The 72,089-nt window shown below is 40.5% G+C and overlaps 1 protein-coding gene and 1 non-coding gene across 2 annotated transcripts; one reads left to right on the top strand and one right to left on the bottom strand.

The window, feature by feature from the left end:
- The first annotated feature begins 13,654 nt into the window (after positions 1-13,654).
- On the top strand, positions 13,655-57,972 carry POLD3 (DNA polymerase delta 3, accessory subunit). The gene is made up of 12 exons (XM_065945193.1): positions 13,655-13,804; positions 15,307-15,362; positions 24,759-24,861; positions 29,764-29,803; positions 30,984-31,116; positions 36,008-36,272; positions 36,906-36,978; positions 39,044-39,209; positions 42,675-42,781; positions 50,246-50,355; positions 51,476-51,554; positions 55,765-57,972. Exons 1-12 carry the CDS (start codon positions 13,745-13,747, stop codon positions 55,965-55,967), a joined length of 1,395 nt encoding a protein of 464 aa, XP_065801265.1. The 5' UTR covers positions 13,655-13,744; the 3' UTR covers positions 55,968-57,972.
- LOC136176189 (U6 spliceosomal RNA) lies at positions 40,841-40,947 on the bottom strand. Its single transcript, XR_010664556.1, has one exon. It is a non-coding gene; the product is annotated as a U6 spliceosomal RNA (small nuclear RNA).
- Positions 57,973-72,089: the final 14,117 nt, after the last annotated feature.

Here is a 72,089-nt window from a genome sequence, read left to right as displayed (position 1 = left end):
GGAGAAAACTCTTGAGAGTCCCTCAAGGAGATCAAACCAGTCAATCCTAAAGGAAATCAATCCTGAATATTCATTGGAAGGATGGATGCTGAAACTGAAGCTCCAATACTTTGGCCACCTGATGCAAAGAGCTGACTCATTGGAAAAGACCCTGATGATGGGAAAGATTGAGGGCAGTAAGCAAAGGAGGCGACAGAGGATGAAATGGTTAGATGGCATTACCAACTCAATGGACATGAGTTTGAGCAGACTCCAGCAGATAGTGAAGGACAGGGAAGCCTGGTGTGCTGCAGTCCGTGGGGTTGCAAAGAGTCAGACATGCCTGAGCGGCTGAACAACACAATTTTGTTATGAAAGGTGAAGAACCAGGCTTGGAACTTTTTCCTAGGATCAACTCCCAAATTTACCATATAGAACTGGTTCAATGAACACATTGACAGTCCCTGCCCTGGGGACTGGGACCACTCAAGTACCATCAAGATGACCAATCCAAGATCCTGGACTCTGCCACTACAGCTGCTATCTCTGTTGCCAGCCATGGCTAACAATGATTCTGCACACTCCTGCTTCTTTACCTCACTAGCTTCCAATTCAAAGCCTAAGGCAGATATATCTAATTGGCAGGGCATTCGTCTCATCCTGTGTCTTAGTTGTGGGGAATGCTGGGAAAACGAGTTAAGAAGCCAGTTCTTTCTGGCTTCTTAAGATGAGAAACTCTCCAAACATGAAAAGGTCCTCATAGTTGACATAGGTTTGAACTTCGTGTGCCCAATTATACACTGATGTTTTTCAATAGTAAATACTACAGGTACAGCACCATCTGTGTTTGGTTGAATCTGTGGATGTGAAACTGGACGGGAAGAAACCGTGGATAAGAAGGAATCATGAATATGGAGGGCCAACCATAAAGTTATACTTGGATTTCTGACTGTGCAGGGTTGGCACCCCTAACTCTTGCATTGTTCAAAGGTCAACTGTACAACTGTTTGCTCTCTCATACCTTCTCCATTCTCTCTGCAACCCTAGGCCATACACCTCCAAGCTTCAAATTTTATTTTGTCTCATTATACTTTACTAAAAGTGTCCAAAGTCTTGTGAATTAGTCCAGAGTGAAGTCCAAAGTCCTTCAAGAATGTATACTTTTACACAAATGTATCAATCTGGGCTCTCCAAGAAGAAAAGCCAAGCAAGCACTAAGCCTGCAAGATTTTACAAAAATGGGGAGGGAGAGTATGGCTGAATCATGAATCCTCCATTCAAGTCTGACCCTGAGTGAGCAGAAGGGAGATGAGGGTTGGGTGAACCCTCAAGTGTCCTAGACAGCCATTTGGTCTAAGAAAGCTTATGTTATCCTGAAGCCAAAGATGGCTGTCAGAAGTCAGAGGAATCTCTTGCTTCTTAAGAATACACCTGTCTTAGTCTCCCTGCTGTGCCCTGTCCTCCATTGAGAACAGCTCATGGGAGGTGATGTTTCAGCGCAAACCTTGATGCTGGACTCTAAAGAGAATCATCTGGGTACCATCTGCCTTTGGTCCATTACACTCCTCTAGTTGGACGACTGCAAGGCACCTTTTCATGGCTGCAAGACAAGCTCTTCTCTCTGCCTCCATTGCTTTCTTCCCAGCATTTTCTTTTTGGCCAACTCCTCTTGATCTTTTAAAAGAGGTCTCAACTCTTCTCTATGAAGTCCTCCTTGAAATCCCCAGTCACAATGCTCCCATAGTGTCTTCCATTCAGCAGTTTCCTAGCAACAAACCTAGCAACAGACAGAAACAACTGTCTGTTTTGATTCCTGTCTCCTCTCCAGATAGGGCTCCTGTAAATTGCAAATCATTTCTGTATCACCAGCACTGATTCAATAAATGTTGGGGCAGGAGGGTGTGAGTGTGTAGATGGGGCAGATGGGTGCATGGGTTTATCCTGAAGGTCATCAGGGTCCTTCTCTCTATTAAACAGTTCACTTTTCTTTTGAGACTGAGACTCAGCGCAGCACTCAGGATCTTTTAGTTTTGGCATGTGGGATCTAGCTCTCTGACCATTCAGGCCCCCTGCATTGGGAGCACAGAATCTTAGCTTCTGGACCACTGGGGAAGTCCCCCTTAGGCAGTTCTGCAAAGATAAAGTAAACTAAGTTTTTCCTTACCCATTATCTCATATCTAGGGCTTCTCTGGTGGCTCAGATGATCTCCCTGCAATGTAGGAGACCTGAGTTCAATCCCTGGGTTGGAAAGATCCCCTGGAGAAGGGAATGGCTACCTGCTCCTGTATTCTTGCCTGGAGAATCCCATGGACAGAGTGGAACCTCGAAGGCTACAGTCCATGGGGTCACAAAGAGTTGGACACAACTGAGTGACTAACACATATCTCACATCCATTTCTGTCCCTCTTGTGGCCCCTGCTACCACCCTGGGCTAGATGATCTTCTGCCATCTAACGTTGAGATCATGGCAGTGGCATCTGACCTCTTTGCCCATTCTTTCCTCCAGTTCACCTTCTATGCAGCATCAAAACAAAGTTTTGAAAATAAAATATCCTTCAGCAGCTCTCTGTTGAAAAGAGGGAATACCAAACTTGTCTGATCTGGTCCCAGTGACTTCTCCACTTGCCCTTGCTGTGCCCTGAGTCACCCCACACTTCCAGCCCAGCATTGTTCCTGGTTCCCTCCTGTGCTTAGGTGCACATGGCCCCTATATCCGCCCTTCCACCTAGCAAGGCATCAACCCACCTCTATAGATTTTCCTCGAGGTCATCTCTGTGAAGGCTCTCTAGCCTTCTCCCCAAGGAGAGCTGACCAGTCTCTCCTGTGTGTCCCTGTTTCACTTCTTGTACTTTTAGCCTGTGACCCATAACACTCCATCTTTTTCTCCTCCTCACAATGATCACCTTGAGGTCCAGGTCAGTGTTTTATTTGTTTCTGATTCCGTGAGGCTTAGCATGGAGCTAACAAAGAGTTTTTAGGTTCTTAATAAATTCTCACAGTGATTGCAGGCATACACGACTGAATGAGCATTCTGGAATTTTAGTTATTCTGGAATATTAGAATTGTTTATTTGGCTACGCACTGCAGCATGCAGAATCTTAGTTCTCCTGCCAAAGATCAAACCCAAGTGCCCTGCAGTGGAAGCAAGGGCTCTCAGCTGCTGAACTGCCAGGGAAGTCTCTTGGAATATTTGCATTTTAACTGGGGCAGCTTCAAGGGAACAGTTACCCACTCTGGTATTCTGGCCTGGAGAATTCCATGGTCTGCATCGTCCATGGGGTCACAAAGAGTTGGACATGACTGAATGACTTTCACTTTCACATCTATCTCCCAGGTGGCACTAGTAGCAAAGAACCTTCTTGTCGATGCAGGAGATGTAAGAGACATAGGTTCGATCCCTGGGTTGGGAAGATCCCCTGGAGAAGGGCGTGGCAATCCACTCTGCTATTCTTGCCTGGAGAATCCCATGGACAGAGGTATCTGGAGGACTACAGTCCATAGGGTCACAAAGAGTCTGACACAACTTAAGTGACTTAGCAAGCCTACATATGTACAGAGGCCAGGATGTTTCTTTTTTGTTTGTTGTTTGGTTGGTTTGCTCATTTGCCCAACATTGAAACCCTTTTCTTGTATTTGGAGAATTGTCTACCATAGGAATCTTGGATGGGGCAGACCTTATTTCCTATTATAGAAGTGATGAGGGGAAAAAAAAAGAAGTGATGAGGCCAGATATTTGCTTTCCCAGTCCCTTCTCACAGCTAGGGTATGCACATATGATCCAGACTCAAACAATCAGGTACATTCTCCCAGAACTTAGAATAAGACATTTTTATTCCAAGTAAGCAGGGACAATGGAGAATTCATTTCGGTAGTGGTGGGGGCAGTAGTTGTAACATCTAGGTTTGGGGGCAGCAAGATCAACAGTCAATAGTGGCCTCTGGGTCCAATATTCAGAGCAAGGGTATGGGTGGCAGAGGTGTTATTATTGAACTGCATCTGTAGCATGATCTGGGCTGAGGCTGTACCTGCCTTGGCTCCCTTTGTTTCTGCCAGTGTTTGAACAGCTTTGTTGTTGTTGTTCAATTGCCCAGTTGTGTCTGACTCTTCACCACCCCATGGACTACAGCATGCCAGACCTCCCTGTCCCTCATCATCTCCCAGAGTTTGCCCACGTTCATGTCCACTGCATCGGTGATGCCACCCAGCAATTTCATCCTCTGTTGCCCTCCCCTCCTTCTGCCTTCAATCTTTGCCAGCATCAGACTCTTTTCCAATTTAACTGCTTTATTGAAATACAATTCACTCATTTACATGATACAGTTCACATCTTAGTATATGCATGTGTGCGTGCGTGGTCACTTTGGTTGTTTCAGACTCTTTGTGACCACAGGGACTGTAGCCACTAGGCTCCTCTGTCCATGGAATTTTCCAGGCAAGAATACTGGGGTGGACTGCCATTCCCTTCTCCAGGAGATCTTCCTGACCCAGGGATCCAACCATTGTCTCCTGCAAGTCCTGCACTGCAGGTAGATTCTCTACCACTGAGCCAAGTGGGAAGCCCTAGTATATGCATAGGTATGTGCAACCATTGTCACAGTCAACTTTAGAATATCTCTATCTTCTCAAAAAGAAAAACCCTATACCATTTAACTATCATTCCCCTGCCCCTTGTCCCTTCCCAGAGCAGAGCAAAACCTAATCAACTTTCTGTCTCCAGATTTCCCTGCTCTGGAATTTCATACAAATCATATGGTATGTGGCATTTGTAACTGGCTTACTTCATTTAGCATAATGTTTTCAAGGTTCATCTGTGCTGTCGCATGTGTCAGTACTTCATTCCATTTTACAGCTGAATATTATTCCATTGCATACCAGCTTTTGTTATCCGTTTATTTGTTAATGGACAATTGGGTCTGTTAAAAATAAATAAGCCCAAAATGGAGTCACTTCTGCTAAACTTCACCAAGCATTAATACCTAACCTGAAAGCAGTTTCAGCCACTCCCAGGAGTGGAACTGTAAACCCGTTGGTCTGGAATTTCCCATCAACGCTAGTGACGTAATAAGTGTGATAAGACTCCCCCTGTGCTGCTCACCTAGGGAAGGTGACCTAGCCTGAAACAATTCTTTCTTTACTTTTGCAAATAACTTCCTTGTCCTGTCTCTCTCTCTCTTTTTTTTTTTTAACCTGAAAAGACCTTTCATTTTGTACAACTCCTTGGAGTGCATCCTTTCTAGTAAATACGCTATTTGCTGCTGGATTCATGAATCATTGCATGCATGTTCAGTCTCTCAGTTGTGTCTGACTCTGATCCCATGAATTGTGGCTCACCAGGCTTTTCTGTCCATGGGATTCTCCAGGCAAGAACATTGAAGTGGGTTGTCATGCCCTCCTCCAGGGAATCTTCCCAATCAAGGTATTAAACCCCTCTCTCTTATGTCTCCTGCATTGGCAGGAGAACAATTGAATAAAGCCAATTAGATCTTCAAGTATACTCTGTTGATTTTTGTTTTTTTAAAGGTCTTTTCCATATTTTTGCCATTATGAATAATGCTGCTACAGACATTTGCTTTTTCTACAACCCAACAGATGTTGGCATTTGATCTCTGTTTCCTCTGCCTTTTCTAAATCCAGCTTGAACATCCAGAAGTTTTCAGTTCACATACTGTTGAAGCCTCGCTTGGAGAACTTTGAGCATTGCTTTGCTAGCATATGAAATGAGTGCAATTGTGCAGTAGTTTGAGCATTATTTGGCATTGCCTTTCTTTGGGATTGGAATGAAAACTGACCTTTTCCAGTCCTGTGGCCACTGCTGAGTTTTCCAAATTTGCTGGCATATTGAGTGCAGCACTTTCACGACGTCATCTTTTAGGATTTAAAATAGCTCAACTGGAATTCCATCGCCTCCACTAGCTTTGTTCATAGTGATGCTTCCTAAGGCTCACTTGACTTTGCATTCCAAGATGTCTGGCTCTAGGTGAGTGATCACACCATCGTGGTTATCTGGGTCATGAAGATCTTTTTTGTACAGTTCTGTGTATTCTTACCACCTCTTCTTAATACCTTCTGCTTCTGTTAGATCCATACCATTTCTGTCCTTTATTGTGCCCATCTTTGCTATGGTTTTTCCAGTAGTCATGTATGGATGTGAGAGTTGTACTAGAAAGAAAGCCAAGTGCTGAAGAATTGATGCTTTTGAAGTGTGGTGTTGGAGAAGACTTGAGAGTCCCTTGGGCTGCAAGGAGATCCAACCAGTTCATCCTAAAGGAAATCAGTCTTGAATATTCATTGGAAGGACTGATGTTGAAGCTGAAACTCCAATACTTTGGCCAACAGATGCAAAGAGCTGACTCATTTGAAAAGACCCTGATGCTGGGAAAGATTGAGGGCAGGAGGAGAAGGGGACAACAGAGGATGAAATGGTTGGATGGCATCACCGACTCAATGGACATGGGTTTGGGTGGTCTCCGGGAGTTGGTGATGGACAGGGAGGCCTGGCGTGCTGCAGTTCATGGAGTCGCAAAGAGTCGGACAGGACTGAGCAACTGAACTGAACTTGCATGAAATATTCCCTTGCTATCTCTCATTTTCTTGAAGAAAACTTTAGTCTTTCCCATTCTATTGTTTTCCTCTATTTCTTTGCACTCATCACTGAGGAAGTCTTTTGTATCTCTCCTTGCTTTTCTTTGGAACTCTGCATTCAGATGGGTATATCTTTCCTTTTCTCCTTTGTCTTTCACTTCTCTTCTTTTCTCAGCTGTTTGTAAGGCCTCCTCAGACAACCATTTTGCCTTTTTGTGTTTCTTTTTCTTAGGGATGGTCTTGATCACTGCCTCCCGTACAATGTCATGAGAAATATCAATAACCTCAGATATGCAGATGACACCACCCTTATGGCAGAAAACAAAGAAGAACTAAAGGACCTCTTGATGAAAGTGAAAGAGGAGAGTGAAAAAGCTGGCTTAAAACTCAACATTCAAAAAACGAAGATCATGGCATCCAGTCCCATCACTTCATGGCAAATAGATGGTGAAACAATGGAAACAGTGACAGACTTTATTTTCTTGGGCTCCAAAATCACTGCAGATGGTGACTGCAGCCATGAAATTAAAAGCCACTTGCTCCTTGGAAGAAAAGCTATGACCAACCTAGACAGCATATTAAAAAGCAGAGACATTACTTTGCCAACAAAGGCCCATCTAGTCAAAGATATGGTTTTTCCAGTAGTCATGTATGGATGTGAGATTTGGACCATAAAGAAGGCCGAGTACCAAAGAATTGATGCTGTGAACTGTGGTGTTGGAGAAGACTTGAGAGTCCCTTGGACTGCAAGGAGATCAAACCAGTCACTCTTAAAGGAAATGAGTCCTGAATATTGATTGGAAGGACTGAAGCTCCAATACTTTGACCACCTGATATCAAAAACTGACTCACTGGAAAAGACCCTGATGTTGGAAAAGATCAAGGGGAGGAGGGAAGGGGACGACAGAGGATAAGATGGTTGGATGGCATCACCGACTCGATGCACATGAGTTTGAGCAGGCTCCGGGAGTTGGTGATGAACAAGGAAGCCTGATGTGCTGCAGTCCATGGAGTCAGAAAGAGTCAGACAAGACTGAGCAACTAAGCTGAACTAAACAGGAGAGCACAGGCTGGACAAAAGATTGCAGCTGGATGTTTGAGTTAATAAATAAAGCCTGAAACCCTATTTTTATATGAAATCCCCTTTTCTTTCAATTCAGGCAATTAAATCATTTAAAGTTTGACCACAGTGTTTTTGAATTGATTGTTAAGGTCCTAATCTTCCTTGTTATTCCTGTGAAAAAGGAGCACCAGCGGCTCCTGATGGGAGATGACAAAGGAAGAGCTGACACTGCCATCTGCTGCTCAGGGATGGTACCTACCTGCCAGTCTTTATTAGGCTTTATTAGGCCTTTATTAGTCTTTATTTGGCCTGCAGAACTGGTCAGATCCTTGTAGGCCTTTTGTTTTCTGAATGAGATGTCTTGAGGCCTTTCACGTCATATCTGGAAGCCATCTAGCCAGCTGCTGGGTAAAACCCACATTCAGAATCTATCCTATGGTGAGCATCAGTGACGGACTAGCACAGAGCCCAAAGTGTAGAAGTTTCAGGCAGAAGAGAAAGGATTGGAACAGGACACACCATAGGAAGTTAAGCTTCAGAAAGGGGCACAGGTTAAGGTAAGAAAATGGAAAGAAAAGAGTGGATTTGAGAAACAGTGCAAACAAAAAACAGACCTGAATAGACATGGAATTCAGAGAATGAAGATATAGGACCGTCAATGCCCGCCAGTGACTTGTACTTTGTGTTACCGAACTAATCTTCATCAAACTTCAGTGTGATCATTCGTTAACTTCGGCCTCTTTTCACTTTCATACTGAGACCAGTATGAAATCTGTCATCAGGTGGACAATGAATGATCCTCCCAACCAGCAGTCAATCTCCTCCACTGTCTATCATGAATCCTAGACTTGGTGGAGGTCACGAAGTCCTAGTGTGAGCACCAGGTTCAGTCATTTTCTGGCCGTGTGATCTTGGACAAAGTCACTAAACATCTGGGAGTTTAGTTTTCTAATCTTTAGTTACTCATCTAAACAATAACTCCCTCTCAGGGAGTTATGCTGAGCCCAGTAGCACATGAGGGAATGCTTGACATCTATCATCTTATTGAATCTTTGCAACCCCAGGGGATGGGCCCTATCATTACCCTCTTTATTCAGATGAAGACACTGAAGCTTGGAAAGATGGAGTAGCTTGCCCATGGCCATGCTGCTGGTAGATGGCAGAGCTAGAATTCAAACCCAGACTGCTTAGCTTCAAAGCTTTATTGTACTGAATATCTATATCAATTAGCATTGAAATAAAATGACTCAACCTGAAACATCGTGTCTTAAATCTATGATCACTTTATTTAGCTCAGATGCTATAGGTCACCTGGTGTTGGTTAGTTCAATGGATCTATGCTAGGCTCCTCATTGGATCTATAGTCCCCTGGTGAATTGGGTAGTCGCCTCACTCACATATTTGGGGTACCTTCATTCTCCGCCAGCGTGGCCCCTTGTCCTCTAGCAGCCTAACCTAGACTCATCCACATGGTGGTCTCTGGACTCCTCGTGCAGTAAGAGAAGGGAAGCCCTGTGCTCAAGAATGTTTCCAGTCAAAGCGAATCACAAAACCAAACCAGAGTCAGGATGGGAGGATGCTTTCAAAACGTATAGATAGATGAAAGGGAGTAATTTCTGGCTCTTTTTACAGTCTGCCATGGCTTCCCTGATAGCTCAATTGGTAAAGAATTCGCCTGCAATACAGGAGACCCCAATTTGATTCCTGGGTCAGGAAGATCTGCTGGAGAAGGGATAGGCTACCTATTCCAGTATTCTTGGGCTTCTCTTGTGGCTCAGCTGGTAAAGAATCCCCCTGCAATGAGGGAGACCTGGGTTCAATCCCTGGGTTGGGAAGATCTCCTGGAGAAGGGAAAGGCTACCCACTCCAGTATTCTGGCCTGGAGAATTCCATAGACTGTATAGTCCATGAGCTTGCAGAGTTGGACAAGACTGAGTGACTTTCACTATCTTTGACAGTCATAGCTACTAACCTATAATCCCTGACTATTGGACAGAGTTTATCAAAGGAGATAAAGGATGTAAATAAGCTTTGAAAACTTGTGTAAAGACCTGTCTAGATGAGAGGTACTGGTAATTAGATTTTATTCCACTCAATATGTCTGATTATTATCTCCATTTTACCATGAGGAAACAAAAGTCCAGAGAGGGTATCATGGATGTAAAGACTTATAAGTGAGAAATAGAATAGTACATGCAAGGACTTATGAGCAGTCTTTGGTGCTGAAGTAAAGGTAAGAAGCAATGAAGGACGAGAGGTGAGGTTGAAGAAGTAATAAACTTAAACTTGGTCTTGAAAGTCTTGGATCTACCCAAGAGAAATGAAAACATATGTTCACGTGAAGACCTGTATGCAAATTTTCTAGCAGGAGTTTTAGCACCACAACTGGAAGTAATTCATATGTCCATCAACTGGAAAATACATAAACAAAATATGGTACATCCATTGGGTACTACCGGGCACAAAAAGTAAAGAACTACTAATATTTACACTATTTTAAAAGAAGCTCAAACACATTGTGCTACATGAAAGAAGCTATATTAGTTTGGTAGGGCTGCCATAAAAAAGTACCAGACTGGGAGGCTTACACAATAGAAATTTATTTGTTCACAATTCTGGAAGCTAGAAGTCTGAGATCAGGGTGTTATCAGGGTTGACTTCTGAGGGCTCTCTTCTTGGCTTATAGATGGTCATCTTCTTGTGTCTTCACGTGGTCTTCTATCTGCAATGGGTTGCCTGTCTTAGTTTCCTCTTCTTATATGGACACCAGGGATTAGGACCCACCCTAATGACCTCATTTGAACTTAATTATCTCTTTAAAGACCCTGTTGCCAGTTATAATGTGAGCTACTGAGGGCTAGGACTTTAACATATGAATTTATGGTCGGAGGATGGGGGGGGGGGGACACACCTCAGTCCATAATAGAAACCCTACCCAGAAAACTACATATTTATGGTTCCATTTATATGAAATTTCTAGAAGAGGCAAAATAATAGAGATAGAAAGCAGACACTTGGTTGCCTGGTATTGGGGGTGAGAATAAGGACTGTTTGGGTAAGCAGGGAATGACGGCACAAGAGCACTTCTGGGGGGCAATGAAAGTGTTCTAAAATCGGATTGTGGTTTTTTAAGCCGGGAACAACATCATCAGTTCTGTGTTTTAGAAATGTCATTCTGGAACTGGTGTTAAAGAGGGACCCGGATGGGGGTTGGGGGAAGACTGGAACAGAGATCAGGCTAGAGAAGATGTGGATGAGCATGCATTTCCTCTATACCATGAAAAGAAACTTAAAAACAGAAGACTGATGATAAGGAAGGTCTGAAATAGAGCAGGTCCCGGGAGATCAGAAGGATGATGGAGACATTTCCTCATGGGATAGGGAACAGGGAGACGAGGAGAATCAGTTTGGGGAGAGTCTTCCATCTGATTTTGTCTCTTATTCTATGGAGTTTTGGAAGAAATACTGAAAGGTAAGATGCTTCAAATTAGTCAACCCAAAGTATATGGAGTGTTTACTAGATAAAATCCTGTCTCTAAAGACTGTACACATAGGAATGCATGGCGCCTCCCTTTGGGGTCTCCAGCAGCAGTGTTCTTTGCAAGTCTCAAGCCTGTTTAGGATCTGGGCTTGGTCCTAACTTTTGTCCACAAAAGGTCACCCCTTGTCCCCTATTTCTGATCACTGGGACTTTGAAGGCAGCTGCATCTCCCCAGTTAACTTACCAATAATGCTCCCCCTGCTAACAGACTATGTAACCGTTTCAGAGGGGGCTGGAGAGGAAAGACAATACCTTCCACAAACAATGTTCTGAAAACCAACAAAAGGGATTATAGAGCAGAACAACGTTTAATTCAATTCCATTCATCCATCCATCTTCTGCCATTTAGTTATCAGTCAACAAATATTTGTTAAGGGCCTACGCTCTGCCAGCAATGGCCACGCTGGGTGCTGGGAATTCAGGGGGAAAAAGGCCTTTGGAAAAATTTCCATTCAATGGGAATTGAGGATGTGTCACATGCTCTCCTCCTGCAGATTCAGGCTTGCAGTTTCAGAGGGAATCCTGACTGAGGATCTTCTACATAGAAAAAACTCCAGAAGGCCTATCATCCTTCCTTCCCAGACAAACACCCACCACCATCTCCCACCCCTGTTGCTTAGGCAGACTTGTTGTGAAAGTCATGATTCTCACCCCACTCTCCTATTTCACAGAGTTAATTAGCCAGAGTTGTCTCTATGCTCTATCTTCAGCTCCTTTTCTCATTCTTCCTCACTTCTTGAATCACTGAAATCTGGCTTTGGTGCCTCTTTCACTCCACTGCCCAATGTCACCAGAGAGTGTGTTAGTCACTCAGTTCCAGGATTCTCTGTCCATGGGATTTCCCAGATAAGAATATTGGAGTGGGTTGCCATTTCCTTCTCCAGGGGATCTTCCCAACGCAGGGATTGAACCTGGGTCTCTGTCACTGCAGACAGATTCTGTACCATCTGAGCTACCAGCAAAAGCAATGTCACCAGTGTAAGTGTGTGTGTTAGTTGCTCAGTTGTGTCTGGCTCTTTGTGACCCCATGGACTGCCCAGCAGGCTCCTCTGTCCATGGAATTCTCCAGACAAGGGTACTAGAGTGGGTAGACATTCCATTCTCCAGGGGATCTTCCTACCCAGGGATCTAACCCAGGTTTCCCACATTGAAGGTGGATTCTTTACCATCTGAGCCACCAGGGAAGCCTGCCAATCCCAAGTACAGATACTAACTGTTGATTTCATTGTATGCAGGTATGGTACAAGGGTTATGTATATATTATCTGGTTTATAACTCTGGCCAAATAAAATTCTTTAATTTTCTCATCTGCACTTTCTCTATCTTCATATCTCACAGTCAAAGACATCACTATTCACATTGATTTAGGTTCCAAGTCTAGGCAATTTTTATTACTGTCTTTCTCATTCTCCACTCATCTAACTCATTAGCGGGTTTTCCTGACTCACAAACAAAAGGGAACCAAGTTACTGGGTTCTCAACTTCTAGTACAAATGATACTATTTGTAAGCTACATTTGGGCAGGCTCCCTGTGTTATTGATCACAGCTGTTATGTGTAGAGCAATGCTTGGCCCCTACTAGGCTTTTGCTAACCATATCCTGAATGAATGCATGTTGCAACAAACATTTGAAGTGATGCTATTACTATATCCATCTTATAGATGGGGAAACAGGCTTGCAGTGATTAAGCAATTTGCCTAAGTTCACACACCAAATATCAAAACCAGGATTCAAATCCAGGGTCTGACTCTAGTGCCAGCTCCATTATTCACGGTGCTGCCCTACTGAAATACACAGTTTAAAGGAAGGATTTTTTTTTTTAGCTGATATTAGGAGAAATTTTATTTGAAATTCCCCAATTCTTGAGAATAAAGTTCACGTGCCCCTTCACGCAATCTTGTAGGCACCGCATAGTTTGACTTCTTCGTTCGTCTCATCTCTCTTCGTGTCCTTTTCTCCCATTTCAACTATAATGAAAACTTCTCTTCCCAGCAACAAACACTCCCTCTCTCATCCATTCTGGAAAAACTTCCCCTAATTTCTCAATTCTGAGAGATTATAACAGGCAGTACTTATCCCAGCTGGCAGGACTTTACTAAAATAGTTACTTCTGTCTTTATTGTTCACTGCTGTGTCCCAGTGCCTAGGAAGTGGCTGGAAACAGACGAGGTACCTAGTTAATATTCATTGACTAAATGTGTGACAGGGCAAGGATTATTTTATCAGTTTACGGGTGGAAAGACCACGGTCCCTAGAGAGGTGAGGTATTTTGCGGTGCGTCAGCCACGAACTGGCAGAGCCTGGATTCGACACTAGGGTTCTACAGGCAGCCGTTCCAGACCACGCCTGCGCTCCTCGTTCCTCACTTCCGTCAGTTCCTATTAGCTCCACCTACTTCAGCCTGCGCCGTCTCCGAGACTAGTTTGACCCTCTAGCGGCCGCCGTAGCGCGTCGCCTTCGTTGCCGTGGGAAACGACCCGGGACCTGGGAGGGAGAAAAGACGTTTCCCGCCGGCGGGAGCTGCGGTTGTGGCGGCTAGGGGAGCTCAGCTGCGGCGGGGCACAGCGCCGCGGCACCATGGCGGACCAGTTTTATCTGGAAAATATAGACGAGTTCGTCACGGACCAGAACAAGATCGTGAGGAGCTAGGACTGGGGAATGCGGGCGTGCGACTGGGGTTTTGGGCCCAGTGAGGGCGGCAGGGGCCTTGATCCCTCTGCGTGTGGTTGCATGGGGCTGGTCCAGTGGAGACGGTCCCCATTCCTGGTGCCCCAGGCAGAGCGAGGACTCGCCGGGGAGGACTTCTGCCCCGCCGGCAGATCCAGGTTCCTCGGGTGGGCGTCCTGGGCTCTGCGCAGACCAAGGGCCACGGAGGTCGGGCGGGGAGGGAGGAGCCTTGATTGATGTTTCTAAGGCGTCTTCTTCACACGTTTCCTGCAAGGTGGTTGGCGTTTGAAGTCTCAAGTTTACAGTTGAGGAAATTGTGTTTTGACCGAGTTAAGTAACAAGTTGTTTAATCTGACCGTCAGTTGGTTTCGTTTTCCTGGAAGTTTGTTATTGATTCAGGCTTGACCTCCCTCACAGGGTTGAAGTAAAGATCAAGTGAGACGATGGATGTGAGAGCGTTTCTCAAATCGTGATGATTGAGAGCCCACTGTGAACTTTGGGTACACGTTATTGCGTGTACTTTTTACAGTGAAGCATAGAGGTCGGTGGAAGTAGCCTTAGAAAAGGTAGTTGGAGCAGAGAGGCCAAATAACTTGTGGTTAGTAAGGGATAATCCGTCTGCAGGAGACCTAGGTTTGATGCTTGGGTTGGGAAGATCTCCTGGGAGAAGGGAACGGCAACCCACTCCAGTATTTTTGCCTGGAGAATTCCATGGACAGAGGAGCCTGCTGGGCTATAGTCCATAGGGTCACAGAGGGTAGGACACGACTGAGAGCCTAACACACACAAGGGATAATCAGTTTTCCAGACTGTGTTCTGCTAGTGCTTTCCTCTACATCACACTGCCTTTGCCCAGCCTATGCTCAGTCTTCTAGTTACTGGAAACTCAGCGTTTAGAATTGAAAGACTTTGAGGGGAGGGTGACAGGTTACAAGGAAGTGGCAAATGACAGTTGAAGGAAGGATGGGAGGAAGAGCAAAGCTTGATGCCAGTAATTCCCAATCTAACCTCTGATAGAGTATTTATCCACTTCACTCATTCCCTGACCCCTGCACCATCTGTGCCTTTTAATATTTATGTGGCTGCAACTTTCTTCAGAAGTTTCTGAGTTGTACACTCCAAAGTAACTTAAGTTTCTGAGTGAGTTTGAGGATGATTTTTGGTGATGGCCCCATAAAAGGAGAGAAATGTGGAAAGAAGGACCAGGGTGAAACAGGGAGTGTAAGGAAATTGAGAGCTTTTCCTGTGTATATTCAACCTTTTTAGATTCTTGCATTAATCTATGATGCAGACTTCTTTGTAAAATAAATGTCTGAGTCCTACCTGCCCAGATGGATGTTTCTTGGCAAAACTGGGGTGGCATTTAATGTAATTTATAAGGCATAATTGCCTCAGAATCTTTAGGAGTCCTTTGGGCTGACCTGCGCTCTGCAGTCATCTAATAAACCTTTTTAAAAAACTCCTTCTTGTAGGTGACATACAAATGGCTGAGCTATACACTAGGAGTTCATGTTAATCAGGCCAAACAGTAAGTACAATTTATTACTAACTTTAATCAGATTGGAACTTTTTGTTTTGCTTGTTTGTTTTCTTTTACTTTGTTGTTAGCTTTACAGAGAGTCTCTTGATTAGAACGCCGCTCCCCCCCCACCCCCCACCCAGGGAAATGGGAAAGCGTAGTGTTTCTATTGCCTTTTACTGCTTTTGTCTATTAGTTAAGAGATGGGTGGATTTGTATACAAGTGTGTGGTGATATGTTTATTGGATTTATTTGTAGCCTTGCCTTCTGGTTAATCACTGTTATTTCAAAAATTTTATTAAATGGGCTAGCCAGTTCTGTTTACATCTCAGATTTCTATGTCTGTTATCTCAAACGTCTTCTTTGCGTTTTCACATGTGCTTCTTAGGTCTCTGGGTGTTATTGAAGTACTTCCATAATGAGGTCAACAGGTGTTTGACGCAGGCTGTATAACAGTATAAGACAGGGGAGAACACTTAAGAGAAACTAAAAAGGGAGGGTTTAGGATGACACCGAGTATTACCCTTCTTGAATTTTGCCCTATTACCTTCCTTGCTGAAAGTTGTAGTCCAACTTGGAATCAAAATGGAAAAGGCAGGATTTCTTCACCTGCAAATGTCCAGTGAGTAAGAATTGGTGAATAGACTGAGAGCACATATATTGAGTTAAATACTCATTTCATTTGCTTTATTCCTGATGGTGGTCTGATTTTTCCCTATTCTTTGAATCATAGAAACATTCTGTGAGTCTTAGAAAAATCCTTGATCTCTAGAATGGGTTGATTTGGCTTGCTGTTTGAGAGATACAGAAGTTTATTTTATGGTAAATCACAGTTTTTTTATTCTTAATGCCAGAAGCAGGGAGAAAAATCTTACATTCATGATAAACATTGCAACGAGGAATTCAGTCTTTATTTGTAATGGAAAGCCCCAGCTTCGTGTTCCTGTCTCGTGTACGTACATGTGTCCACCTGCTCTCAGGTGCTTGCACTCAGGCCACACGAGAACACGCGCTTCAGGGGGCTCCTGGGCCAGCTCTCCTGCCTGGGGAACTGAGGCAAACTAGCTGAGAGGAGGGTCTAGCTTACATAACGTATAGGTAGAAACTTGATTTCTAGACTCGTGCCCCACTCCCCCACTCCAGTCCCAGCAGGTATTTGAGGTTCACGTCCCTCCTCAGCTCCTCATCACAACAGTTAAGTGTTTACAGAGCTTCTAGGAGTTTTATTTATTTATTTTTGGCTGCGTTGGGTCCTCGTTGCTGGCGCGGGGGCTTTCTCTAGTTGCTGCAGGTGGGAGCTACTCGCTGGTTGCCGTGCACAGGCTTCTCACTGCTGTGGCTTCTCCTGTTGTGGAGCCAGGGCTCTAGAGCATGAGGGCTTCAGTAGCTGTGACATACAGGCTAAATTGCTCCATAGCTTGTGGGATCTTCCCAAACCAGAGATCAAACCTGCATCCCCTGCATTGGCAGATGGATTCTTAATCGCTAGACCACCAAGGAAGTCCCCTAGTTTTGACTGAGATGTTTACACCTTCAAGACTTAAAACTCTTGGCTCAGGGCTAGGTTTATACTGATTTTGACTGATTTTATAACCTATATCAGTATAGGTTTATACTGATTTTAACCATTACTACTAATATATAAGCCTATTGAGATTAAAGGTGCATATTAAGGACTGGAGATGAAATAAAGTTGCCTGGAATTTTACTGTAGCTACCCTTATTTCCTATAATTTTTATGGAATTAATACACACATTCTAGCCCTTGCCTGTCTACCAGCTTTATCCCGTAGCACTTTCTACATCATTTATACTCTAGCCATATTTACCTTTCTGTTCCTTAGATATGCCAAGCCCATTCTCACCCAAGGAAATTTGTACCATTCTCTCTGCCTGGAATGCTCTTCTCACAGCTTTCCTCACTGTACACGGTTCAGCTCAAATTTCACACATTACTTCATGTAACAGCTCTTTCCTAATGCTCTACTCCTCTCTCTCTGTGTCTGTTAATTTTTTTTATAATTATTTTTTAAAAGCCTTCTTTAGATATATTTCATATATCGTACAGTTCACCTATTTAGATTATACAACTCAGTGATTTTTAATATATTTACAGAGTTGTGCAGTCAGCACTATAGTTAATCTGAGAAGATATTCATCACCCCAGAAAAGAAACCCTGTATCCATTAGCAGTCCTTCATCATTCCTGCCCCCCAGCCCCCCAGCATCAGGCAACCACTAGTACACCTTCTGTCTATAGATTTGCCTATGCCGGACATTTCATATAAATGGGATCATATAATAAGCAATCTTGTGTGTCTGATTCCCTCCACTTAGCATATCTCCACAGTTTGTCTATGTTAAAGCATGTGTCAGTACTTCATTCCTTTCTGTGGTTGAATAATGTTCCATTATATAGTGTAAGTTCTCTAGGGCTGCCATAACAGAATACTACAAATGGGTGGCTTGAAACAACAGAAGTTTATTGTCTCAGTTTTGGAGGCTTAAAGTCCAAAATTAAGATGTTGGCCAGGCCATGTTCCTTCTGAAACTTGTACAGAAAAATCCTTCCTTGCTTCTTCCTAGCTTCTGGTGGTTTACTAGCAGTCTTTGGCATTCCTTGGTTTGTAGCTGTGTAACCCCACTGTCTGCCTTCCTAGTCACTTGGCATGCTTCCTGTGTGTTTGTCTCCACATAGCCATCTTATAAGGATACAGTCGTAGATTAGGAGCCCACCCTACTCCAGTATGACCTGTCTTAACTAATTACATCTGCAAAGGCCCTGTTTCCAAATCGTGTCATACTTTGAGGTAGTACTGGTGGTTAGTTTTTCAACATGTCTTTTTGGGGGGACACAAATCAACCCATAACATATGGATATACAACATTTTATTTGTCCATTCACCAACTGATGGACATTTGGGTAGTTTCCACATTTGGGGCTTTAATGAATAATGCTACCGTGAACATTTGTGTACAAGTTTTTGTGTAGACATATGTTTTCAGTTCTTTTAGTATACACCTAAGATTGGAATTTCTGGGTCATATGTAACATTTTGAGGAGCTGAGGTGATTAACTGTTTTTCAGAATGACTATACTGTTTTACAATCCCACCAACAAGGTATGAGGTTCTACTTCTTCAACATTCTTGTCAACTCTTTCTACCATCTGTCTTTTAATTTTAGCCATCCTAGTGAGTATGAAGTTTTATCATTACGTTTTTGATTTGCATTTCTGTAATGGCTAATGATATTGATCATGTTTTTCTGTGCTCATTAACCATATGTGTATCTTCTTTGGAGAAATACATGTCCAGATCCTTTGCCCATTTTTTTCCATGGGTTTTTTTTTTTTTTTTTTTCTTTACTATTATTGAATTGTAAGAGTGAGTTCTTTATGTATTCAAGTCTGGACTTGTTTATTTGACTGTGCTGGGTCTTAGTTGTAGTGTGAGGGATCCTTTTTGGTTGTGTCATGTGGCAAATTTTTAGTTGCAGCATGCGATCTCCTAGTTGCGGTATGCAAGCTCTTAGTTGCTGCATATGAGATTGAACCCTGGCCTCCTGCACTGGGAGTGCTGAGTGTTGGACACAGGACCACCAGGGAAGCCCCTCTACATATTCTAGATGCACTGTCCTGATCAGATAATGATTTCACCCATTCTGTGGGTTGTCTTTGCACTTTCTTCATGGTGTCCTGTGAAGCACAGCAGTTCTTATTATTGGGAGTGTCTAATTTTTTTTTCTTCTGTTGCTTGTGCTTTTCATATTGTATCTAAGGAGGCTTAGTCTAATCCAAGTAAATCTTGAAGATTTAATTCTGTGTTTTCTTCTGAGAGTTCTATAGTCTTAGCTCTTAAATCAGTAATTATCACTTTAACATTTCTACATACTTTGTTCTTATTATACTTCCTCACAGTAAGAGTACACTATAGTTTTCATATTAGATGTGGTTCAAGATAACTTATAAATGAAGCCCTAAAATGTGTATAGGCATACCTTATATTATTGTACTCCTCTTTATTGCATTTTGCAGATACTACATTTTTTCCTTTCTTTTTTTTTTTTTTTTTTTTTTACAAATTGGAGGTTTGCAGTAACCCTGCATTGAGCAAGTTGGTGAGTGCCATTTTTGCAGTAGCGTTTGCCTATTTCTTGTCTCTGGGTCACATTTTGGTAATTCTCATTATGTTTCAAACCCTCCATCAGTAAGCAGATTATGACTTGCTATAGGCTCAGATGATGGCTAGCATTTTTAACAATAAATTAAAAAAAAAAAAAATTTGTTACTTGGCCTCATCGGGTCTTAACTTGTGGCATACGGGCTTTTTTGTTGTGCTGCTCGGACTCTCCAGTCGTGATGCGCAGGCTTAGTTGCCCTGCAGCATGTGGAATCTTACTTACCTTACCAGGGGTCGAACATGTGTCTCCTGCATTGCAAGACAGATTCTTAACCACTGTACCACCAGGGAAGTCCACAATAAATTATTTTTTAATTAAGGTGTATACATTGTTTTGTAAACATAATGGTGTTACATCCTTAATAGACTACAGTATAGTGTAAACATAGCTGTTACATTCACTGGGAAACCAAAAATTTATTTGCTTTATTTTGATACTTTATTGCAGTGGTCTGGAAGTGAACCTACAATATCTGTGGAGTATACCTATAAATAATAACTATTTTTTCAGGCATCATTTTGCATATGGTGTAAGGAAAGGGCCCAACTTCATTCTTTTGATGTGGAAATCCAGTGTTCCGGCATTTCATAATTCTTACTTCCAGCTGACATTTTCTCACTTATTGTATGCCCTCCCACTAGAATATAAGCTCCGTGAAGGCAGGGAGCATGTTTATCAGATTCATCACTGTTCCAGTTACTGTTGCTTTGTAACAAATTGCCCCAGGTTTAGCAACTTGAAACAACCATTTTATTATGTTCATAGATTCTTCTCATTTAGAACTTGGGCATGGTGCAATGAGAATGGTTGTCTCTGTTCCATGATGTCTGGTGCCTCAGCTGAGAGGCGTCAGTGACTGAAGCCTGATCATGTGTAGGCATCTTTATTTTCATGTCTGGCAGTTGTTGCTGGCTGTCAGCTGGGACTTCAGCAGGGGCTGTTGACCAGTCGTGTGTGTGACCTGTTTATATGGCCTGGGCTTCTTAAGAGCATGTTCTCAGGTAGTGAGGCTTCTTACCCAGCAATTCACAGCTCTAAAAACTCACGCTCCAGTGGAAGGCAGCAGTTGATTGCCTTTTCTTACTGGCCTCAGAAGTCAAGCAGTGTCCCCTCTGCTTCATTATTTTGGTTACAATGAATCTCTAGGCTTCCCAGATTCAAGGGGCGAGGATGACTCCACCTGTCTATGGGACTATGAAGAAGAGCATGCAGAATGGGAGATGTTGTGGCAGCCATCTTTGGAAAATACAGTCTGCCACAATCATTGTATCTTCACACCTGACTCATAATATTGTTGTTCAGTCACTAAGTCATATCCAACTCTTTGCATCCCCATGGATAGCAGCACACCAGGCTCCTCTGTTCTCCATCTCCCAGAATTTGCTCAGATCGTGTCTGTTGGGTCAGTGATGCTATCTAACCATCTCATCATCTGCCACACCCTTCTCCTTTTGCCTTCCATCTTTCCCAGATCATAATAGGTGCCAGTGAATATGAGTTGAGTGAGTTCTGGGCACTGTGGTAGATATTTTCACATATGTTTATCTCATGTAATATTTATAACAATCCAGTATAATGGGTGTTATCAATCTCTTTTAACACATGAGAAAACAGAGACTTCGAGTGTCCTGTCATCCTTTTTCTCTTATCTGTAGTGAAAGCATTTAAATTATTGTTGGCACAGAGGGCAGTGACTGGGCATGGTTGTTACTGTTTGCCTGGAGTCAATAAAGAAATATTTTTTCAGGTTTTACTACATTTTTAGCGTTATTCTAGGCTCTGTTATAAAACAGCAAACTTGACAGACAAGGTCTTTCTCATCATTGACTTAAGATAGTTTCAGGCTATAAAACTGCTGTGAAGGAATTAGATTAGGGAAGATAATAGAGACTATACACCTTATATATCTTAGGGAAAATTTTGGGTAGAATTGATCAGGAGGGATGAGGAGGTGTATAGTTAATCATGTGGGTAGGAAGTGCATCTTGTAGGAAGTCATATTTATTGTCATTCATGTTTAAGAATATTTCGCATGTTTTGTTGCTGAGATGTTTGACATAATCAAATTAGATGAACATGTTTTAGAGATTCAGAAGACATTTAGAAAATTTTAAAGAGTTTGTGCACTGTTGACCATCTTGTTAATATAAAACAGAACTGGTTGATCTGGTGAGACGGGTGCACAGAGGACAATGACTGTAATAATGCAAGCAAGACTATGAGTTGTTGATAAAAGACAATGCATTTCACCAGCAAGCTGAGAGTATCTTGGTATAGTCCCTGCCTACCATTTCTTCTGCTAGTATGGTCCTAACTAGCATAATTAAACCAAAATGTTCATGACTCTGTGTCCCTCATCTTTTCTAACATAACTGCTGCCTGGAAGGAAATACTACAGAGAACAGGAGAGAGGAATCAGCAAAAATGCTGATTTTTTTCCTCCTCAGGGTGTTTATAGTCTAGTGGGGATGGCAGATACATAAACAATTACAATACAGTGTGGTAAGTGCTATAATAACAGATGTGGGATAGTTCCTGTTAGAACTTAGAAGGCAAGGCTGCCCTGCTCGCTTAGTGGTGTTAGGGAAGACTTCACATAGGAGATAATAACTGAGCTGTTGTCTTGATGAGGAATTAGGTAGATGAGGTCTGAGAAGAACATTCTAGGCAGAAGGAAGGGCATACAAAAGAGCTAGGAGAACTGCAGAATGTTTCATAAGGCTGAAAATAGTGTGAGTATGGGAGAATGGTGAGACATACAGGGGCCAGAAGAAGAAAAGTCTTACATGTCACTGATGGAACTGTGGCTCCTTAGGGGATAGGGCGCTACTGAAAACTTTTGAACAAAGAGTAATACTTCAGATAAGAATAACCAGCTACCTTTTCAACAGTAGTTAATGGCTAATGGGTATCTCAGATTTAACATGCCCCAAAACTTAATTCCTAATTCTTCTCCACCCACCTCCCACCATCACCTCCTTCTGCTTTTCTCCATCTCAGTGAATGACAACTTCATTCTTTGAGTTGCTTAGTCCAGTCATCCTTGATTTCTCTTTCTCTCATACCTCACAATCAGTCCATCAGCAAATCCTGTTGTTTCTTCCTTTAAGATGTACCCAGAATTCATCCACTAATTAGTACCACCCTAGTGGTACTAGGTGAGTGGCCTAGTCTGAGCCACCATCATCTCTAGCCTGAATTATTGCAGTAGCCTTGTAACTGGTCTTCTGCTTCCTTCCTTGCTCCTTAATAGTATATTCTCCACACAGCAGTCAGAAATCCTCCTAAAAAGTGAGATCATGTTATTTGTGCTCTAATCCTTCTAATGACTTCCTTCCTAATGGGCCACAAAGCCCTACATGTCTCGCACTTGGCTCTTCTTTCCTTCTTCCTTATTCAGCACACTCACCTTTTCTGTTCCTTGCCTCAGAACCTTCAGATTTATTGTTTTTTCTGCCTAGAACATTCTTTGCTGAGATACCCACATTGGTGGCTCTGTAACTTCCTGCAGGGCTCTGTTCATGAGGCTTTCCCTAATCTTACATAAATAGCAAAACTTCTTATACACTCTATTCTTGTCTTTTTTCCTCTCTATAGATTTACTACCACCTGACTTCTTATTTGTTTATTATTTGTCTCTCTTTTCTGCAGTACAGATTCTAAATGGTTAAGAACTTTGACTGCTTTGTTCACTATTCTATCCCCAAGGCATAGAGCATGAGGTGGCCACCCAGTTAAGTTTTGTTGACAGATGACTTGATTTGCATTTCTAAAACTTCACCTTGGCAGCCTTGTGAATAGTGAGTGGGAAGGGGGTGGGAGGAAGACATTGACCCTTGGAATTGAAATAGTCCAGTCAAGAGATTTAGAGGGCAGGGAGTCAAGAATTACTTGGGAGGTAAAATTGACAAGATTTGGCACGTCACCAGACTGGGAGAAGTGAGCGATAATGACTCCCAGATTTCTGGCTTGGATGGTTTGAGCAGATGATGTTGTTGTTGGGAATAAATGAAGCCAGGAGGGTGAATGAAGTGGGTCAAAAAGAGTATGTCGTAAGGTGACCAGTCATCCTTGGTGTGCCCAAGACTACTGGTTTTAGCACTAAAATCCATGTGAGGAAATACCTCAGATCCAGGCAAACCCAGATGATTGGTCACTCTAATGCAGAGTGAAAAGGTAGCTGAAGACAACCCCAGCAGTATAGAAGGGGAGGAGGAAGTCAAGTCTGTGCAGGAAGTAGAGCAGAGCCAGTTCAAGAGCAGCAGGAGATGAGTGAGGCATTGGATCAAGGAAGCTAAGAGAGTTGTCCACAGTATAGGTTGAGTTTTCCTTGGTACTTTTGTTTCTAGCCATCCTTGGCAAAAGTATGACATGTTATAGAGGCTTGGTAAAAGTTTCTTGAAATAACACAAATGATGTCTCTTTGATGTTAAACTGTAAGTTATTGAGGGGAGTCAGCTTCTGATGCTAATCAGATCACAAGGATAAAAACGGATGTAGGGAATGTTACTAAAAGCAACATTATTTCTACATTGAATATTTGGCAGTCTTAGGTTAAGGAATACTGGGCAGTGTGAGTAAACTGTTACTTTGTGGTTTTGAAACAACATTGATTCTGAATGATCCTAAAATTGGAATTTCAGAGCCGGACCATTGTGATCATCTATAAGATGGTTCTTAAATGTTTTGGAGTAATCCTTCTGCAAATCTGTTGAAAACCTTGAACTATCTCCACCTTCTCCCCGCCTCCTTCTCCTTGCAAAACACACATTTTGTTTACAATATTGAGGGGTGAAGGGTTATGGATCACAGGGTAAAAGAACTGCCAATCTCATACAGCCCTCTGTAATTATACCTCAGGATATAAAGAGGCCTAGAAAAACTATTTTATCCAGGGTCACATGTCTAAATAGTAACTGAACGTATTCTTAATTGATTATTCTAGCCATTACATGCCTTCTTTTAATGCAGGCTCAGTCTCACTTGACCGATTATTAGATTTATGTCAGTTGTTTGGTCACTGTGCTGGCTGTATACAAGTTGACCCCACCCTCTATGTTCCATCATCTTTTTTAAATTTTTTGTCCATGAACAGAGCAAAAATATTCTGTATAATGTTCGATGGACTATCAGATTTACTATACCTAACTTTTAAGTCATGAATTAAGAGTTGGTGAGGTAAACTTTTACTAATGACTTACTTGTGCATTTTGTTTGTAACAGGATGCTCTATGATTACGTTGAAAGGAAGCGAAAGGAAAATTCAGGAGCCCAACTGCATGTCACCTATTTAGTGTCTGGCAGTCTCATTCAGAATGGACATTCTGTAAGTTCTCAGAATCTTATAATGAGTTTAAATGTGTTTGAGCTATTAATAGTGTTATGTAACATAACACAGAGCAAAAACAACAAGATCCCAGTATTATGGAAATTTTAGAAAGCTACTTGAAGACAGTGATTATTTTGAATTTTTAGACTAAACCTAAAACTCTTGGAAAGTTTGGGTAATATCAATACAGAGACTATTATCATCATTGTACAATTTCCCTAGGCAATAAGACATTCCAGACTGCTTCTGTTCCGCTTTCTTCCTTTTGAAGCTATACTGGGGACAATGGTGGTTAATTTCCAGCCTGTTCAGATGTCAAGCCACACAGGTGTTCTGCAAGTGCAATTTTTTTTTTAAGTGAACTTGATTTTAATTTGAGCTTTCACCCCAGAAGCTCTGCTGAAATAACTCCATTCCTTCTCCTGTACCGGACTGATTCTTGGGAACTTATTTCCTTCTTTCCTGCTTCCTCCCCAAACTGAGGAACACCTCTTCAGTTCTCACTTCCTAAACCTCACCTGAAGACTCTTTTGATCCCATACCACCAGCCCTAGAGAATTAGCCCAAGGATCAAGATCCTCAGAGAATCACTGATGCATGTTTTCCTCTTCTCTTTTGACTTTCCCTGTAACTAGTAAGTTCAGAAGCCAGATTTATCAAAATACTTAATGGATTTGTCTTGTGTCAGTAGAGTTGAGTGTGAAATTCCAGACTGGAATGGCAATTTAGCAATTTATAAAGAGAAACAGAACTATGATCAATGCAAAGAAATAGAGGAAAACAATAGAATGGGAAAGACTAGAGATCTCTTCAAGAAAATTAGAGATACCAAGGGAACATTTCATGCGAAGATGGGCTCAATAAAGGACAGAAATGGTATGGACCTGACAGAGCAGAAGATATTAAGAAGAGGTGGCAAGAATACACAGAAGAACTGTACAAAAAAGATCTTAACGCCCCGGTTAATCACGATGGTGTGATCACTCACCTAAAGCCAGACATCCTGGAATGTGAAGTCAAGTGGGCCTTAGGAAGTATCACTTCAAGCAAAGTGAGTGGAGGTGATGGAATCCCAGTTGAGCTATTTCAAATCCTAAAAGAAGATGCTGTGAAAGTGCTGCACTCAATATGCCAGCAAATTTGGAAAACTCAGCAGTGGCCACAGGACTGGAAAAGGTCAGTTTTCATTCCAATCCCTAAGAAAGGCTATCCCAAAGAATGCTTAAGCTACCACACAATTGCACTCATCTCACATGCTAGTAAAGTAATGCTCAAAATTCTCCAAGCCAGGCTTCAGCAATACGTGAACCATGAACTTCCAGATGTTCAAGCTGGTTTTAAAAAAGGCAGGGGAACCAGAGATCAAATTGCCAACATCTGCTGGATTATCAAAAAAGCAAGAGAGTTCTAGATAAACATCTATTTCTGCTTTATTGACTATGCCAAAGCCTTTGACTGTGTGGATCACAATAAACTGTGGAAAATTCTGAAAGAGATGGGAATACCAGACCACTTGACCTGCCTCTTGAGAAACCTGTATGCAGGTCAGGAAGCAACAGTTAGAACTGGACATGGAACAACAGACTGGTTCCAAATAGGAAAAGGAGGACGTCAAGGCTGTATATTGTCACCCTGCTTATTTAACTTATATGCAGAGTACATCATGAGAAATGCTGGGCTAGAAGAAGCACACACTAGAATCAAGATTGCCAGGAGAAATATCAATAATCTCAGATACGCAGATGACACCACCCTTATGGCAGAGAGTGAAGAGGAACTAAAAAGCCTCTTCATGAAAGTGAAAGAGAAGAGTGAAAAAGTTGGCTTAAAGCTTAACATTCAGAAAACTAAGATCATGGCATCTGGTCCCATCAATTCATGGCAAATAGATGGGGAAACAATGGAAACAGTGACAAATTTTATTTTGGGGGGCTCCAAAATCACTGCAGATGGTGACTGCAGCCGTGAAATTAAAAGATGCTTACTCCTTGGAAGGAAAGTTATGACCAACCTAGACAGTATATTCAAAAGCAGAGACATTACTTTGCCAACAAAGGTCTGTCTAGTCAAGGCTATGGTTTTTCCAGTAGTCATGTATGGATGTGAGAGTTGGACTGTAAAGAAAGCTGAATGCCGAATAATTGATGCTTTTGAAGTGTGGTGTTGGAGAAGACTCTTGAGAGTCCCTTGGACTGCAAGGAGATCCAACCAGTCCATCCTAAAGGAGATCAGTCCTGGGTGTTCATTGGAAGGACTGATGTTGAAGCTGAAACTAATACTTTGGCCACCTCATGCGAAGAGCTGACTAATTTGAAAAGACCCTGATGATGGGAAAAATTGAGGGCAGGAAGAAAAGGGAACGACAGAGGATGAGATGGTTGGATGATAACACCGACTCAATGGACATGGGTTTGGGTAGGCTCTGGGAGTTGGTGATGGACAGAGAGGCCTGGCGTGCTGCACCTCATGGGATCGCAAAGAGTTGGACATGACTGAGCAACTGAACTGAACTCAACTGAAGGGCTATCAGATACTTATATTCTATGACTAGCATATTCTTTCCTTGTTGGTAAACTGTTTGGCAAGCCAGATGTTAATTAGATATTTGCAAGTGTAGATGAAATCAGATATCATTATATATCAGAAATAAGATTAAGCAGACCTGATTCAAAGATGCATAGATTTTCTGTGGCTTGTTAAACAGGTAAGTAATTTTTATTTTTCCAGTGATTATTATTACTGTAAAAATTGCTTGATAATACATAGAAAGTAGAAGTCTCCTTCTAATCTCATCCTGCAGAGTCTGCCAAAGGATTATTTGAATGTTTAAAGGAAATGATTGGTTGATTCTTTTTGTGATGTTAGAGGTTGTTGGCCTGACCCATTTTTAATTAGGTTCCCCTTTAGCTTTTCATGTAATGATTTTAGCTGAGATTGATTTTTATCATTACCTTGATCATTATTTCTCTAGGAGTTACAAAATGGTGATGTTCTAATTCTGTCATTCCTTCTGGATTTACTGGCTGGAATGTTTCTATAAAGAAGAACTGTCTCTCACCAACTAGCAATATTTTCCCCAATTTTTTTTTTTTTTTTTTTTTTTTTGATAAACAGCTCAAGGGGCCTGCCCCAGGCCAGGCTCTGGGTTTATGGATGCTGAACTTACTCGTGTGTTGCGCTTAACAGGAACCCACTGAATCAGAGCTCTACTCTCATTTACATTGTTTTAGCACTGGCATTTCCACTGTGTTGTTTTTATGCATTTCTAATATCCCCTGAGGCAGCCTTTAGAGATACTAAACTGTCTCAGCTGCCATGTTTTCTCCTGAGGGTACCAATTATTGTTTTTAGGGCTCCTGTTACATAGGTTTGAGTGATTAGTTCCTAATGCTCTTTTTCTCATAAGCTCTGCAGTTTTTATTGTACAGTTTTGCAGAACATGACATTTTTAAGAATGCTTGTTTTTTTTAAGAGAAAATGCATTATGAAGACATACCAATATTCTCAGTTCAGATTTACAATTACATTTTTAAAAAACTTACTCAATTTTATATTACTCTTTTTTTCTTATGTTGTAAACTTTGGTTGTCCTAACATTAAAATGAATATGTATTTGCTTTAGCCAGATACATGAGATTTAGAAAAGCAAAACCAATAATTTTGCTAGCAATATGATGACTAAAGGCAGTTTAAGGTTTGTAAGTGATCCCAAGCATTACTCTGGCAGTTATAGTAGTATTTCTCATTCCTCATTACAGCCACATGATCCTACATTGGTGGATATACCTTAGTTTATTCAGCTCCCTTATTGATATGGCAGTTATAGAAATATTTCTCATTCCTCATTATAGCCACATGATCCTACATTGATGGATATACCTTAGTTTATTCATCAGTCCCTTATTGATAGTTATTTGAGTTATTTACAATCTGATTATTACATATAGTGCCACAGTAAATAGCTCAGTGTGTATGTGTTTTGTATGTTTTTGCCAGAGTGTTTTAAGATTACGTTCCGAGAGGTAGGCTATATATGAACTTTGCTGAATATTGCTAAATACTCTCCATTTTCCATTCCTACCAGCAGTGTATGAGAGCACCTGTTCCTACACAGCACATGTCCTGTTCAGGATCATCTGCATTTCTCTTTTATGAACTCTGTCTTCATACTTCTTGCTTATTTTCTAAAGGATTGTTAGTCTTTGTTTTCTCTATTTTAGAAGCTATACGTTAGCCCTTTGTGATGTAAGTTGTAAATATTTTCCCCACTTGACCATTTGTCTTTTTACTTAAAATTGTTGGTTTTTTGTTATCCAAAAATGATTTGTTAGTTTTTATGGATTATTTCAGTTACTTCTGGGTTTTGAATTGCAGTCAAGAAACTTTTCTTTATTCTCAGGTTATATTAGTTTGTAGAAGAATTCACCCATATTTTCTTCTTGTGCATATATGGTTTAATTCTTTACTTTTAGATCTCTGATCCATTTAGAATTTATTTTTTTGTATGGTATGAGACAGATCCAGTTTTTAACTGGTTCCATATGATTATACAGTAATTCTCATTATGTTACTTACTGAAAATTCCTCTTTTCCTTGGAATAGGCAAAGGGCAAGTTTGAGATGCTGTATTTTTTTAATTTGGGGTTTTGGGGGTTTTTTGGTTTTGTTATTTATGTATATATATATATATATATATATATACTCTCTCACTTTCCTGAACCTGATTGAGAAATTTTAAAGAAAGCAAGTTAAAAATGAGTCTGGAACATATATTTTCAGAGGAATCTAATGTTTCTAATTTTATATCCCAGTGCAGTTGAATTATTGGTAAGGAACCTTTAAAACTGCAAGTTGCACTATTAATACTTTAAAGACTAATGAAGTGTTATTTCCTTGCAGTGCCACAAGGTTGCAGTAGTGAGAGAAGATAAATTGGAAGGTAAGTATTTTAGCGATTTAGCAAGTTTTTCCTCTTAGGGCATCAGTGTCATTAACATTGCATGTATATTTAGCTGTTTTACTGGAGAGCCATATATTCTTTTATTAGTAGTTTTTGAAACATGTTAAAATATGATACTTCACTAACTTCCATTTTTAAGGCCAATAGCTGCTAACATTTATAAAGCACTTTTATCACAGAATTTCAAAACTTGTGATAGATATGTAAAACACTTATGAATATCATATGGAACACCTCATTAACTATAAAAAGACAATGATCTCTAAATATTGTGTTGTATTCCATAGCAGTATTTTTAGGAAGAAAATTAAAGAATGATTTTATAAAGTCAGAAAGGCATAGTATAACTTGAAGTTAAATTTGTCTACCCATTTCAAGACTGTTAATGCTACTGTTCTATTTTTTTAATACCCAAGTCAAAGGAATTTTGAAACATCCACATGATCTTGGATGTCTCAAGACAAAACCCACTGTCATACTTTGTATATAAAGATGCCTACCACTGGAATGTTTTCTTATACATTAACTGAATTATTCAAGATAGTGAAGATGTCCATTATTTTCTTTCTGAATTCCCACAGTGGTAGATTTATTCATTCAATAGATACACAGTAAGTATCTACTTTATGTCAAGCTCTTTGCTAGGCACTAGGGACTTGGAACAAGTGAGGCATGGTCCCTTCCTTCATGGAACCTGTAATTCTTGTGATTTTCCTCTGAAGACTTATTTGATTAGTAGTAGTATTGTTATATAGAGTTTCTTTTTATAAACTAAAATTGAAGACTTCTCGGGTAGAAATTACTTATTCCTCGGTTGGTATGTATATATGCTAGAGTATAAGATTCTACCCTGACTGAAAAAAAAACAAAACACATCATAATATCATCAGTTATTCATTAATATTTACTGAGTGTCCACTGGATGAGTGATACCCTCACAGTACTGTACTGAGAACTGACTCACTATCACCTACCTATCATAATGTCCTTGTCATAGAAGAGTTGATACTATACTGTATATGTGACTGTTTGGCCTTTTAGAGCTTTTTTGGACCACCACCGATTACAAATGGTGTTAATGCAGAAGGGTTTCTTGTTAAAATTCCCACATGCTATGAAGTTTGTGTATTAACAGACTGCTTTTCCTGTTGACTTGTAGCAGTGAAGTCCAAGCTAGCGGTGACTGCCAGCGTACATGTGTACAGCATCCAGAAAGCCATGCTAAAGGACAGTGGGCCTCTGTTCAATACCGACTATGACATCCTTAAAAGCAACTTGCAGAACTGCAGCAAGTGAGCTCCTTCATGTTCCTTGTGGGCTTCTTTACGAATTGATTTTGTAAGATGTTTACACAGTGGCTGCCTCTTAAGAGTAAATGCCAAGTCTAGTAAAACCTCATTTATCTTGCAGTAAGACACATGCCTGGTTTTATTAGTACATCATAAGGTGAAAAATAGCCACAACCCATATTGAAAACCCCATTAGACTCCCCATAAATCTACTTCTCATGTATTTATCCTGTCACTGCCACCAGAAATGTTGTTTGTCGTGCCCCCTCATTACTCCTTTACCTGCGTCTCTGCTTGTCTAATTTCTACCCACCCTTCAAGAACCAATTGACATGTTGTCCTTCAAAACACTATTCCTAATTTGACATCCCTGTACCTTCCATCCAAAATCAGTTGGTCTTCCACAGCCAGTATCAGATCTTATTCATCATATCCTTCACAGAAGGGAAGGAGGTGGACTATAATGTACGTGGTTCTGGAAATTAGTGGTCATGGGCTGGAGTTTTGACTTCATTGCTAATGGCCCAGTGGCTTTGGACAAGTTACTTAAACTCTTTTGGGCTTTTGTTTCCTCATTTTAAAATTGGATATAATAATGCCTACTTTGTGAGGTGGTATGGAGGGTTTGGAGCAGATTCTCAGACATATATTGAACACCTACTACTTTGACATGCACTAAGCAAGATAAGTTGAATTAATTCAGCAAAGATCTGATGAGTACGTGTGACATGCCACATACTGTAGAGTGATTGTAGCCTGGTACATGCTTATGGAACTGATGGTCTTACGGGAGACAGTTATGGTGTAGTGTGACCGTGCTACAATAGGAATGAGAGTGTAGGAGGATGTTGAGGGGCCACTTGTCCTCGCCTTTTTTGTTGGGGAGTCAAGACAGAGATGGCTTGTAGAAGGATATGGCATCTAAGTTGAGGCTTAAAGGCCTAGTAGAAGTAGCCAGTCAGAAGGAAGTGGGAGAGGAAAGACAGGGCCGAGAGGAAACACGATGCTTATGCAGAACCACTGTAGTTTTCTATACCTGAAAACTAGAGTGAGGGGCAGGAAATAATGATACAAGGAGTCAGACTCTATGCTTTGACTACTAGGATAAGTTTAGGCTTTATTGCACAGGGGAGCCACTGAAGATTTTGAAGCAGATGATTGAGATGATCAGAATTGTATTACAGAAAAATCACTCTGGCTGTGATGGTGAAAGTGGATCTGACGGAAATAATCTGCTCACAAGGCCATTATGAAGGAGAAATGTTGCAGTGATTCAGGGTAGAAATGATAGTATCTGAAGTATAGAGTTGGTATTGGGAGTGGAGAGGTACATGGGTTAAAGAGTTATACCATCAAAACCTGGATGGTATGGTAGTGGTTAGGGACCAAGAGAGTGTGTTATGGTGGAGATGGGGGGTGGCGGCGGTTCATGACATTAAGGATAATGGCCATGTTTCTGGTTTGAATTGCTGGATGGGTGATAATACCATCACTAAGAATGGGGAGTAAGCTTTGGGAGAAGGGAAAAGTGATGAATTGGGTTTGGATATGTTGAGTTTGAGTACCAGATGGGGAGTCCAAGTGGAGATGTCCAGTGCAGTAGATACGGGGGTCTAGAGCTAAGGAGAGAAATAGGAGGTAAAGAGACATTTTGGAATCAGAGAAAATAGGTAATTAATTGAGCTACAGCAGTAGATACAGTCATGCAGAGAGAATGTATAGGATGAAAGAATAGCAGAAAGTTAAACTCCAACCACAGTTAGTATCTGTGTAACCTTGGGCAAATTATTTAACCTTTCTGCTTCATTTTCCTGAAATGAAACTAATAACAGTATCAACCTCAGGGTTGTAGGGGCTTCCCTGGTGGCTCAAACAGGAAATAATCTACCTGCAATGCAGGAGACCCGGGTTTGATCCCTGGGTTGGGAAGATCCCCTGGAGAAAGAGATGGCAACCCTCTCCAGTATTCTTGCCTGGGAAATTCATGGACAGAGGAGCCTGGTGGGCTACAGTCCTGGGGTCAAAAAGAGTCAGAGACAACTGAGTGACTAACAGGGTTGTAGAGGATTAAGTGAATAAATACATGTAAAGCACTTAGAACAGTGCTTAGCACACAGTAAGCGCTATTTAAGCAATAGCTATTTTTTAAGGGGTCTTGCCTTGAGAATCCCAGGGGGAGCCTGGTGGGCTGCCGTCTATGGGGTCACACAGAGTCGGACACGACTGAAAGCGACTTAGGAGCAGCAGCAGCAGCAAGGGGTGGACAGAAAAAGAGGGACCTAAGCGGGAACAGCCAGAGATAAGAGGAAAGTCACAAGTGTATGGAGTTCTAAAAACTTAAGAAGACAGTTTCAAGAAGGAGGCACTAGCTGATAGTATCAGACCTTGTTGAGGAGGGGGATGTAATAGGAACTGAAAACTGATGGCCTCAGGAAGAGCAGTTTCAGTGGTGCAGCCAGATTCTGGTCACCTGGGTAGATGGGGATATAAGGAAGTGAGAGAGCAAATAGGGACAACTTTCTAGGAAATTTGATGGTAAAACAGGAAAAAGAGAGGTAACCTGCTACAGAGGAATTGAGACTTGGGGGTGGGGGAAATGTATCCATTTTTAAAGTTGAGAATGCCTTGAACTTGTATTATTAGTAAAGAGCCATAAAAAGAGGAAATGGTTGAAGATACTGGCAGAGATGGGTTAACTGATACAGTTGGGTCTATATCCAGGTAGATATAGAATTGCCAAAAATAATTTCTGTAAGTTCCATGAGAATAGGGATCGTCTATTTTGTTAACCACTGTATACCTCAAACGGTGCCTGGTAACTATTAAATAAGTAATTGTTGAGTGAATTAATGGTAGGCATCGGCTCTTTTTTTCTTCTGCTTAAAACCTTGAATGTAATAGGCATACAAATATTTATTAGATAAATAAATACAATTATACTGCTAAAGAGTAATTTATGTCTGGTGTTTTTTAGAGAAGGATTATAAGAAAACATAAACACCCTGATATGTTTATGTAATCTGTTAGATTTCAAAAATAATCTATATTAAAATCTAGTTTTGGCATGTCAAGCTCTAAAAATCAATTCTATTATATCTAGCAAGTAAGGAAACTAGTGTAAAAAGTGACACAAAAGTCCAAAATCAAATTTGCATAGAGACCACTAAAATAAACATGACAAGTAGAAATGTGATAGTAGGAAGCACTTCAGTGAACCTTTACTTAAATACTTAAAATATCCTCAGTAGAAATGTGAAGAAAATAAGTAAATAAATAAAAAAGAAATGTGAAGAATTTGTTTCCAATAAAGAAGTTTGTATCTGGTCCTGAGAATTATGGGTCAACTGAGATCTGACTCATTGTTTCATGTGTTTTAAGAAGTGCTATGACAGGAAGAAAGTTGAAATTTTAGATTGAGCAGATTCTTCTCTCTTCAGACATGTTCCCAGTCTAGCTTGGTCTCTTCCTCATTGCCAGTTCCTGGTCCTGACCCTAAGGTGTGGAAATGTAGACCAAATGGAGAAAGAGTTGTTTTGGGGCCAACTTTAGACGCTGACAATGAAATAAAACATTGCTCTCTTTCCTTGTACATGGAAGCATTGCAGGGCCAGAGAGGAAGAATGGTGGGTGAAAGGAAATGATTTCCGTCTGTTCTTAAGTCTGATGCACAAAATATTTGTGTTAATATGAGGTTTTTCTACGTAGACTGTAATAAATCAGTGGAAGGTTTTTGGAGCTGTGAACTCTTGCTTGGGGCTGTTCAGCCTAAAGTTACTTCAGAAATTAAATGATTTTATCCAGGTTTTTTCCCTTAGGCCAGTTAATCTCAAAGTTGTGCCTGGTTGATTTCTAAGGTAATTGCTATCATCATGTAGTTTCTTAACCTCCATCTTCTCCCATCCCAAGTTGAGATGATACGCTAAAGAAGGGAGAGAAGCCAGAAGACTCACTTCCAGTGTCTTAAATAATCTCTCTTTGAATCTGTATTTGTATGTACCAGGTCTTGTCCTAGGTACCTGAAATACAAAAGATGAATAATACACTTACCTTCAAGGAGCTCTTACCTATCCTCAAGAAGCAAAAGACTGAGGGAAATAAAATGTTCTTTGTCAGGAAATGTTGGAAAACTTTGCTTTAAGTAGAACTATTTGAAAAGGATGGATCAGTTACCCATTTACAACATAAAACACTATATTATGGATTTTTGTGAAACAGGCACATCTACAATGATTACAGAGGAAGAGATGAATGTTCCCTTTAATATGGCATGCAAATTGTGCCAAATTTTTCACTTGGCTATGGGCATACTTCTCTGGTGCTGTTAGTTGAGATTATTATAAATTACTAACAAATGACTATAAAGGACCACAGATTATAGGAGCTAGTGGCTCTGTTCCCAGTTTATTCCATGTTCTAAAGCATGATCCATTCTGGTCAGGAGAGTTGCCAGGAAATTTGTTAATATTTAAAGCTTTAATTTTGATTCAGTCAATATTTATGGTATATCTAGCCCTGTAAGGTGGAGGTCTTTAAAAATAAAAGATAACCATTTGGTTTACCAAAGTTGGTGAAATTACTAATATTTTCTTATTATTTGGGATATTCTTACTATTTTGAATTAGGATGCTTTTTTCAAAAAAGCAAAAATACCCATAATTTGGTAGAAGATACCTGTTTTCAGTCTTAGTTTTATTACCAACAAGATGTATAATCTAGGACTTCACTCTCCTCTCTGCAGTACTTGTTGCACAAACTCATTTCTAAAATCCATTTTAGTTCTAAAATTTCCTAATTTTATAGTATTATGGTTAGAAAGTATTGTGTAGAAGAAGCAAGAGTTTGAAAATAAGGTTTGATATTGACAATTAATTTAATGTAACATTTCTCTCCTCAGGTTTAGTGCCATCCAGTGTGCAGCTGCAGTCCCTAGAGCCTCTGCTGAATCCACATCTTCTGAAACGTTTGAGCAGTCAGATCTTCCGGTATCACCTGAGACACAAGCCAGTAATGAGTTGACCACCAATGGTCATGGCCCACCTATCCCCAAACAGAGTTCCCAGCAGCCCAAAGGAATCATGGGCATGTTTGCTTCTAAAGCTGCTTCTAAAGCCCAAGATGCCAATAAGGAAACCAAAACAGAGGCTAAAGAAGTAACAAATGTAAGTCTTCTATAAAAAATGTGCTTTTACAGCTCAGAATGGGTAACTAGAAAAGCATTTAATAATTCCAGTGGTTGTAGTTTAATTATATAAGGTTCTGATATTTAGTTCTAGTTTTTTCTACCTTGGTGTAAATCATTTAATTCTTGGGCCGATAGTTTGATCTTTGTTTAAATCCTCATTTTCCGTTCTGTGAGGGAAGAGATCATCTTGTTAAGTACTTTGGATGTCATATTGCTGTTAAGTGGTGGAACCAGAATTCAGTTCCACTTATGATGATTACAAATGTAATGTTCTGGGGTTTTTTCCCCGTTTTGTACCATACTGCCTCTGATCTGTTTTAATTCTGTCAAAGTAAGTAGTTTTTAAATATAATAAAAAAATGTTTAGACACATTCATGGATAATAATTTTATAAAAACTATGAGAAACTAAGCTTTGGAGATGAATACCAAACACTGTATGGTCTGGCTTTATTCTTATACCTAGTATCTGTACACATTTTGGCATGATAATATAGAGGCTCTATGATCATGACAGTGTGTTCTACTATTGACATTTTGGACTGTTTCTTGAAGAACAGCCTAAACACAGAAAAAAAAATCATGTGTGTTTTCTTTTGCTTTGCTTTCAGGCATCTTCGGTAGGCCCCAAGGCACCAGGGAAAGGGAATGTCATAAGCAATTTTTTTGGAAAAGCTGCTATGAGTAAGCATGTTCTTACGTTCCTTTGACTAATATGTGAATGTTAATATAATAACCTTTTATCTGAGGTGAAGACCACCTGTCCAGTTTTTACCTGTCTAACACACTACTATGTGGTTTTCCTACATCCTGACATAAATTTGCAGTCTACAAACCTATGTATTGATGAACACAACCAACTGGAACAGGGGATTTTACGGGTGAGCTGGGTTTGGTTGAGATCTCCTGAAGGATAGTTTACTTATTTCTGATTTTACTTCCTGACTTGGAAAGAGAATTAAATATTTGTTTCATAGGGTTCTTGAAAATGAGTGATTAACCAAGCAACTTCCCTTTTACTTTAAACAGTGCAGTGTTAATATCTTGGATGCTTTGTCAGTTTGCCTGGTATGATCATTTTTACCTCTGTTTTCCAAGGGGCTACAAATACAAATTTTTTGCCTTTCTTATTTTTGCAGATTACTTACAGTAATGAACTAGACCTTGGTTTGAATTAGGAGGGCCCAGGTAGTAATGGCCATTTATAAATATTTACATTTTGAGAAAGCAAATCTCCTTTATTTAAAAATATATATTTGGATGAGACTTCTTTCAAATAAAAAGAACCAATAATCACATATTTCCGTACTTCTCATATCAAATACACATCCCCTGAGGGTATGTGGCCAGAATACCAGGAAGAATGCAGGAGTTGCAGGGTAATTATGGCACACTTCTTGGACCATAATGCTTTACAAAGATTTTGTGGGAAGCATTTTTGTTACATGCCTATGCAAGCAAAATTAGTCAGAAATCTGCTTTTCTGTGATGGTCATAATGGTAGTTAGGTGATAGATTGGGGTGATAGTTTTTTTATTTTCCATAAAAGCCATCAGAAAACATCTTATATTCTGAAAAAAATGATGAAAATTTGCTACTTTCAGGTTACTGGGAAAGCATGATTGTATTATTTCAGGCCCAATGCATAAGGCCAGTGCAGGAGATACAAGAGATGTGGGTTTGATCCCTGGGTCAGGAAGATTCCTTGGAGGAGGAAATGGAAACCCATTCCATTCTTACCTGGAAAATCCCATGGACAGAGGAGCATGGCGGGCTACAGTCCATGGGGTTGCACAGAGTCGGACATGACTGAGCACATGTGCACACAATGCATGAGGAGGGCTCTCTCCTTCTGTGAAAACATATCATGCTAAGGTCTATCATCTTATGAATGGATAAACAATATGTGATAGATGTATATTTTCCAGCCATAAAAAGCATGCTACAAAATAGATGAACCTTGAAAATGGCAAAATAAAAGAAGCTGAACACAGAAGGCCACATGTTATATGATTCCATTTATACAAAAGGTTCAGAATAGGCAAACCTATAGAGACAGAAGGTCTATTAGTGGTTGTTAAGGGATGGTTTGTGGAGTACAGGATTTCTTTTAGAGGTGATGAAATGTTCTAAAATTGGATAGTGGTGTTGGAATTAAGAAGCACTGAATTGTACAGTTTATAAGGGTAAATTTCATGATATATGAATTCTGTCTCAGTAACAAACACCTTAATGTTTTATATATTTTTTAAAATTGCAGCATTGGTGACAAATTCGAAAGTCGTCATCTGTTATCTTTCTTTGCTTAAAAAGGTGTTTCATATTTTTTTGAGTATAAAAAGGAGATGCTTTTCTCCTGTCATAATTCATAAGCTGCGTACTCTTGGGAAACATCTTTAATCCCTCTGACTCTTAATTTCCTCATCTAACAAATGAGAATGTTGGTACTTCATAAATTTGTATTCATTTTTTTCTTAAGACCTACTTTTACTATCATTTGGCCTGGGGGCTATGATATTATGAGGGATTAGCAGGAGGCAGAAATGAAAACAGTTTCAACTCGAGTGGTAGTTGGAAAGGAGAAATGTTCTCTTGACTAGACCATGAGCTCTGTTAGGATGAGGACTGTTTTTCATCCCTTTAGCCCATGTTCCTAATATATTACCTGGCACTTAGTAAACTGTCAAAGGAATGATAAATTAATATTGCACGACGGGGTTATATATCATCTGCTATACTTTATTTATAGATAAACTTAAAGTCAATTTGGACTCAGAACAAGAAGTGAAAGAAGAAAAAAAAGTGGAGCAACCTCCACTGTCTGTCACGGAACCAAAGCTGGCAGCCCCTGTGGGCCTGAAGAAATCTAGCAAAAAAGCAGAGCCTGTTAAGATGCAACAGAAAGAAAAAAAGAGGTAGGAAAATTTTGTTGCTTGTGAGAGAAGAGTGTCTCTGCTGGGGGTGAAAAGGTCTGTTTGGGCATATTGACAGGCAGGCAGTTTTCAGTTGAGTACTAAATCCTACTTAATGCCTTAGGGATACAGCTGTATAACCAAAATGAAGAGAGACGCTTCATAGCTTATCTAGTGAAGCAGAACTTGAATCAACCAGTTTGGATGATGTAGAGCCCAAAGTCAGTTTTTTGGGGCTCCATTGATCTAAATTGATTGTCTTTTCCCCTTTACTTCATTTTATATTCGTGAACATGGCACAAGTGTGCCTGAGTATATGTCTCTGTGTCTGTTTTTCACCTCAGATTGCCAAATGAGGGGTTACTGTTTCCAGTGAAATTTAAGAGAAAAAGTTCTTTGTTTTCTTTTTGTATCAATGATTTATTTTTCAAGTGGTAAAATGTAATTAGAAAAGAAAATAAAAAGCACACAAGCTGTTAAAAATGAATCCAGGAATTTGAGACACTACCTCATAGTTGGTAGGAACTAGTCTGTTGAAAGAAATTCTAAAGGACACTGTCAGCACTGATAGGCCCAGAAATACTTGACTTTGGTGGCAAGGTTGTGGCTACTCTATTAGAAAACATAAACAAAATGCTGAAGTTGCAGAGGGTCAGAGCTCTGTCCAGCGAGCCTCACCTCCTCAGAACGTGTGATATGGATGGATTAAAATGTCTCCTACCATGAGCACAACACTCATTGATGGTTATTGCCAGGATCACATTCAGCATTTCACCACCAAGTGGGATGTTAACCGTGTGTTTTTAACACATGGTCTTCCCTTGTGGTTCAGCTGGTAAAGAGTCCGCCTACAATGCGGGAGACCTGGGTTTGATCCCTGGGTTGGAAAGATCCCCTGGAGAAGGGAAAGGCTACCCACTCCAGTATTCTGGCCTGGAGAATTTCATGGACTATACAGTCCATGGTATTGCAAAGAGCTGGCATTTTAATACATGAACTTGACCAGATTCAGGAAGTTCTTTTCTGTTCCTAGTTTGATGTTTTATAAAATGAGCGTTGAATTTTGACAGATACTTCTACATTTATTGAGGTGAATGTATGGTGTTTATAAATGAGTGTTGAATTTTGACAGATACTTTTCCTACATTTATTGAGGTAAATGTATGGTGTTTCTGTTAATTTGGTGAATTACACTGACTGGTTCTCAAGTTTTAAACCAACCTTGCATTCTTGAGATAAACCCCACTTGGTCATGATGTATTATCCTTTTTATATATTGCTAGATTTGATTTGTTAATGTTAAGAATTTTTTGCATCTGTGTTTATGGGGGTATAATCAGTTATATTATCTTTGCTGGTAGTCTTTACCAGATTTCAGTATCAAAGTTATGCTTATTTCATGTGATTAGTTAAGAGGAGTTTTCTTCTTCCTCTGTTTTCCAAAAGAGTTTATGTAAGATATATATTATTTTCTCTTAAAAATTTGATAAAATTCACCAGTGGATCTAGACTTGGAGTTTTCTTTGTGGGAAAATATTTATTATGAATTTGATTTCTTTAAATAGAACTATTCAAGTATATCTTGATTCTTTTGTGGTCAGTTTTTAATGTGTTTTTATTTATTTATTTATTTTTAAAATATGGAATGCTTCACGAATTTGCGTGTCATCCTTGCACAGGGGCCATGCTAATCTTCTCTGTGTTGTTCCAATTTTAGTATATGTGCTGCCGAAGCGAGCACTTGAATGTGTTTTTAAAAGAATTTATTTCATCTAAGTTAAAATTATTCTAAATATATATAACCTTATTCTTTGAATATCTATAGAATCTGTAGGTATTGCTACAGATTTCTTCTTTCATTCCTAGTACTAGTAATATATACTTTTAATCAATCTTCTAAAAGTCTTACTAATTTTATTAGTTTTCTTGAAAAATAATTTTTACTGTTTTAAATTTTCTATTTCATTGATTTCTGCTCTTTATTATTTCCTTCTACTTTGGGTTTATTCTTTTTCTAGCTTAAGGTAAAAAAATGTATTGATATTTGTTATGTAAGAAATATGGTTGAAGGTAAAAACTATGTCTTGTCCTTATTTGTGTCTGTAACACACAGCAGGCCCTTGATAAATTATTGTTGATTGAATGAATAGTGTGGTAGAGTATCCAGATAGAAGAGCTAAATAATGTCAAGATGGATTTAGGTTTTTTTATTATGTCGTTGTTGCTGTTAAGTTGCTCAGTCGTGTCTGACTCTGCAGCCTCATGGACTGCAGCACACCAGGCTTCCCTGTCCTTCACTGTCTCCTGGAGTTTGCTCAGACTCATGTCATTTGAGTCGGTGATGCCATCCAACCGTCTCATCCTCTGTTGTCCCCTTTTCCTCCTGCCTTCACTCTTTCACAGTATGAGTCTTTTCCAGTGAGTTGGCTCTTTGCATCAGGTGGCCAAAGTATTGGAGCTTCAGCATCAGTCCTTCCAATGACTATTTAGGGTTGATTTCCTTTAGGATTGACTGGTTTGATCTCCTTGCAGTCTAAGGTCCTCTCAAGAGTCCTCCAGCACCACAGTTTGAAAGCATCAGTTCTTTGGCACTCAGCCTTCTTTATGGTCCAACTCTCACATCCATATGTGACTACTGAAAAAAACCATAGCTTTGACTATATGGACCTTTGTCAGCAAAGTGATGTCTCTGCTTTTTAATACACTTTGTAGGTTTGTCATAGCTTTTCTTCCAAGGAGCAAGCATCTTTTAATTTCATGGCTGCAGTCACTATCCACAGTGATTTTAGAGTTAGAATCACCTTAATGTTTTCTGCCTGTGCCTTTGTTCATATTGTTCTTTCTTTTTAAAATTATGTCTCCCTTTTCTATCTGATAAGCTGTTTAGATTTTGAAGTTTTAAAATAAGACTCATGTCAACTTAACATTTATTTGTTCAGAAAAATTTATCATACTGTATTTTATAGTCAGTGGTATTTGTATCTGTTTTTCCTGCCAGAACTTTTTGAGAACAATGGTACTTTTTTGATCTTTGCATCTGGGTGTTTAGCAAAAATTCTTTATGTAAGTAGTATCTGCTTATTTAATGCTTGTTGAATGACTGAATCAACAGTCATTCAACTGTTGCATCCATAATGCTTGTTGAAGTAAGGAATGAATTATGAATGCATTCATAATGCTTGTTGAATGACTGAATCAAAAGTAGGGGAAGTAAGGAATTTAGAGAAATTTTCAATAACCTGGTAAGTAGCTTACCGTGGTCTTTAGAGAGCTAGAGGAAGTTTTTATTCTGAAGTGACTTAGTTGTGTGTGGTCAGTTAGCAGAGTATCCTTTGGGTCTTTTATGACTTTTATTTTCTACCCTCTGGAATTAAATTCATGAATTATGAAGCAAGGCCGATAGTAGCATATGAATACTTATATTTTTATTTTGTGTAACATGCTTAAATTATTCCCGAATGACAACAGGAGGAAGCAAACGGAGTTATCTGATGATGAGACAAAAGAAACAGAAAACATGAAGAAAAAGAGGAGAAGAATCAAACTTCCTGAGTCTGATAGCAGTGAAGATGAAGGTGGGCATTGCTGACTTTTTTATTTTAAATTTTAATTTAAAGTTGTAATTTTTGGCTAGTGGGATTGTCTCAGTCAAATTGGGCTGCTATTATAAGAATACCATAGACTGGGAGGCGTAAACCACAGGACTTTATTCCTTACAGTTTTGAAGGCTGAGAAGTTCAAAATCAAGGTACAAGCTGATTCAGTTCCTGGGAGAGGCTCTTTTCCTCATTTGTAGAAGAATACCGCCTTGCTGTGTTCTCCATGGTAGAGAAAGAAATCATCTTCTTTGTGTCTCTAATCCCATTCATTACGATCCTGTCCTCGTTTTATCCCCCAAAGGTTCTCTTCCTGCTACTATTGAGAAATTGGACTTCAACATACAAATTTTGAGGGAACACAAATATTCGGTCCACAGAAGGATCAGTTCTTCTTATGATGACTTTAACTCAAGAAGCTAAAAAGTTGCTTATTATGGGTTGCAGTGACAATAGTAATCCTAGCACTGAGAGACACAATGTACCTATTTCTGTTCAAAACCAACTTTAACCTTTTAACAAGAACCATAATCTTCTGGTAATTTGTGAAAGTAGCAAACACAAAAAGGAGGAGAATAAGGATTATTATTATATTTATTATCAAGGACATTTTCTTTTTTAAAAAATAAAATGGACCTCTTCCTTTGGGTGTTTGGTATGGACCTAACAGAAGCAGAAGATATTAAGAAGAGGTGGCAAGAATACACAGAAGAATTGTACAAAAAAGATCTTCACAACCCAGATAATTACAATGGTGTGATCACTCACCTAAAGCCAGACATCCTGGAATGTGAAGTCAAGTGGGCCTTAGAAAGCATCACTACAAACAAAGCTAGTGGATGTGATGGAATTCCAGTTGAGCTATTTCAAATCCTGAAAGATGATGCTGTGAAAGTGCTGCACTCACTATGCCAGCAAATTTGGAAAACTCAGCAGTGGCCACAGGACTGGAAAAGGTCAGTTTTCATTCCAATCCCTAAGAAAGGAAATCCCAAAGAATGCTCAAACTACCACACAATTGCACTCATCTCTCACGCTAGTAAAGTAATGCTCAAAATTCTCCAAGCCAGGCTTCAGCAATACATGAACCAAGAACTTCCAGATGTTCAAGCTGGTTTTAGAAAAGGCAGAGGAACCAGAGATCAAATTGCCAATATCTGCTGGATCATTGAAAAAGCAAGAGAGTTCCAGAAAAACATCTATTTCTGCTTTATTGACTATGCCAAAGCCTTTGACTGTGTGGATCACAATAAACTGTGGAAAATTCTGAAAGAGATGGGAATACCAGACCACCTGACCTGCCTCTTGAGAAACCTGTATGCAGGTCAGGAAGCAACAGTTAGAACTGGACATGGAACAACAGACTGGTTCCAAATAGGAAAAGGAGGACGTCAAGGCTGTATATTGTCACCCTGCTTATTTAACTTATATGCAGAGTACATCATGAGAAACGCTGGGCTACAAGAAGCACACGCTGGAATCAAGATTGCCAGGAGAAATATCAATAACCTCAGATATGCAGATGACACCACCCTTATGGCAGAGAGTGAAGAGGAACTAAAAAGCCTCTTCATGAAAGTGAAAAAGAAGAGTGAAAAAGTTGGCTTAAAGCTTAACATTCAGAAAACTAAGATCATGGCATCTGGTCCCATCACTTCATGGCAAATAGATTGGGGAGACAGTGGAAACAGTGTCAGACTTTATTTTTTTGGGCTCCAAAATCACTGCGGATGGTGACTACAGCCATGAAATTAAAAGACGCTTACTCCTTGGAAGGAAAGTTATAACCAACCTGGATAGCATATTAAAAAGCAGAGACATTACTTTGCCAACAAAGGTCTGCCTGGTCAAGGCTGTGGTTTTTCCAGTGGTCATGTGTGGATGTGAGAGTTGGGACTGTGAAGAAAGCTGAGTGCTGAAGAATTGGTGCTTTTGAACTGTGGTGTTGAAGACTCTTGCAAGTCCCTTGGACTGCAAGGAGATTCAACCAGTCCATCCTAAAGGAGATCAGTTCTGGGTGTTCATTGGAAGGACTGATGCTGAAGCTGAAACTCCAATACTTTGGCCACCTCATGCGAAGAGTTGACTCACTGGAAAAGACTCTCATGCTGGGAGGGATTGGGGGCAGGAGGAGAAGGGGAGGACAGAGGATGAGATAGCTGAATGGCATCACTGACTCAATGGGCATGAGTTTGAGTAAACTCCGGGAGTTGGTGATGGACAGGGAGGCCTGGCATGCTGCGATTCATGGGGTCACAAAGAGTCCGACACGACTGAGCAACTGAACTGAACTGAACTGAACTTCCTTTGGGTACCTTTATGTGTGTCTTATAAAATGGATGAGATTGTAGGCATCAAGGATAATGGTGCTGTTTTGTATCACGTAAGTAAAACCACACTAAGATCAATCTGCATTATTGTTGTTGAAAAGGAATGACACTCTGGACCCTCCTAGTTTTAAGTTGTAGACACTATTGTAAAATAAGTTAACAGAGTAAGGGCAAGAATCTCTCCTGGAAAATTAATGTGCCTTTTAAGAGAATATCAAGTAGTCTAAGAGCCAATTCAAGTATTCGTCCCAAATTGGGTAAACGAAAATATATAGAAAAAAGAGGGACTTCTCTGATGGTCCAGTGGTTAAGACTGCATTCCCAGTGCATGGGGCCCAGGTTCAATCCCTGGTCAAGGAACTAGATCCTACATGCAACTAAGATTCTTCATGCACATGTCAATGAAGATCCCTTAGTGCCACAACTAAGACCCAGTACAGCCAAGTAAATTTTTTTTAAAAAAAGACCAAAGAGAAAGATTCCTGGGTTGGGCCGATATGCCATATGACTTCAACTCTGAAAAGCCTGCTCTGAGAACCGGTGGTGAAAAGCTTGAGCTGCTATGATTGATTCTCCATGAATTCATGGTATAGAAAGCATTTTAGGAAATGGCCAGAACTCTCATCCAAAGGGATTCAGCATCGTATAAAGGTAGACAAAGGCAAACAAACTGAAAGATTCTTTAAGAGATTAAAGAAAAATGAATGCAAAAAAAGAAACCTGTTGTGCTGTTGAAGGGCAAAGCTAAACTTGTTAAACTCCAGTCTTACCAGAAACTACTGTAAGAAGCACTAAAAGTGGTAACAGAGGCAATCCAAACTGGGCAGGGGAGGAGGGGGGTGGTACAAGGGAGTTGAGAAACAAATTATATATATAGATGACAGTCACACAAAGGAAGTGAGCAGACCTAAGAAACTACAAGCAAGTTGACTGTGTCTATGGTAGAGCTGCACGTTTGACTCCTCCCTGGACTTAGGGTTTTTGCTGACTGTGAAACAGATAGGGAGGATGCTGAATCCTCATTGCATGTCATTTATCAAAATGCTGTAACCAAGACCACAGAAAGGAAGATTTCAAAGTGTATAGATGAAACAACCATCAAGGAACATTCTGATTGGTTAAGAGTTAAGGAAATAGAGGCAACTCTGTAGACACACAGGAAAATAACTTAGGAGGTAACTTAGGAATGTGTGCTAACTGGAGCAGTCATCCCTAATTCCAACCAGGAAAAGAACTTGAGGAAGATTCTAGATAAGTCTTTGAAACCATTAGCCTTAATATACATTAAAAAATAAACTAGATACTCTAGTGTTAGTGAAGGAGTCAGCTGTAATACTGTGAATGATTGAACACTCTACATACTTCTGAAATACTCTCTATAGTTCTGATCCTTAGCTCACAAAAATGATACTCTTAAGTGACTAGAAATAAGAGTGGGGTTATTTAGCCTGGAAGGGAGAAGAAATGTGAAAGAGGAGGTGGACAGCCTATAATAACATGATATAGAGCAGAGGCTCTCAGATTTTTTTTTTCTGGGAAAGATAATTTTTGGCATCTGACTAAATTTATAAACTATTGCCATTTTATTCCTAAATTTCTTCTTTGTCTCAGAGCCAATGGGATTTTACTTTAAACCTTCATACAGTCTCTAACCTACTGTTGCTTTATTTCTGCTATGCTGAACATGTGCTGTTAGTTCAGTATGCTATCTTCAGCTAGAAGTTAGCAGCAAGAGTGGAGCAAATGGCAGAGACTTTGGAGTCAGACAGACCTGGGTTTAAAATCTTACCTCCACTGACTGTGTGACTTTAGGCAGGTTACTTAACTTCTTCAGTTCCTTGTTTTCTCTTCTCTAAGATAGGATGTTATCACATAAGATAGGCCTTTTATGAACATCAAATAAAATGCTGTTTCAAAAGTGCCAGGACAATACTTAACATATAATCAATTTTCTTAATGTTCACCCTACTTTTCGTGTTGAAATTCAGTAAGCATTTAATGGTAATAATATACTTGAAAGTACCTTCTCTCAGAAAATTCCCTTCAACTTCATATTCTTAACCGTATACCTGAGAAAGTATTCCTTTCTCTTTCTCCCTGGCAGGATCATAAGCACCGTTAGCAGTTCTGTATACTCTCTTTGTAAAGTAAAGACAGGCCAGACCCAGAAAGAAATAACATTAAGAGTAATATCTATATTGCTAGGAAAAAGTAGTTTTAACTGGTATGTTTCAGTCTTTGCTACCATTTTCAGTCCTTGCAAATTGTTTATAGAGAATGGTAAGCAAATGACCTACCCCCACCCCTTTTTTGAAGGTTAAGATAAGTAGTTTAAAAAATTTCCTAGGAAGCTATGAATAGTTTCCAGGAATTCTAATTACCCATCTCTTCCAGAAAACTGATAAACAGTGGTTACATTGCTAGATCCCTGCAATTATCTTTACCACAGTTCTTATTCTGCCCCAGTGAAGGATGCTTTCCTGGGATAAGTGATGTTTCACTACTTGAGTACCTTACATCTGAAGAGCTGCAAAATCAGTTACAAATATATTTAAAACACACCAATGTATCCATCATTCCATAGCTTATATCACTAAAAATATGTTGAAGGAGTATGGTCATCTTGGTAATAAAGACTAAGGCAGACAGACATGGATTCTAGTCTATGAATGTGGGCAAGTTTTGTTTTTTTTTTAATTTCTTTGAACCTTGGTTGTATAAAACAAATAGTAGTAGTGATTTTCGTGGGGTTATTATAAAAATAAATGATTAATGTTGGTAAGCCCAGAAAATTCTAGTTGTTTTCCCTATCCTTTCTTAAAATATAATTTTTTTAAAAATTTAAACTAAGTAATACATATATACAATTTCAAAAATCAGATAAAGTACAAGTGTTACATATTAATAGTAACCTCTCCTATCATACTCAACCTAATTGACTGATGCTTCTCTTGTCAGCTTTTTCCCATCCACCTTCCATCTTCCCAGGGTTTGTTGAAATTTCTTATTCCTTAAGAGCTGTTGGCTTCTGTGATGTTCTCTTCCCTGTTATGAGGGGTTTACAACATTTCTTTCCTTTATGATTGTTATAATGTTTCTCAGTGAGGATGTGTGGAAGGGAGAGGGAGGCATATGCTGAATCTTCCTTGACTTAGAAGCTCCTCATCCCAAATATAGTTCAGAAAATGATTCTTTTATTAAAAATGTTACTGTATATTCAGCACTAGGGAAATGGTGGTGCCTCTGCCTGTATGGAGCTTAGAGTCTGAAGGGGGCCTCTAAACAGCTCCATACGTGCAGTGAGAGGGGTCTTAGACAGTGCCACTGGGATTATGTGTTTTCCTTGGTTAAGTCAAGTGGTTGCAGAACTGGAAACAGAATAAGAACTCATAAATTTATGACTGAGTACTCAAAATTCCTTTTCTTTGGCGTCCTCACTGCATAAACTTCTCTCCTGCCACTGTAACTCATTGCTTCAGAGCTTTCTTAATAGCTATACCTTCAGGAAAATGGGTGCTTGGTTCTGGTGGTTTGACTGGATTTTTTCTTACTCAAGCTCCCATCATGTTCTAGCCTCCCAGTGCTGGTTAATAGCTGGACCACTTTGCTTTCATGTTTCTATTTCCTAGAGTTTATAAAGTTTGGGGGCCCATCTCATACTTGAAGTGTGTAATTTATTGTTTCTTTCTGGCTGTTGTTCTGCTTCACCTCTTTAGGTCATTTGGCCTTGAACTCTCCACTGTCATAATTTTTAACACTGACCTAATGAGTTGGGAGAATTTCAATCCAAGACTTGTGCTAAGAATTTGAATACAGCCAGGAGATTCAGGGAGCAGGTGAGGCTAAGCAGCTCCCCAGTCCCTTGACCAGCAGTTTCTTTGCGGTGATTAAGCAATGGGTCAGCTGAGGATTTTCACTTCCCTTGTGCCTTAAACTAAGACCACTGTTTCTGAAACTGTTCAAAACTGATGGGATCCCTCTGGTGGTGCTCTCTTTTCAGGTGGTACCACTTTCATAGTGATATTTCCCTCCTTAAAGTATTCTTTTCCTGTTGATCATATTAATGAGCAAGTCTTAGTTGTTAGAGCTATAATTGTGATCATCGTTTCAAAGATAATTCCACAACCCCATGGTTTATGCTGTTTAATGTCAGCTGGAAAATTTAAGTCTAACAGACATCTCAGGTGATTGCAAATAATCCTTAAGTCATAGTCACAAAATCATTGTTACTATTACTGCATACAACTGAAGTTCAAAGAGATTTTTTAAAAACTTGCCCACATTCATATGTTAGGATCCATATTGGTCTGCCTTAGTCTTTATTAACCCAAGTGTTCTCCTTCAGTATGCTTTTAGTGACATAAGCGTAAGGAATGATGGATGTGTTGGTGTGTTTCAAATGTAGTTGTAATGGCGTTGTAGCTCTTCAGTTGAAAGGTGCTCACACTTAGTATAATCTGAGGACTCTCTCCACTTACTTGATCTTAAGAAAATATCTGTCCCTGAGTGGTAGGCAGCATGGGATAGTTGAAATAGTCAGGCTGTGGAATCAGACTGACTGGGGTTTAAAACTTCCTGCCTCAGTTGCAAGCTCTGTGCCCCTGGCAAGCTAATCAACCTCTCTGAACCTCTGTTTACAACTCTATAACGTATGAATGATAGTATTTGTCTCTTAGGTTTGTTGTGAGGAGAAAGTGAAGTAATGTCAGTGAAATAGATGACACATGGTAGATAATCAGTGGATATTTTTAAAACAACTGCATACCCTGACTTATCTATAAAATTAGAAGCTAGCTAAGATGATCTCTAAGGTACATTCCAGCTCTAATAATTTTTTTAATTGGACTATAATTGTTTTACAATGTCAGCTCTAATAATTTTCGATTCTTTGATTCTCTTTGTATGAAAATTGATAAAATGTGTATTTTAAAGATATCTGTCTAGTTATCTATATATTAATAGATAGATATATAACTGCAGAGTCCTGGATTGTCATGAATTACTGCTTGCAAAATACCCTTTGCTGGACATGGAAGTGTAGAGAACCAGTAGAGACCGCATTGTACCGGACACTGCCGTAGTTCTCTTATCTAAGCTTGTTCCCTTATTTCAGTCATACCAGACTCTCCTGGAGCTTATGAAGCTGAGTCACCATCCCCACCTCCTCCTTCTCCTTCTCCTGAACCAGTGCTGAAGACTGAGCCGGAGCCTCCTTCTGTCAAGGTAAAACTTTACTGGGATGTGTCCTTTATTGCCCAAGGATGAAGCCACTCTGCTATGTTAGTTCTCTGCTCTACACTTCACATGTGGCAGTAGCTGGCTCCTGTCTCATGCTGCTTTCGTGTAGGTGGTACAGAATGGGCATTCCCTCTCTCCTCACAGGAAGGGCAAGTTTAGCCATAGGGCATCATCTCAGGAATGTAGCCGAGGTCAATCCTAGGGGCTCTTTAGTTTTTCATGGCTTCCAGTTTCAGAGCAGCTGTGCCATCCAACTTCTTTTGGCATTGTGCACAGTTAAGTGTAGCGGAGTTTGTGAAAGACAAACTATATTTGCAAGTAGAACAAACAACTTACGTGTGTTTGTTGCTCTTCTAGAAAAGGGCTGCAAATGGGGAAATATAGTTTTCAGTAATCTTCAGCTGGGTCTTGTCTGCATCTTTGAGTGTAAGTAATGAAGGATTGAGAAGATGGGGTTTTTTTTCCTTTATGATGATTAGTTTTCCTTAATTCATTGGCTGTCACTTAAATTTTGCACTAAATTCCTCATTAGCTTAAAAGAAAATGGAGTGAAAGACCAGTGGGGAGAAAAAGAAGTTGGTATAAGTAAAACCTTTTTGATATTAAATTAGACAGTTATAATGTTATAGTGTCAAGGCTGAACTAGCAGGTATCCACAGCAAGGATGGATGCCTTGGAGACTTGCAGTCTAGGGGCCTTGCCTGGGCACTTCCAGTATCTGCTGTGGCCTTCCATTAAAGCCCTTACCACAGTGGACTGCAGTGGTCTGTTTTCCTTGTCTCTCTCCTCCGACTAAGGCCGTTGTCCTATTGCTATTTTTAACCATGGTGCCTACTCTCTCCAACAAAAGTTTGTTGACTGAATGAACACAATTCTTTGCTCAACGTGCTGCTTTTCGTCTCACAATGAGGCATCAATGAGCATAACTTGTCTGTGGTTGGGCTGGTCCCCTAAAGGGAAATTTGTATATACCTTGTTTAACTGTTTATGCTCATAAAATATTGGAGGGTGATTGTTAAAAGATAAAAAAATTTTTGTTATTCTTTTCTACAGCTTGACTGGTTAGTTTAATGTTGTATCCTCTGATCTTCCTGTGACCTTTTAGGGCTCCAATGGAGAAAACAAAAGAAAACGAAAACGTGTGCTAAAATCTAAAACCTTTATGGATGAGGAGGGCTGCATAGGTAAGAAAAAATTTTGGCTCCAGGGACAGAATTATGACCGTAGAGGGCACCTTAATCCCTCACAGAGCAGGGCACTTCATCCCCATGTGATGCTGCGCTGCTTGGCTGTGGCCCACACTGAGTAGCTGAGTATGGGGAACACTGCAACTACAGAGGACCTGCTTCCTCTTTGGCTCATACACTTGGATCTCGGATAAAAGTTGCAGCATCTCTGGTTGGGGAGTTTCTTGATCTGTGGCGTGGAGGGGAAAATAGCCATTCTGCCTACATGTGAGATTGTTGTGAAAATTCACGTGAAGTAATAGATTTAAAAAAACACTTTCAAGATGGAAACCACAATACCAACTTTAAGTATTATCAAAGACACTGAGAAACAAGTGGGGCTGTTTTGAATGTTTATTTTATACATTTGAACTGTGGAAAAGAGGCTCCTGTAGATGATTAGACTCTGAAGAGAGTGTCAGGAGTCGTCTTCGTATTTTGTCCAATTTGTTCTGTAGAGGGATATGAGTTCCATATCACTTCCTGTGTGTTTCCTGTTTTATAAATCATGTTAGATAAAAGCATGTTCCTTTTACAGAGATCTAGAGGGAAAATAGAATTCAGGCTTTGAGTCCTCACTTGAGTCCTAATGAAATGGTCAAATCCTGGTACTATCTTTTGTGTTTGTGAAGAGTTGTAGGTTTAGGCTCTTCAACCTCTTGTTAGTGAGATGGCCCTAAAGTGTCATTTCTCTTTTCCTGTGGCTCTTGCCACACCTCAGCTCTTGTAGAGAAGTATTTTTTCCCTTTCTTGATTTTCCTTTTCTGGTTCACATTTTTGTCTTAAAAAGGTTTAATTGACTATGAAGAACCAACTTTTCCAAACAGTGTGGTGGTTAAAACTAGTGAAGACATCTCATCGATCTTGAGCCTCTCTGGTTCCCTACCTCACTCGTCTGAAAAGGCCTCTGCATTTTCACTGTAGCATATGCTTGGGGAGTAAAATTCCTTACACAGGCGATTTTTGTCTTTGCAGTGCCAGCTTTCTTGTGAACTTATGAATTCTGGACTTTGGTCTTGTTTTATTTGTTTTTGCTTTCAGTCTTCTAGTCATGAATTTCAAGTCTCTTGGTTTGACTGTTAATGGTAATTTGTGTATTTACTGTTGAATTTTTTAATTCATTTTCATTTTAAGAGGACAGAAGCATCAGTGCTAGTTTTTTCCTCCTGCTACCCCAAAAGAAAAGCATCAAAAATACCTTTATAAGAGTTCATTGGGAATTTGTGGCTAATTACATATTGCTTTGTTCAAAACACAGTTCTCAAGTTTTGGCCAGGTATGGGATGTGAACTTTTTTGTACTCCTGTCTCCAGACAGGACTATTAAGAGCCTTGGATGCAACAATGAAACTGTGCTCACATAGCACATTTTTTTTGAAAAGTTTTTATTCCAAGCTCAACTTAATGAATCTTGGCTCCTGTAACCAACAAAAGAGTTCTGCTTTCCTCTCTGCTCAGACTGTTCCAAACGTCCCAACTCAGGGGGCTTGTCCTGTCCTGTGCTGGATAGCAGTTATTCTGTGGATTTAAAAAGCTGATCTTTCCCTTTCTGTAAGTTCACAGCAGGGACTGGGGAGTTGGGCCCCTGAGATATGTGTGGGGTAGACTTCTGGACAGGGTAGATTTATAAGAGCAAAACAGTTGAGTGGAAAAGAATTCTGTTACCCCCACAAACTGGGCCTTTTTTTTTTTTTATGGCAGCCCAGAAAAGTGGCATGTTGTTCAGCTAAAATAAAGGTCCTGTATTTTTAAGTTGAAATCTCCTTTGTTCTGTAGTTTGAAGTAGCTACAGCTTTGAATATAGAAGTGCTCCTTTTAGCTCTTAAGGGCTATACCGAGTGTTCTGCTTAAGAATTTCTGTTGGTGCTGCCCTGACTGACTTTAACTCCTTTAAGCAATGGATTGCACAGAATTGGCAGTGAGACAGCCAATGGCTAGTCAGGAAATAATGAGCTAATTGATGCTGAAGTTTAATATTATAGACATGCCACCAGTTTAATACAGAATATAGCTTATAGAGGAGCAAGTTTTGTAGTAAGTCCTGTCTCTTCTATATATGTAGATGGCTCTTCAGACTTAACCTGATTTGAGATATTGAGTAAGTAACAGGTCATAATTTTGTTCCAAAATCCAGTACTTTGGCATCAGGATGGGGATGATGTTCTGCGATCATAATTGTTGCACTATAAGCCTACCATGGAAGTTCTCTGAATATCTGAGAACAACATTTCTTACGTTTTGCTGAGTATATACATTACTTGAAGATCTTGCCACATTTTGAATTGTGATTCAGTAGGTCCTGGGGGTAGGACTTGAGATTCTGTGTTTCTAACAAGTTCATGGGAGATGCTAATGCCTCTGGTCTGGGAAGCCTTAAGGTCTCCAAGAATGCTCAATATATATTTAAAACTTTTTAGTGTTTATTTAGCCTCCAAGTTGGCAGGAGTCAGCCAAAGTGAATTCTAGGCTCTTGAAAGTAATGATAAATTCTAGGAACTCTTGCGGGGTGGGGGTGGGAGGACGACTGTTAATTATGCAGCCTTAGTAAGAATAGATGGATAAGGTGAAGGAATACTCCACTGCTAGAGCCAGTTGTGCCAATTGTGAGGGGAAAATATAGCATTAAAGAGAGCTTGCCAGAGATTACTGGATGTATTTGTACTTTCTCTGAGGCAGCAAATGACCTTTTACAGGGTAGCAACAAACAGTGATTCTCAAGGTGTGGTCCCCCGACCAGCAGCGTATCAGCATCACCTGGGAACATGTTAGAAAAGCAAATTCTCAGGTCCGCCCCAGACCTACTGAATCTAAAACTCTGGAAATAAAGCCTAGCCATCCATGTTTAAACAAGGCTTCAAGTAATTCTGATACACATTAAAATTTGAGGTTAGGTAAGTGACTGACTAGGTATTAGAACATAGGTGTATTTGATTCCAAAGTCAGTACCTCTAGAACAGTTTGACTGACATATTTTATTTGAAAGAAATGATCAATAGTTGACAGCTTAAAACTATTAAGGAACAGTTCTTTAATGGGAAAAAAATACCTTTCACTTTGCTCATTTGAATATTTATTATGCATATTAGGTTATTCTGTTCCGCTATGAAAAGGTGTTCTCCGTTTTTCATTTGCTGAGAAAGGGTTTAGATGATGTTGGTTGTACAGCTGCTGCATCTCTCTAAAGTCACAGGAGGGTGGCATTGTACTGCTTCTTATGGTTGCTGTGTACACTGCAGTAGTACTGAAGAACATTGTCGGTTCTGGAACATCATTGTTGGAAGCCATTGTCTGTGCCTGTGCCCTGTGGGGTTTTCTTATAGTGACTCCTCACTCATGTAAATTTTTTTCAAGTTTCTTGTGGGAAAAATTCAGTGAATTTTTTGGTAGGAGAAAAGGCAAAATATGCCCTTGGCTGACAAGGAGTAAAAGTACTGGTAACTTTCTCATTTTATCATCGTCTTTCCTTAAAACCATCAAGTCTGTCATCTGATTGAGTTTGCCTGAGATAGTATCTTCATGATGTAGACCACTACTAAATCTTGGGTCACTGAGAACTAAGAACTGAACAAGGGAGGAACTAACTAATCTCCAGTTCTCTGTACTTAGGACATGCAGACCCTCCGTAACATCAGGGCAGGGCTAGCCAGGAGGTACTGTGGCAGTGAGCCTAGCTAGTCGGGACAGGGACTAGCAGGTCGAACCAAGATTAAGAGCAGGAAAACCAAAGATGGAAATGGCAGCACTGTGGGTCAGGAAGATGAGACTGAAGAAGTCAGTGAAAGCATGGAGATAGAAGCAGGTGTTTGAGATCAGCAGACAGTTCTGATCCAGAGTTCAGGCAGTTAGCTAGCACAGACAAAGGCCCAAATGCAGGATTTGGGCAATCAAATGACGCAGGCCCACTTAGTCATGGGACACAGCAGTGACAGAATAAGGGGTAATGTTGATTATGAGCCACAGCTCAAGGCTGTGAGCTCAAGATACTGCCTGCTACCTGAGGTGGGATCTGATCTCCCAGCAGTACTAAGCTGCAGTGATCGGTGAGCACACCTCCCTCGGTCAGTGGGGCTGAGGGGATTGGAGTGAACCAGACAGCTTATTCTCTCTCGAGAGCAGTGTTCTAAATAACTCAACCCATTCATATCCTGTTTTTCCCCTTGTTCTACCAGTGACTGAGAAAGTCTTTGAGAGTGAATCCTGCACAGATAGTGAAGAAGAGCTTAAGATGAAGACTTCCTCTATCCATAGGCCTCCTGCCATGGCTGTGAAAAAGGAACCCAAAGAGGAACGAAAAGGCCCAAAGAAGGGAACTGCTGCTATGGGCAAAGCCAATAGACAAGTGGCCATTACTGGCTTCTTCCCGAGAAAGTGAACTGCCATCTCTGTTAGGTCAGAGATGTGGTGTGGTCAAGGGACAAGCCCAGGACATACAGACTCTCACTTACTGTGTAAGTTCATCCAGCGCCTCGCCTCACCTGTGTCAAAAGACTGTTCTTCCACCCTGTAAGGTTTATATGGCTTCTTGTTTTCAACAAAAAAGAAATCACCGGGACGCAAGAGGCAGAAGAATATTTGAAAAGCTGTTACCTTCTAATGACATTTTTTAAAGCACAATTTTGACCTGTCCAGGAGAAGATTTCACTCCAAAAATAAATTGGAACAGGTTTCTGAATTATCACTGACGCCATTAATGGCTAATCCACTGTGTCCTACGCATCCTCTGCCCTTATCCATCCATGTATGGCTCAGGAAGTGATCCTCGTTCTTTTGTATTCCATGGACTTGTGCAGGTATTCTTTTATCCCTGAATTTTACTGGGTGTGTCTGTCATTCCCCCACCCTCCCTTCCCTACTGCCACCCTTCTGTGTGAAGTATTTTCTGTAAGTCTTTTAAATCTTGGACTAAGGCTGAGACAGAAATCTGCCTGTAGTCCTCTTTTCCTCCATTATAAAGTACACTGACACCTGGCCCCAGACCAGCATGTTACTTGTGCTCTCTCCCTTTCTCAAAAGCTCTTCCTCTCTAGACCTTTACCTGCAATTAGTGGTTGGGGAAAGCCTGAGGCACAGCGCAAACAGAAAGCAATGCTGTATTCACCCCACCAGAAACTACAGTCAGCACTGATGATGTGAGAGGACTTGTCATGTTGCTGACATAGGGTGTGCTGTGTATTGCTCTTTGTGATTTTTGTCTCCTCTCCACTCTCCCTTTCCCACTCTCAAGACCTAGAGAGGGAAACCCACACAGTGAAATGAAGGCTAAAAAGAGAAGTCCCTTCTTACACACAGTGTACAACAGTTAAGTAAAATTTCTCCTTTTCAAGGAACCTGAATGTTAGAAACAGCAGTTTTCCAGAAAGGTGATGAGGAAGAGGTAAAGCACCTCATCTGTCAGTCTCGCGCCTCTGTAATTTTAACTCCCCACGTGCTTAAAAGTAGAGGTTCCCCAAGAAGAGATGGAGAGAGCCAAGTCATTGGTACATCTAAACATTTTCATTTTTTATTCGTGGAAAATCATTTATTCCAGTGAAAACGTGGAAGCAACTTCCTCTATGGCTGGACAGTGAGCTTGGGGATGGAGGTGGTGTGGCAGTGACCTTGCACTGTGAGCTCTGAGGAAAGGAAAGGAACACAGGCTCAGCTGCTGGCCTGACTCATGACTAACAGAGGAGGGATGTCTGACTTGCCTCTTGCTCCTTCCACCTTCGCCTGGTGTATCGTAAGTGATGCAGTCAGCCATCTACTGTTTAAGGTTAGGTTTGTGACTGACCTTGAATTAATAGGAGCTTCTTTAAGCAACTGTCACTCAGGCCCCTCCAGCCAGGCACCCCATGTTCTTGATTAAAACCAGAGGTTTGGGAGATGAGTCCCGGCAATATGTCTACAACTTGAGAAGACAGAGGCTTTGTGAGCAGGCTGAGTAAAGGTTGACATATTCCAAACCCCTTTCTTTTTAAAACGTAAAAGGACAGAGAGAAGGCTGGAAAGGCTGAACTTAAACCTTTACAAAAAAATTTCTGGAGAGGAATCCCTTTTAAATGGTTATTTTTGTCATTGCCTCTAGTCATTTTTCTAACTAGTAATGGAAAATTAAAAAAAGCAACAATCCAGTCGTTTTTAAAAAAATTACATTGGGATCTCAAATAAAATCACATTTCGAATTGGAAAACTCTGGTGCTGGTGGAGTTCTGTCTTTGCAAGGATAACGCAAATCCTGTGATCACTGTGCCCAGTATGCTGCCTACTCTCTGAGCCATCTGTGAGGCTTGGTAAGTAGTAAGCACTGGCTTTTTTTTTTTCTTTTTGTAAAAAAAAAAAAAAAAAAAACTACCATGTTATTCACATGAGTTAAATAAATTTGAGAAGTTGTTTTAAAACAGTGCTTCAAACTGAATGTCTGATGAGTCTGTTATTTGACAGGACAGCAACAGTGTATGCAATTATTCAAACTCTGAACAGGAAGAAGGCTGGTTTTCAGTTTATATTGTTAAAATAGCATACCCATAGTCTGAGATGGACAAGTTATTTGCTGTCTTCATCACTTTTCAGCCCTGTGGGAAATCTTAGTTTCAGCCAACCTCATTTTTTAGTTCCTTCAGAAGAAAATCTTGTCCTGATCCTGCACATTGTATTAGTCTGGCTTCACCACTTGCTGGCTGTATGACCATGGGCAGATTTCTAAACTTCAGGTTCTTTATCAAACTAGAGCTCAGACAAGTTACCAGAGATTGTCAAGGGTGAAGTAATTTATATACAGAATAAATTCAGAACACGTAGGTGCTTTGCAAATGATGCTTCCTTCTTGATGTCATAAATGATGCAATTAGCCACCAGCTTCCTGAAATGTTATCGAGGATATGACCCAGATGTTATACTCTTTCAAAATCATCATTCTGGCTATAAATGTAGTCAAAGAGGGAAGGAAGATCGTTATCCTATTTTATGCAAGGTTTTAGAGAGTATATTTTCCTAATGAGAGAAAGTAAGATTCACAAATGACTATCTTGACTATTCATGAAAACATTGCATCATGTCAGGCTTCTGTCGTGACCACTAGAATATAGAATCCTAGAAATTCTATAGAAATCCTAGTTTCTTCTACTAGTTGTCCTCAGGAACTAGTAGAAGAAACAAGAAAGTAAAATGAAATTGTAGCATCCCATGGTGAGTGCAATCGTAAATGAGCACAGAGTCTTCTGAGAGCCCATGGGTGGGTGGGTGTTTGGGAAGTCTTCCCAAAGGAGAGAAAACTAAGCAGTTTCTCTGAAGGATGAGTAGGATGCTGCCAGGCAAAGATGAAAGGATTTTCCAGGCAGAGGAACGACTTTTAGGGGGAAATGAACTGTTAGAATTTGGGAATAGGGAGGAAAGTACACCGAGAAGTGAAGTCGGGGTCTTGCTAAGGAATTTGGATCTTATTTGAAAACTGTGGGGGCCAACTGAAGAATTTTAAGAAGAGTAACATTAGAAGTTGATTTTTATTTAAGCATGACAGCTGGCATTTTCTTTGATTTTGTGTGCCATATAGGGAATGTTTCTACCCATGCTTGAACATTGTATCTTAGTTCTAGTGGTATTTAAAGTTCTAGTGGTATTTAAAGTTCTAATGGAATTAAAAATGTCCTGGTTAAAGTAAGACTGCTTAATTCTGGCAGTCAGGATAGGCAGTTGCAGTATTTTCCCTTGTCTTCCTGCATCAACACAGCTTTCTCTAGCAGAAGTGATTTCAAGTTTTTAAAAAGTGATTTTAAAAAACTGGTAGTTCTCCTCTGACATCTCAGTGATATGTGCCTCTGCTCATTTTCCTGAAAAAAACAGAGGACAAGTGGAACAGTTCTATTCCTTCTCTTTGTTTCTCTAAGAAGACATTAGTTATTATACAGGAGAGAGCTGAAGAGAAGGGCCATATAAGGAAACGAAATAGTTGCTCCAGGACCTGAATAGAGTGAGTGCATAATAACATATTTGCCAGAAACGTACTCTGTGTCAAGACTCGTTTTGGTAAACTTGTCTCCTTTCATTGGTTCTGGGACCTCAGTATGCTGTCATGCAGCTTTTTACCACCATGAAACATTCTGAGGCTGCCTCGTTTTGTTGGGAGAAGGCAGTATTGCTCTCTGAGTTATTACCCTGGCGGCTCTGTAAATCAGCCCATGTTGTCACCATGCCCTCTCTGAAGGGCACATTGTACCCAAATGACTGCATTTAGGATTGACTCTTGCCACTCCCTGCTGCTTGACACTTCTCACCACTTGTATCTGTGTCCAGTTTTTTTTCGTGTGTTCCTACGTGTGGGCCACCCACAGATTGCCACCCAAGCTCTTGAGCCTGAGAAACTTGGGAAGGCTTCTGATCCAAACCCACCTTAACTCTAGAATTCTCCTTCATTTCAACCCCTAACTGTCCTCTGGCTCCTCCACCACCTCTGCCCTTCTTTTTTCTCATGTGATTTTTGCCAGACTTCTTGTTTCTTGAGGCTTCACTTTGGCTTCTCCTACCCCCCCCCCCCCCGCCTTTTTTTTAACACTCAAAGTTCTTCATGGCTAGTCTTTTTTTTTTTTTTTTTCTTCAGTCCTTTAAGCTTGCTTTCTCAAGGTTCTTATGTCTTCTACCAGACTGCTCTTGAAGAATGGGAAAAAAATCACATTGTTCAGCATCTACTTTGGGTCATTCAAATCCAAAGGGTCAAGGAGTTGTTGAATACTAGTTATATTTAGTCCTAGATAAGGTACTTGATGGATTGCAAGAGCTCAGAGGTTAGCATTTTGTGGAGCACAAGCACATTAAATAGCCTTGTATAGCAGCTGAGATGGTGCTTAGGTGAGTGGTAAGAGGGACTTGATTCAGAAGAGAACTGGGATAATCACAATGGGCAAAGTTTATAGTCCCGTGTAAAGAATAACAAAGGATTTAAGGCAAGAAACAGACTGAGGGAGGTTCACCATTTTAGTGGATTTTTATCTAGCTGTTTGAACATGACTATTTACATAATCATGGTGTAAGTAAACCATGATAAAGTGAATCCTTACTGGGGTTATTTCTGCCCTACCTTAAAAATGAGAATATTGACAAGATAGGAAGCATGTACCCAGGGTTATTCCAAAAGGCAGGATCTACATATATTGGATCAGTGTAAATTCAGCTCAGTTTTGCACACACACAACAATTTTGACATACTGGGGAAGCAGGGAGCTGTGATGGAAGCAACACGAGTTGGGAGGCAGTGGGCTCTGGATTCAAACCCTGTGCCAGGCACTGACATCAAGTGAGGTACTCATCTTCCAAGAACTTGTTTCTTCATCTTTAGAATGAGCTACACCATCTACCCTAAAGGGTTATTTTCAGGCTCTAATAAAATGATGCATGGGCAGTTAGTCCCTAGTATTTTGACATGCATACTGTGCTAAGTCACTTCAGTTGTGTCTTGATTCTTTCCAACGTTATGGACCGTAGCCTGCCAGGCTCCTCTGCCCATGGGATTCTCCAGGCAAGAATACTGGATTGGGTCGCTATCTCCTTCTCTAGGGGACCTTCCTGACCCAGGAATCGAACCAGCATCTCTTATGTTTCCTGCATTGGCAGGCGGGTTCTTTACCACTGGCACCACCTGGGAAGACCCATTGTGACATATATTTAGCTAACACAAGGGCTTCCCTAGTGGCTCAGCTGGTAAAGAATCTGACTGCAATGAAGACCTAGGTTTGACCCCTAGGTTGGGAAGATCCCCTGGAGAAGGGAATGACTCCCACTCCAGTATTCTGGAGAATTCCGTGAACTGTGTAATCCATAGGGTCGCAAAGAGACACGACTGAGCAACTTTCATTTCCACTTGAGATAACACAAAACAGGACACCTACTGTGTGGCAGGTACTGTTCCAAGAATGTTGAATGTATTAGCTTTTTTTTAAATTGAGGTATAGTTGATATATAATATTAGGTGTACAATATAGTAATTCACAATTTTTAAAAGTTATAGTTTATAGTTATTATAAAATATTTGATATATTCCCTGTGTTGTAAATCCTTGTGGCTTTTTTTTTTCATTTATTTTTATTAGTTGGAGGCTAATTACTTTACAATACTTGTGGCTTATTTATTTTATATTAGTAGTCTGTACCTCTTAATCCCCTATCCCTATCTTGCCTCTTCCTCCCAGATATATTAATTCTTAATCCTTACAGCAACCCTAAGAGACAAGTACTTTTTTTTTTCTTTTATTCCCATTTTACACATGAGGAAACTGAAACAGAAATAATGCAACTTGTTCAAGATCACAGAGTCAGCAAGTGACAGGCAGGCTATCAATCATGACAATTTGGCTTCAGTACCTGCAGCCTTAACCCTATGCTATACTGCTTTTGGCTCTATATTAGCTCACACTTTCATACTGCCTGATTATGATTCATGTTCATTTTTACAAGTGAAAATACAGCTAGGTTGTTCAGATCCCAGGCTGTCAGATTTGAAGGTGATCTTACTGTTTATCCAACTCAACCACCCATCTTCTGCCTGAGTCCTCTCTATAGCATTCCTGCCAAGTGGTCTTGAATCTATAAACAAAGATTCAATTATGTTCAGTATACCATACTTACTAAATTACATAGTTACATAAGTAAACTAATAAATGTTAGGAAGAATTTAAAGAGAGGCTAGAATAAAATTTTATGATTAGTTTTTAGATCATCAGGAAATTCTTCTGAATAGAGCATAGTTTGCTAAGTAATCCATTTAATTGCTTTTAGTCTAAATCAAGAACACTGTTTTTCCTTGGAAAAGATTGTCCAATTCTTGGCCTTGCCTTTGACTTAACCTCTGTAAGAAAATCAAGAAATTTGGCATTTTTTTGCCCTATTGAAGCCATGTTGAGTTCACAGGTAGTAAAGTGGCTTCAGGCCACTTGTTAGCCTCTGATGGCTCTGGATTAGACCAGAGAAGTCTTTCCCAAACCAGGTTTTCCTAAAAGATGTGTGATGATTACATAAACAGCATAATCTGGTATTGGGGGGGGGGGGGGCGTGGTTTAGCCTCTCCTGGTATGGGAGGTACAGGAAGCAGAACTATTTTCCTGAAACCATGAAGCCTGATAGAGTGTCTCTTGTCCCTGTTAGTTATATTCCACCTTTTCGTGTTGCTTCACTTAATCTTATTTGTGATAAACCTCAAGGTTTTTCTCTCCCCTGTTTTGCAGAAAACAAGCCCAGGTCATTTATCAAGTATGCTTAATCCCCCTCCCAGTAAGGGGGTGGACTAGGACTAGAACCAAGGTCTTCAGACTTCACATCATGTAACTTTTCCACTGCTAAGAAGAATGTGTTGGTCTTCTCATGAATGTGCCTTGAATGAATGCTTACTGATTTGCCCAACAGTCATGGTGGCTGCTATGAAAGATAAAAGAAAAGCACATGACAAGTTCTCTGCTTCCTGGAACTGAAAGTCATTGTCAAGGTCAAACATGTATGTCTTGTACATCTCACAGACTTATGTCAAAAGTTTACTATGTGCTAGATGATGGGGATACAAAGATGAATTTCTTGCCCTTGAGGAATTAGTGGAGGGAGAGACATAGACAAATAGTTAATATGTGCTGTAATGATAAAACAGTGCTTACTGTGGGCCAGAATTTGTGCTAGATCTATTTTCTTTAATCCTCACAAGACTTTTCATCTACAAATGATACAGAGGCTCAGAGTTTAAATGATTTGGCCAGTCAGTAAGTGGCAGAGGTGAGATGCATTTGTTTTCAATAATAAATTTATAATGAAAAATTGGAGGAACTAGAATACTTGAGTGACTGCGATTAGCAAACCTGTATAGGAAGCTGACTCCCTGTCAGATGGATGTGTGGGCCAATGTGGAGGCTGGAACAAAAGGAGTAAAATAAATTGCAACTTCAGAATTGTCAGATAGAGATGACCTTACTGGTGGTTCAGGTCACTAAATCTTTTGGCTACAAGTCCCTGCACCTGTCTTTACATAAGGGGAACCACACGAGTGGACTATACATTAGGCTGGCAGGCTACGTCTCTCCAGCTGGCCCGGGAGGAGGGCCAGAGTTTAAACTCCAGGCTTTCTGACTTGAAACCTATTTTCTTTCCACTGTGTCATGTCCTCCCTCCGCTGCGTAAAGGAAGTATGTGCCCACAGTCACTGTGGGCCCAGAGAAGGGTTGTCTGTGACTGCCTTAGGGATTAAGGGTTCACGGGATGAAGTTCTTAAACTAAGATTAAAAGTTTGTCAAATGGGAAAATGAAGGGCACCCCCAGCAAAAGGAATAGGACATATTACATAAGAGGCATAGACACATGAGAAAGCAGAGTGTTAATGGAGTCACGAAGGGTCAGACGTGACTGAGAACACAGACACAAGTGGTTTAGTGAGGGACGGAAGTGTGGGTTTTGAGACAAGTAGGCAGGGACCACATCACAGAGGCTTGCTAAGTAGTCTAGACTTTATAGGCAATAGAAAGCCATTGATAAATTGTAACATCTGAGATTCATACATTAGAAAAATCGCCCTTTGTAGCCTGAAGAGAGAATCACCGATCTGAAATAGATCATAAATCAAAGCCAAACTGCACCTGTATCTTGAGATAGAACAAGCAGACGAACATAATATGAGGTTGAATTTAGTTCAGTTTTAGGCAAATTTCTGTGATCCCCTTGGAAACTCAGGACAGGAGAGGATTGGGGTGACTTCAAATGTGGGCTGAGTAGCCTTTTGCTGGGTCATCTCATGCTTGGAAATCCTCTGGCTTTTGCCTGAGCCATGGTCCTCGTTAAACCATGGAGATGGGATTGGTTCCACGGTTCCACTAAGGAACCATGTAGGCCATTCTCTGACGCACAAACACACACTCTGATTTAGACCTGGAACTGACTGTATCTCCCTGGAATTTTCTGGGCCAAAATGACCCTTAGTCCCAGACTGGTCAACTAAACTCATCTCCTGTGAATAATGAATAAATACGACTAAGGTTGTATTTATTGTACACCTATTACACACCAGGTGCTTTCATATACTTTATCATTTACTCATAATTTTGTGAAGTGTAGATACCAGCCCAATTTTGTGGATTAAGAAATTAAGAGAGGCTACCTGGCTAGCATTGGCCGAGCTGGGGTTTGAGGGGCAGACTGAGGGTCCCATCACCATCCTCTCCTGACGTGTTCTTTTCCAGTGGGGTGGAACACAGTAAGCCGTCTTGCGTATTGTAATGAGGGTTCACATCAGGCATTCGCTGAGCAGCCATTATGCTCGGGACTGGACAATGACAGGCTTCTACTTTAGCAGTGAGGAGTTTTGGCTGCAAACTCCTAGGTTTACCCTAAAACAAGGGACCAGCTATCCTGAAACCTTTGCATGAAGACCCCACCCTTACTTAGAATTGTGTGTAACTCATGGCTTGGGTTGCATAACTGCTTAGCCAATGACACATTAGAAGCAGTCAAGCAGCTAGAAAGTGTCACTTTTTGCTTTCAAGCAAGTGGATGTCACGTCTTGGTTTTGTATTAATAGAAAGTACTTGGATTTTAGAGTTGAGACAGATTGGAGCTAAGTGCCCATTCACTACCAGTGTGACTTTTAAGAAGTCACTGAACTTCCCTGAGCCTTGATTTGCTCATCTGTAAGATGAAGATAATATCAGTATCTACGAGCAGATTAGTATGTGGATGAGAGACCAGGAAGTGTCCAATTCATAGTGTTTGGTTAGTAAATTATTATTATTATTTTCAAAGCAGTGCTTTGGACTTTAATCTTACTTATGTGAGAAAAGTGAGTTGTCATCCTTCATTTGTTTGTCTATAACCTTTGTTATAGACAACACACTGGCCTATCACATCTGATGCTCTGCCGAAGTGAGGAGGGAGTGTTTGAGTGGTCAGCCTTGTGATCCCAATCACCTGTCCGATCCTTGAGCCACCAGCACCTGTCCCTCTCCGTGGGCTGCCGTGTCCTGAATATGTTCCGAGCTCTTGTTTCAACCACACTTCTACTTGAAACAGTTTAGAGGAAAGCCAGGGGTCTCAGTGCACATTCTATTTCTCCAAAAACAGGCATCAGAGGGCTCTTTTATAAGTGAAAAGCAAACAGATCTTCGGCAGTGAAGAGGCCTCCTCCTGCCTCCCCCAGTGATGGGGGCTGGGGTGCTCATAGTCACGCCTGCAGTTTGAGCCCATCTGTTTTTCTGTCCACCTCCTGAGTACTGTCCCCTTGTGGTTTGCATCATTCCCAGAGACGAGCCAACTCCAACCTCCTCAATCCACTTGGTCAATAACGGTCTTATTTAAACACACTCCCTCTCTCTTTGGGCGCCAGATGTGAAGTTTCAAGGCAGTAGAGGCCAGGCTGGCTAACGCCGGGACACCTGCTTTAGCAGGCAAGCCAGTCAGCTGCTGCTTCTGATGATGTTGGCCCTTTTTCATGGACTTCATGAGGGTTTCACCCCACCAAGCACACACACAGGCAGCTGAAGGAGCCTCATAAATTATGGTTTTGTTTGTTTACTTAGGGCAGGCAGCGTGGTGTAGTGGAAAGAGCCTGCACTTGGAAGCAGAAAACATGGGTTTGAGTCCTCGCTGCTTATGGGATTTTGTCTTCAGAGCACCTCTTTCCTCACAGATATATGACACCTGAAATGATGATAAGTGCTATTTGTTTATCTGCTTATCTCCTCCACCACAATGTAGTCAGTCCTAGGAGTTCAGGGCCTACTTTGGCCATAGTTCCATCTCCAGCACCTAGGACAGTGCCTGGAACATAGTAGGCTCTTAGAGAAGATTTCTTGAATGAATGAATTCTAAAACTACCTTTTCCACTCACTGGCCATGCAATCTGGGAAAAGCCATTTTATCTTCCTTGGACCTTCATTCTGTCAGCTGTAAAATGAAGTCATTAGATCTCTATCCCTGATACTCTAAGATGATAAGAGTTCATTCATTTAAAAAAGTTACTTTGACACTTCCTCGGTGGTCTGGTGGCTAAGACTCCATACTCCCAAAGCATGGGGCCTGGATTCCATCCCTGGTCAGGGTACTAGATCCCACATGCCAAAACTAAGAGTTTGCATATGCTGCAACTAAAGATCCTACATGCCATAACTAAAGAACCCAAACATGCCACAATGAAGACAGAAGATCCCATGTACTGCTATTAAGACCAGATGCAGTCAAATATATATATATATATATATATATATATATATATATATATATATAATATATATATTTTAAAAGTTACCTTGTGTCTCTGGGATGAGCACTCTGCCAATCCCTGAAAATATACAGTCATGAATGAGTCAGAAACAGAACCTGCCCTCATAGAGTTTTGAAAGGGAGAGGCGAGGAAATAAATTATGGCATGCACAGGTATTTAAGGACTGCTGTGATAAGTCCCACAAAGGATCTGTAGAGGCCACTGTGACAAGATGTAATGGGCCTAACTATGTTGGGGATCATCCAGGGCGCTATCCCAGCAAGAGTGGCATTTAAGCTCAGACTTTACAGATAAGTAGGAGTTGGCCAGGCAAAGGGGGTAAAGGATTTCAGGCACATGTGAAGAAGGCCCTGGTTGGGGAATGTGGCTAGGGTGCAGTGATCGACAGGAAGATTGTACCCAAGCTGAGGCCAGAGAGGTAGGCTGAGCCAGACTGTTGAGAAGCCTGTGTCTGTGGAAAGGACTGTGTCATTCTAAAGACAAGGGAAACCATGGAAGACAAGACCTGCCATTACAGAGAGAGCCCTGATACAGTCAAAGGGAGGTCAGAGGGAAATCTTCCTTACATCCTAGGGTAGGTGTGCAGATGGCACCCCAGTTTTTAGATAAGGAACCAGGCCTAGGGAGGCCAGGTGACTTACCAAGACAAGGGCATGTCAGTGACAGAACTTCATCTTTGACCTTTCAGTCCACTCCTCTCTCTCTAGCTATAGGGACAGGAAACTCCCCGAGGCCTCGGAGGAAGCTGAAAGCTACCTCACACGGGGTCTGGTCATTCACTGACAGTGAGGTACTCACTCAGGTGCGTGGCTGCTGCTGCTTAGAATGGCGTGTGGTTCCTGGAGATATAAGCGGAGGGTCTGTGAAGCTGATCGAACCCTGTGGATTGGGGGCAAAAAGAGTACTAAGAAGGGACTTCCCTGGTGGTCCAGTGGTTAAGAAACCTCCTGCCAATGCAGGGGACATGAGTTTGACCCCTGGTCAGGGAAGATCCCACATGCCATGGAGAACTAAGCCTGTACTCCATAACTACTGAATCCACATTCTAGAGCCCGTAAGCTGCAACTACTTAGCCCACGTGGTGCAACTACTGAAGTCTCCATACCTACAGCCCATGCCCTGCAACAAGAGAAGCCACTGCAATGAAAGGCCCTTGCACCACAACTAGAGAAAGCCCACAGGCAGCAATGAAGACCCAGCACAGTCGTAAAGAAAAAAAGTACTGGGAAGGAAGAAAACTCCAGTAGAAGCTGAGTCGGTGGGGAGATCAGCATGAGTGACCACTGCCAGCAGACTCGAGAGAGTATCATAATGGGCTTGTTAGCTCCCCAAGTGGGCCCAAGAGTCAGAGATCTTGGTGCTCACCACCCACACTTGGCTGGTGGGAGAGGCCTGTATTTTTGTCTCCTACAGGGCCCTGCACAGACTATGCTCTGGGTATGTTTCAGAGCCAAGCTGACTTTTCAGCAATTTACTGTTGATTGAACAAATGTTTAATGTGGTGCTAGGGAGGGGAAATAAATTGAAAATCAGGATGACATGGTTCATGCGACCACAGAGTCTACAATCTAGTGAGGGTTAACTGTTGGTAAGAAGTATAATAATTACAATATTTAAGAGAAGGGCTATGAGAGAGAAGTACAGGACACCATGAAACTTCTTGATTAGAAGGGGCCTCAAGTTGAGACGTGATGGATATGGTAAGGATGCAGGGTAAATTTCAGTGAGGACAAGGACTATGTATAAATACTTTTTTCACTGCTAGATCATAGCACCTGTTACATGATGCTGTGCTCTGCTTAGTCGTTCAGTCATGTCCAACTCTTTGTGCCCCTGTGGACTGTAGCCTGCCAGGCTCCTCTTGTCCATGGGATTCTCCAGGCAAAAATACTGGAGTGGGTTGCCATGCCCTCCTGCAAGGGGGCTACATGATGGGCCTCCATAAACACTTGATGAGTGAATAAAGTGATGCTGATTTCTAAATCGGTAAACCAAGTTGAGGATATAAATAAAGTTCCATAGTGGCTGTATCAATTTACATTCCCACCAACAGTGCAAGTGCATCCCTTTTTCTCCACACCCTATCCAGCATTTATTGTTTGTAGACTTTTTGGCCATTCTGACCGGTGTAAGGTGATATCTCATTGTGGTTTTGATTTGCTTTTCTCTAATAATGAGTGATGTAGAGCATCTTTTCATGTGTTTGTTAGCCATCTGAATGTCTTTGGAGAAATGCCTGTTTAGGTCTTTTTCCTACTTTTTGATTGGGTTGTTTGTTTTTCTGGTATTGAGTTGTATGAGCTGCTTGTATATTTTGAAAATTAATCCTTTGTCAGTTGTTTCATTTGCTATTATTTTCTCCCATTCCAAGGGATGTCTTTTCACTTTGCTTATAGTTTCCTTTGCTGTGCAACAGCTTTTAAGTTTAATCAGGTCCCACTTGTTTGCTTTTGTTCTTATTTCCATTACTCAAGGAGGTGGGTCATAGAGGCTCTTGCTTTGATTTATGTCATCAAGTGTTCTGCCTATGTTTTCCTCTAAGAGTTTTATATTATGGAGATTACTTTAAAAACTAGGAATAAAACCACCATATGACCCAGCAATCCCACTTTTAGGCATATACCCTGAGGTATATGAGGTATATGGAAACCAGAGTTGAAAAAGACACATGTATCCCATTGTTCATTGCAGCACTATTTACAATAGCTAGAACATGGAAGCAACCTAGATGCCCATCGACAGATGAATGGATAAAAAAGTGGTGCTACATATACACAATGGAATATTACTCAGCCATAAAAGGAACACATTTGAGTCAGTTCTGATGAGGTAGATGAACAAAGAACCTGTTATAAAGAGTGAAGTGAGTCAGAAAAAGATAAATATCGTATTCTAACACACATATATGGAATCTAGAAAATTGGTCCTGAAGAATTTATCTATAGGGCAGCAGTGGAGAAACAGACATAGAGAATAGACCTATGGACATGGGAAGAGGGGAGGAGAGGGTGAGATGTGTGGAAAGAGTAACACGGAAACTTACATTACCATATGTAAAATAGATAGCCAACAGGAATTTGCTGTGTGGCTCAGGAAACTCAAACAGGGGCTCTGTATCAACCTAGAGGGGTAGGATGGGGAGGGAGATGGGAGGGAGGCTCAAAAGGGAGGGGATATATGTATACCTGCAGCTGATTCATGTTGAGGTTTGACAGAAAACAACAAAATTCTATAAAGGAATTATCCTTAAATTAAAAAATAAGTTAAAAAAGTAATAATAAAGTCTCATACAGAGAAGAAGGCAGTGTAAAGCCCTGGATAGATTAAGAAAATAGTCTAATATGGCTGAAGCAAAGTCAAGAAAGCTCAGTCAGAGTGGCAAGATTCAAGGCTGAAGATGTTTAAAAGGAGGTCAGGTCATGCAGAGGAAGAAACAAAACAAAAAATAAGAAAGACACTAGTGGCTGAACACACACACACAAACAGGGAAAACCAACAACTCAGGTGGCCTGAGTTTGCAGTGTTGGTTGGGGCAAGCAAAGGACCAGAAATTTTGAGAGAGATATACCAGGCCAATATAGTGGGCCTTGATAAACTCCCAAACAGCTCCAGCAAAACACATGAAAGACCAAAGAGTGTACACAGGAGAGATCTGTGTACAAAAGTGTAGACTGTACACAGGAGAGACCAGAGAGTGCCCTGGCTATCCACACATTCCTGGTAGAACGTAAGGCCATGTAAACAGGTAGAGGGGACATGAGCGCACTCAACAGAAAGTAAGAGCTGGGGCAGATTTGTAAACTGCTACGATTTTGAATGTACTTTCTAACCCACACATTAGATTCATCATAGAACCAGTGAAGAAAACAAAAATCTTATGGGCTTAGGGTGTTGGAATACAACCTCTAACCAGTCACTGGTTGACTACTTCGCAATGCTGACACAGAGGCAATCCCTAGGAAGCAAGGCTTAAAAATAAAGTCAAGAATTCAAGAAACAAAACAAAAATAAGTCAGATACCAATGACTGCACACTATAGCAGGTTCCACAGATTTATTTCAGGCAAATTACTAAACCACCAAAAACAACATAACCCCTAAACAAAGAAAGAACAGATTTCAGAATTGCTAGAATATATTATCTAACAAACACAAGAAATGAGATATGCAAAGAAATGGGAAAGTGTGATCCATTTTCACAGAGGAAAAGCAGTCAATACAACAATACACAGATTTGAAAACCTTATCAACCAATTTTACCTAATTGACATTTACAGAACACTGCACTCAATAAGTGCAGAATATCTGTTCTTTTCAACGGTGCATGAAAAATAAGCCATGCATCTTTTTACAAAATTCAACACATATTCTTGATAAAAAGGGAAAAAACCCTGCAATTTTCCAAAAACTAGAAAAAGAACAAAGCATTCTAAATCTGTAAAGCAGAATGTATGTAAAACCTGTGGTTAATTATATATTTAATGGTGAAATACTGAACACTTTCCGATTAAATTTGGGAACAAGGCAGTGATATTGGCCATTATTAATTCATTCAATATTATATCATTGGAGGTTCTGGCCAATAGAATAAGACAACTAGATAAGAGACATAAAAAAGGAAAGTATGGCTTCAAAACAAAGAAGTAAAATTGTCTTTATTCTCAAAGAACATGATCATGAACATAGAAAAACCTAAGAAAATCTAAACAAACAAGAAAAACAAAAAAACTATTGAGCTAAGTGCATTTAGTAAAGTGATGAGATACCAAGTCAACATACAAGAATCAAATGTATCAACATACATTAGTAATAAGCAACTGAAAATTTTTATTTTTTTTATTTTTTATTTATTTATTTTTTTTAATATACAAAATAAGTTTATTTCTCCCAGTCTTGCAGGCTGAAAGTCCAGTATCAAGGTGCCAGCACGTTTGGTCCGATAGGAGCTACTTTTCTGGTTTTGCAGTGTTCTCATATGTTAAAAAGGGGCTGAGAGTTCTGTGGGTCCTTTTTTTTTTTTTTTTTTTAATTTTTTTTTTTTTTCAGTGGGTTTTGTCATACATTGATATGAATCAGCCATAGAGTTACACATATTCCCCATCCCGGTCTCCCATCCCACCTCCCTCTCCACCCGATTCCCCTGGATCTTCCCAGTCCAACAGACCCGAGCACTTGACTCATGCCTCCCACCTGGGCTGGTGGTCTGTTTCACCACAGATAATATACATGCTGTTCTTTCGAAACATCCCACCCTCCCCTTCTCCCACAGAGTTCAAAAGTCT

Source organism: Muntiacus reevesi, chromosome 9 (genome assembly GCF_963930625.1).
Source record: "Muntiacus reevesi chromosome 9, mMunRee1.1, whole genome shotgun sequence".
Lineage (NCBI taxonomy): Eukaryota > Metazoa > Chordata > Mammalia > Artiodactyla > Cervidae > Muntiacus > Muntiacus reevesi.
The sequence above is the reverse complement of the archived record's forward strand: the minus strand, read 5'-3'. Positions and strand labels throughout refer to the sequence as shown.

Excerpts from the sequence above, each read along its gene's own strand:
- POLD3 (XM_065945193.1), top strand. The coding sequence starts at position 13,745 with ATGGCGGACCAGTTTTATCTGGAAAATATAGACGAGTTCGTCACGGAC. Across the intron at positions 29,804-30,983 it reads GAGAGAAGATAAATTGGAAG|CAGTGAAGTCCAAGCTAGCG; the intron begins GTAAGTATTTTA and ends GTTGACTTGTAG. Across the intron at positions 42,782-50,245 it reads TGATAGCAGTGAAGATGAAG|TCATACCAGACTCTCCTGGA; the intron begins GTGGGCATTGCT and ends CCCTTATTTCAG.